At 31.9% G+C, this 69,942-nt stretch overlaps 10 protein-coding genes across 18 annotated transcripts in view; 3 read left to right on the top strand and 7 right to left on the bottom strand.

The window, feature by feature from the left end:
- The first annotated feature begins 5,481 nt into the window (after positions 1 to 5,481).
- LOC8263119 (protein DETOXIFICATION 44, chloroplastic) lies at positions 5,482 to 14,018 on the top strand. 3 transcript variants are annotated; one of them, XM_015723858.3, is made up of 13 exons: positions 5,508 to 6,602; positions 6,715 to 6,836; positions 6,931 to 7,080; positions 7,173 to 7,315; positions 8,016 to 8,151; positions 8,382 to 8,478; positions 8,601 to 8,701; positions 9,086 to 9,249; positions 10,149 to 10,220; positions 10,325 to 10,441; positions 12,941 to 13,036; positions 13,118 to 13,239; positions 13,418 to 14,018. In XM_015723858.3, exons 1-13 carry the CDS (start codon positions 6,334 to 6,336, stop codon positions 13,479 to 13,481), a joined length of 1,653 nt encoding a protein of 550 aa, XP_015579344.1. In that variant the 5' UTR covers positions 5,508 to 6,333; the 3' UTR covers positions 13,482 to 14,018. The 3 variants fall into 3 exon arrangements, 2 of the variants coding, with proteins under 2 accessions (XP_025014461.1, XP_015579344.1); XR_007214353.1 differs by lacking the exon at positions 13,418 to 14,018 and having other exon boundaries at positions 5,482 to 6,602; positions 12,775 to 13,036; positions 13,118 to 13,170; XM_025158693.2 differs by lacking the exon at positions 12,941 to 13,036 and having other exon boundaries at positions 5,503 to 6,602.
- A 1,181-nt stretch (positions 14,019 to 15,199) lies between these two features.
- LOC8263120 lies at positions 15,200 to 17,659 on the bottom strand. Its single transcript, XM_048379885.1, has 2 exons — positions 17,139 to 17,659; positions 15,200 to 16,978 (listed from the first exon to the last, which is right to left on the bottom strand). The coding sequence occupies exons 1-2, from the start codon at positions 17,140 to 17,142 to the stop codon at positions 15,495 to 15,497; spliced, it is 1,488 nt and encodes a 495-aa protein (XP_048235842.1). The 5' UTR covers positions 17,143 to 17,659; the 3' UTR covers positions 15,200 to 15,494.
- Positions 17,660 to 19,576: 1,917 nt separating this feature from the next.
- LOC8263121 (BRCA1-A complex subunit Abraxas 1) lies at positions 19,577 to 23,066 on the bottom strand. The gene is made up of 3 exons (XM_002526635.4): positions 21,991 to 23,066; positions 21,426 to 21,518; positions 19,577 to 19,941 (listed from the first exon to the last, which is right to left on the bottom strand). Exons 1-2 carry the CDS (start codon positions 22,867 to 22,869, stop codon positions 21,465 to 21,467), a joined length of 933 nt encoding a protein of 310 aa, XP_002526681.1. The 5' UTR covers positions 22,870 to 23,066; the 3' UTR covers positions 19,577 to 19,941; positions 21,426 to 21,464.
- Positions 23,067 to 24,809: 1,743 nt separating this feature from the next.
- LOC8263123 (probably inactive leucine-rich repeat receptor-like protein kinase IMK2) lies at positions 24,810 to 28,086 on the bottom strand. Of its 2 annotated transcripts, XM_048380324.1 has the most exons (3): positions 27,175 to 28,084; positions 25,783 to 27,009; positions 24,810 to 25,674 (listed from the first exon to the last, which is right to left on the bottom strand). In XM_048380324.1, the coding sequence occupies exons 1-3, from the start codon at positions 27,608 to 27,610 to the stop codon at positions 25,067 to 25,069; spliced, it is 2,271 nt and encodes a 756-aa protein (XP_048236281.1). In that variant the 5' UTR covers positions 27,611 to 28,084; the 3' UTR covers positions 24,810 to 25,066. The 2 variants fall into 2 exon arrangements, with proteins under 2 accessions (XP_048236281.1, XP_025014462.1); XM_025158694.2 differs by having other exon boundaries at positions 25,783 to 28,086.
- Positions 28,087 to 30,603: 2,517 nt separating this feature from the next.
- On the bottom strand, positions 30,604 to 31,917 carry LOC8263124 (PRA1 family protein B4). Its single transcript, XM_002526638.4, has one exon. The coding sequence runs from the start codon at positions 31,436 to 31,438 to the stop codon at positions 30,773 to 30,775; it is 666 nt and encodes a 221-aa protein (XP_002526684.1). The 5' UTR covers positions 31,439 to 31,917; the 3' UTR covers positions 30,604 to 30,772.
- A 487-nt stretch (positions 31,918 to 32,404) lies between these two features.
- Positions 32,405 to 34,633, bottom strand: LOC8263125 (macrophage migration inhibitory factor homolog). Of its 2 annotated transcripts, XM_015723881.3 has the most exons (4): positions 34,390 to 34,633; positions 33,008 to 33,208; positions 32,867 to 32,925; positions 32,405 to 32,703 (listed from the first exon to the last, which is right to left on the bottom strand). In XM_015723881.3, exons 1-3 carry the CDS (start codon positions 34,498 to 34,500, stop codon positions 32,872 to 32,874), a joined length of 366 nt encoding a protein of 121 aa, XP_015579367.1. In that variant the 5' UTR covers positions 34,501 to 34,633; the 3' UTR covers positions 32,405 to 32,703; positions 32,867 to 32,871. The 2 variants fall into 2 exon arrangements, with proteins under 2 accessions (XP_015579367.1, XP_002526685.1); XM_002526639.4 differs by lacking the exon at positions 32,867 to 32,925.
- Positions 34,634 to 37,566: 2,933 nt separating this feature from the next.
- LOC8263126 (macrophage migration inhibitory factor homolog) lies at positions 37,567 to 40,245 on the bottom strand. Its single transcript, XM_002526640.4, has 2 exons — positions 39,756 to 40,245; positions 37,567 to 37,868 (listed from the first exon to the last, which is right to left on the bottom strand). Exons 1-2 carry the CDS (start codon positions 39,864 to 39,866, stop codon positions 37,632 to 37,634), a joined length of 348 nt encoding a protein of 115 aa, XP_002526686.1. The 5' UTR covers positions 39,867 to 40,245; the 3' UTR covers positions 37,567 to 37,631.
- Positions 40,246 to 56,381: 16,136 nt separating this feature from the next.
- Positions 56,382 to 58,007, top strand: LOC8263127. Its single transcript, XM_002526641.4, has 5 exons — positions 56,382 to 56,751; positions 57,054 to 57,118; positions 57,221 to 57,281; positions 57,501 to 57,647; positions 57,751 to 58,007. The coding sequence occupies exons 1-5, from the start codon at positions 56,487 to 56,489 to the stop codon at positions 57,870 to 57,872; spliced, it is 660 nt and encodes a 219-aa protein (XP_002526687.1). The 5' UTR covers positions 56,382 to 56,486; the 3' UTR covers positions 57,873 to 58,007.
- A 148-nt stretch (positions 58,008 to 58,155) lies between these two features.
- LOC8263128 (protein SIEL) lies at positions 58,156 to 64,340 on the top strand. Of its 2 annotated transcripts, XM_002526642.4 has the most exons (11): positions 58,156 to 59,014; positions 59,091 to 59,171; positions 59,393 to 59,617; positions 59,848 to 60,039; positions 60,462 to 60,602; positions 60,868 to 60,957; positions 61,908 to 62,184; positions 62,301 to 62,436; positions 62,544 to 63,462; positions 63,605 to 63,734; positions 63,990 to 64,340. In XM_002526642.4, exons 1-9 carry the CDS (start codon positions 58,394 to 58,396, stop codon positions 63,451 to 63,453), a joined length of 2,673 nt encoding a protein of 890 aa, XP_002526688.2. In that variant the 5' UTR covers positions 58,156 to 58,393; the 3' UTR covers positions 63,454 to 63,462; positions 63,605 to 63,734; positions 63,990 to 64,340. The 2 variants fall into 2 exon arrangements, with proteins under 2 accessions (XP_002526688.2, XP_025014458.2); XM_025158690.2 differs by lacking the exon at positions 59,848 to 60,039.
- Positions 64,341 to 65,382: 1,042 nt separating this feature from the next.
- Positions 65,383 to 69,942, bottom strand: part of LOC8263129 — a 9,438-nt gene continuing 4,878 nt past the window's right edge. For 3 of the 4 annotated variants that reach the window (XM_015723878.2, XM_048380089.1, XM_015723877.3), the window contains exons 8-11: positions 67,714 to 67,790; positions 66,365 to 66,466; positions 65,794 to 65,980; positions 65,383 to 65,712 (exon numbers count right to left, since the gene is read on the bottom strand). In XM_015723878.2, coding sequence (XP_015579364.2) covers positions 65,626 to 65,712; positions 65,794 to 65,980; positions 66,365 to 66,466; positions 67,714 to 67,790 — 453 coding nt within the window. In that variant the 3' untranslated portion in view covers positions 65,383 to 65,625. Of the gene's footprint in view, positions 65,713 to 65,793; positions 65,981 to 66,364; positions 66,467 to 66,805; positions 66,851 to 67,713; positions 67,791 to 69,942 lie in introns of those variants that run through there. The other variant, XM_048380090.1, reaches the window with a different exon arrangement.

Consider the following 69,942-nt stretch of genomic DNA (forward strand, 5'->3'; position numbering starts at 1 on the left):
CACTCTTATTAACCTTTCCACAAAAGCTATAAATTTAAAATATAAAATGTATAGATTAATTTCATATGAAAATATCTGTATTAATTAACGAATGATATTTTTATAAGTACTTACTAAACAAATAATTAAAAAAGAAAATAGACTATAATTTGGAATACACAAAAAAACAGCTTTTTCTTTTTTCTGAATGAAGAAAATAATTTTGCAAAATATCCTATTTTAATGAATCAGCTAAGGCTTAAATTCTTTATTTATTATATAAATAATATTGAAATCTATTGATTTGATAAAGAAATCCATGGAATTAAAAACTTTTAATAATTTATATGAACTTAAACATTTTAGATACCTTTACAACGAGTATAAAAAGATGTAGCTTACAACATATTAGCCCTCCTATATATAAAAGAATAAACTTATATAAACTCAGGCTCTAACAATATATTTATTTGGATAGAACTCGTAAATACGTAAAAACTTATTTTTTATAAATGCAAAAAGAAATTTTTTTTATACAAACTTAGGTTCTTATAATATATTTATTTGGATATAAATGATAAATATGTAAGAACTCATTTCTAAATATGCAAATTTTTTCCTCTTTATACATTCATTTTAATATCTTACAATATCAAGAATTTGATGCTAAAGCAGATGATAAAGCAATATAACTTGTGATCGCACTATTGCAATTATAGAGGATAATTTATAAGACAATTATTGAAGTTGTAAATAATTTGTAGAATCTTATAATGAAAGATTCATTTGATGGCCGATCGATGCAAAAAGGCTAACTCATCATTTTGATTGGCTGATACAAAGATATAAGCGCAATAAATATTTTGAGAAAATATATTTTAAAGAAAAGAGAGTATTTGATTATTATTATTATATAAGATCAGAAAATTTTATTAATTCTTTTCAAGAAAAGAAAATTTTATTGATTAAATAAGTAATTAATATTTATATACATTAATAGTAAGAATATAATTAAATATTATTTTAACGATTTGAAGTATATGTTAATTTTTTTTAATATTTTCACGATTTCAAAAATAACCTTTCAAAAAAGTTGAACGTTTTCAGGTATTTTCCAAAGTCAATTTTCAAAAATTAGAATTGGAAAAGTTTTTAAAAAATAAAAGACAAAAAGACCATGCCAAACTATATTTAAACATTAAAAATATAATCACATTCCTAATTATTTTAGATATTAAGAAGCTTTACGTGACGATAAAAAACATATCAATCTATTTATATATATTAAACTCATTTACCCTTAGTAAGGTGATACAACCTATTTCACTGTTTAAGTTTTAATTGAAAAAAAAAAAAAGATGGAGGTAATTCAAAAGTGAATAAGGTTAATATTAATTTATGAGTAAAGTTTAAAAAAATAATACGTAGTTTGAGATTTTTACATTTGAGAAATATTTTTTTTATAAAATTAGTATATGTATTTTATCTTTATAACTTTTTTATATATAAATTTTCTTATATAGTTTTATATGTATTACTCAACCATCACTAAATCATCGTTTTATAATTAATACAATATTTAATAACGCATGATGGTGTTTATAAATATTTTAAAAATTTTATTTTAAAAGTATTAAGTCGTCGGATTTTACCACAAATATATCTCTTTATAGATAATTATTACCATATGAGTGTTTATCTTTTGAGTTGAATGATTGTTATATATTTAATTATTTTAAATTAATGAATATATTTTAATTATTTATCTATTTAAAGATACACATAAAGAATAAGGTTTAAATAGGCATGTGAACTTTAGGGATGGGGTTAAATAGGCCCTTTAAATCGTTTTGGACTATTTTATCACAAAACATACTATTTTTAGTTGTTTAATAATTTTTTAGGAGCGTGAATTTAATAAATATTGATTTTTAATATTAAATTTAATAAATAAATAATTAGCTATTAATAATAATATTATTAATTATTAATTTTTTCCTTAAAACATAGTAACTTTAACTTTCTTACTTATAAGTAAATTGATTTAAAATATTAAAATTTTAGATTAAAAAATAATCTAAAAAGATAAAAAAATCTATTTAACTCAGCATATTCCAACATTTTTTGCTACACCTCAGCTAGAGAATTAACTTTCCCTTTTCCTATTTTTATTATTTGTACTGTAGAAAAGGATGAATTAGTATTCCAGCTAATTATAATCAAAATTGTGGTACTACTAATGAACTTTTTTCACCTTAATTAGTCCAACATGTTGAAAAATGAAATGATTATTACTATAATCATGTACGAAGGGTAATCATTCATCTGAAGATTAACTAAAAAAGAGATGTAATCATGAAGCAAAGAAGCAGTTTCTCGCCAAACAAAGAAAACAATATATTAATAAAATAATACACTTCTCTCCCTTACCATACCCAAAAGAATACACCAAACTGTGCTCGTATCGTAGTCGGCAGAGGCACTAATTAAAGTACTATATACTAATTGACCGACGACCCCTCTCCCGAAAGGAAAAGATTTCCAATACAAAAATAAATAAATAAATAACAAACCCGTCCATCCACAAAAGGTGTTATTATTATAATTATATAATATAAACTGATGAGGGATTGTCGATTGTCAAATAAGAAAGGGATTTAGTCAAGTTTCTCATGGCGGGTGACGTTTGTCTTCATATATCCCCCACGTTTCTCAGTTTTTGCTATAAATACAACCGCTTTCCTCCATGCTTTTCCCCACCATTTTACACATACCATTGCTTGCTTCATATTATATTATGTGTTCTAGAAAAGGAAAACACTCAAGTATGGAAGAATCTAATAAGCTCAGGAGGGATAGCGCCATGGATGGATATGTGTTTTTATGAATATGACTCGTCTTTTCTTGGCTTGCTTTTTTTATCTCTTCTATAGCGCTATCCATCCTGAGTTTCATTGGTTCTTCTTGCTCTATCAATATCTCTTTCGTCTTTCTTCCTCGTTAATTCGTTTAGGTATGTAAATTGCTTTTTTTCCTTTTTTCTTTTCTTTTTCCTTGATTTTCTTTTAAATGTTTATAGTGGTGTGTGCTGTAACTGATGTTTCACTCTTGTGCCATCTTCTTGGCCAAAAAATGCTAAAACAGAAAAGGAAAACTGAAAAAACTGCCTTTTAGAGAAGCATGATGAGTTCTTGAAACATCATTTTCTTCTCTTCAATAATTTATATGTTCTCTTTTGTTGTTTTGCTTGTGATTCTTTCATTTCTTTTGAGCTTTTTCTGCTTTCATATATTGGGTAATTATCATGGTGGAATAGGAATAGTGGCATTTGTTCCCCATTATCTCACCATATAACAAAATGGGGTTTGATGATACGAATCGGGATTGTACGAATAAAGATTTTTTTTCTTATTTTTTTTTGTTTCTTTGGTTCAGAAAAAGAATATGGGCTTATCCATTATGAAAATAAGAGAGGTTTGGACCGGAGTATGTTGACTTCTCTTTTCTTCTGCTTCATCATCTTCTTCTTCAAGGGCCACTGTCTTTTCCTTGGCTTTTTCTTTGAGTCCTTTCTTTTTATCTTTTTCCACATATTCATAGAACAAAAGAATTTTGTAAGGTGCGGGTAAATGGATCTGCAAAATCTGCAAGCTTTCTTTTAACTTTCTGATATTTTGCCTCCTTTTCAGGGTGACTCTATTTCCACGCTTCCTCTCTTGCTTCCACTGAGATATCTCTTATATTGCCCCCTTCCCTTCCCCCACATCTTTTGTTTTTTATTGTATGGATTCCGTCATGCCTTCTTTTTCTTATTGCTCTAAAAAGATAATAAAAGATTTCTCAGTAGATTCACATATATCTTACCAATTATTTACTCTCAAAACAACATGAAATCTAAAATAACATTAACCATATCGCTTTCACAGCAAATCATCAATTTATCACTGTGGAAGCGAGTGTTTATCTCATATATCATGTTTTTGTTTTTTTCAGTACAGCCAAAAGTTGGCTTGGCCATCTTTTTTTTGCAGGAAAAGAAAGAAATTTATCAAACAGGATTTCAGCCGAGTTCATGGCCATGAAGATGGCTTCAACAAAAAGTATATATATTACTGGAAAGGGATGCAAATTTGCTTGAGCTAACGAATGGTTTTCCTTTTTGTAATACTAATATTTATTATTATTATTTTTGGGCATAAATATCCATTAATACATATAGCAGTGCAGCGTAATGTATATTCTTAAGCAATAAATATGTATTGAATGGTATGTCAGGGAAATGTACCAAACAAAGTATTTTATTTTTTTTGGGTATTCTCCAGGCAATGCCAGCTGCAATTGACATTTTTCAGTCATTGTCAAGCCACAGACAAGTTATTAAGAGTATATATATAAATATAGTTTCTAACCCTATTCCTATACTTTTTCTTTCTAAGATTTGCCCCATATATATTCTTTTGAATATCAGTGAGTTGTCACTGTAGAGGGATTGCGGGAAGATGTCTAGCCACAAGCATTTTTACAGAGAGCTGAAGGGTAAGGTGGAGACATTTTCAGTTGTAGGGGACCCTTAAGCCCCAATCTAAGCAACTGCTGTTTCCAATTCACAATTTTTATTTTAGTAGCAATTCTCTTTTATGGATGTGATGTTATTGATATTTGTTTGAGGTGACAATCCATGATGATGAACATTATTAATTTATATTATTAGTAGGACATACTAAAATATTATATGCTATTACTATATATTACCTTATTAATTAGATATATTAGCTCAAGTCAAAACTGATATATCAATTTTTGACAAGGCTGCTTCCTTATCCTTCTGTATAGCTTCTTTTTAACTTAAAAAGAAAAACAGTAGTAAGTAATATTATTTTAATTGTTAAAAGAGAAGTTAAGCAGATAATTATTTATTTTATTTTGTGTGAATCTAAATCTTGTGATGTAAGTTCAGTTATTTGGGACATATACATATGTCAATAATTTGAGGCTGGGGGCTCCTTTTTGAGTCAAAAGTGTGTGGCTCTTTTATCTTTTTTAATATAATTTTGCATATTGGGAATATGTTAGAACTTATCAAAGTAGATTCTGCGGTTGCCATCAATAATTGGTGATGGTTGGAACTCATAAGAGACGACTGACGAATGAAAATGTTATTGGCTATCTTGTTGTTTTCATTACCTTTTTATGAGTTTATGAATTATGAAACAAGGAAAATTAACTTCCAAATTTCATTCATACACTTTGTGAAATTAACATATAAAATTGGACTTAATTATGTATACAATTATGTACCTTCTACGATTAGGCCTAATACAAGATCCCATGATATGAAGGCACCAAAGCATGCATCGGCCGAGGGATAACTCTAACAATTTAAGACCTCGTCTAATTATTTTACATTTAAGCATTTATATTACAATTATAACTCTTGTGAAAGTTTACTTTAGCTCTTCCTTAACTAAATTTCTAATTCTGCTATTGCAACTCAAAATCTATTTTTATTTTTCCCATTTTAGTTAATAAGCAGAAGCTATAAATTGAATCCAGTCTAAGATAAACTAAAAGAAAAAGAAGAAAAGAAAAGAAGAACTGTTAAAATGGTGGCTTTAGTAAGTTAGCACATGTAGGTAAAGAGTCAGAATTGAGAAACTTCTTGCAACAACTCATCCTATCATAAGTAATGTAGAAACTAGTGAATATGACCTTGTATTCTTAGAAATGAGCTTTCAGTGCATGTAAATTATTAGAAAAAAAAAAGAAGAAGAGGAAAAACAAAAAGAAAAAGGCACCAACGCCACTATTGTTGAAAGAGATCCTGAAGCGGAGATCTCCTGTAGCCATAAATTACCCCTTTATGGAAAACCAAAAATCCGAAACAGGACATTGAGATGTCGACTTCATCATATATAGATAAATCAATTCTATAATAAATATTATTTATCAATTTTAAACACTCAAGAAAGAGTTTTCTGATGGGTAGACTTCGTCCAACCCTACAAACTGGGCTTGGGCTCATTGGTACCTTCAGTATGAGGCTAGGTCACTAAAAGGCCTATATCATAAGGTTCAAGGCGGATTATTAACCATATGAAACATTCATACTCTCAAACGAAAGCTGAGGATAAAAAATGAAATTGAAAAACGTGGCCCAAATGTCTCGGAAGATATTTTGTCTCTGAAACCGCGCAATCTAACCGTTAATATAGTTGTGGCAAAAGAAGAAGGAAAAAAAAAAGAAAAGGCACCAATAAATCTATGGTTTCAAAGCTTTGTCCAGTAGATTTTAGAGTAGGAATTGACTGAATTTGCAGCTGAATCACAATCTGAATAACAATCGAATCTGTAAACATGGTTACTACTATTCTATTATCACAAAACCTTGTAACTGTACACTCTTTTCAATCTAATTATACATTCCCTAAATCCCAATCTCTCATTACGATCCCTAAATGCTCAGTTCGTCTGCGACCTACTGCGCCTAAATCATCACATAAAAAAACCACCACTTCCACTTCGCTTGAAACGGAGCTGAAACCCTCAGTTTCTCGCGAACAGGAGCCAACTCCTTCTACTTCATCTTTGCTCCATTCATTTTCTCGTTTTGTTAGCCGTTTAAGGTGCGTACGTTGTTAATTAACTTTAATTTGCCTGTTCCGTTTAATTCTTTCCTTTTCTTTTTTTTTTTCAAAAAATTAATGAGCGGTCTTTTGTGTTTTGTTTTAATTGCAGAGATGGATTTAGGGTTGACGAAATTGGTATAGAGATATTGTCAATTGCATTACCTGCAGCACTTGCTCTTGCTGCTGATCCTATTGCTTCATTGGTTGATACTGCCTTTATTGGTCACACAGGTAATTTTCTTTCACTTATTAATTAGTTTAAATTAGAATGCATGCTTGTTAATCTCGTTAAAACATTATTGTTTTGTTTGGTTGTTGGTTATAGGAGCTGTTGAATTGGCGGCAGTTGGTGTATCTGTTTCCGTATTCAATTTGGTTTCAAAATTGTTTAATGTTCCATTACTTAATGTTACAACTTCATTTGTTGCTGAAGAGCAGGCATTGCTTAGTAAAGCCAAAGCCAATAATACTTCTGGTATAATAATTTCTTTATGTTAGCATATGGTTTCTTTTTGGTTAAATATTGCCAGAGTTTGTTTGAGAACTTTACTTTTGGCTGTCATCTAGATTTTGAGAATCAGGAGCAAGGAAAGGCATACCTTCCAGCTGTGTCAACTTCTTTAGCGCTTGCTGCGGGTGTTGGTATTGCTGAAGCCATTGCACTCTTTTTTGGCTCGGGTTTCTTGATGAATATCATGGGTATACCTGTTGTACGTCTTGCTCATTTAGTACTATTCATGTGTTACTGTCTAGTATTATTCCAACTCTTATTTATTATTTTCGTTATAAATATATATAATTATCTGAACTGAACAATTATGATGAAATTAATATTTGTTGATGATTTTTTTATTTAAAATTCTTTTTTAACTTACGAATGTTCATAGTTTGCAAGAGTTATTAAATTAATTGGGGATATGGAAAATTAAAATGAGCCAATAATGCACTTCACATATAGTTCTATGCATTTGAAAATGTTGCTTTCATGGCTAAGTTAGGAGTGGCATACAGTGCATGCTGCCTCAATATTGTTGTCATACTCACGGGCTATTACTTATGTTTGTAACCAATTTATCCATGCTCAATGTGTTTATACCGTCCATGAAACTGCTCAAACTTTGTTTCTAGTACACATATTAAAATTGTATTGTTTAGTTCGTCTTATGTATCAGTAGTTGGCCATAAGCTGATTTACTTTTCTAACGAGAATTTTAACTAAATATAGATTTACCTATTAAAAGAGTGTTAGTAATGCAGCATGACTTCCTAGACCCCATCTCCCTTCAACATTAAGCATGCATCTTTTGTATTGTGAATTGGTGGGAATATACTTACATCTTGCATTTTAAATGTTTTATAAACGACAAAGAATGCCATCTGAAAATTTCTGTGTAATTCACTATGTCATAGGATTCACCAATGCGAATACCAGCTGAGAACTTTCTTACTTGGAGGGCCTTTGGTGCTCCGCCCATTGTGATTGCACTTGCTGCACAAGGCACTTTTCGTGGATTTAAGGATACAAAGACACCTCTATATGCTATTGGCAAGTACTACAGCACTTTTTTTTTCTTTGTTTAATCTTATCTGTACAAATTTGGCCAGATATAAACACATTTCAAAATACATACTGCTATTGTTTCACCAATTTCAAAAGACATGCTGCATTCAGAGCTAGAGAAGGTCCTAGTAGCCATGCATATATAATTTCAAAAGATATGCTAGAATTTGATATTTCAGCCATGCATATAATAATGTTGTTATCTGGATTATCAGGTGCTGGCAACTTACTCAATGCAATATTGGATCCAATCTTAATATTTACGTTTGGTTTTGGCATCGGTGGTGCTGCAATTGCTACAGTGACTTCTGAGTAAGTTAGTAATGTGGTAAACTTAAGAATATTAGTGCCCTTCATGCATGTTAGTGTCTGTTTTAGGGACTTGGGGTTATTTTTTTTTTCCCAATCAATTCACACATGCTCATTTTCTCCAGATATCTTATTGCTTTTGTCCTCCTGTGGGAATTGAATGGCAAAGTATCACTGATCTCTCCAAATATTGATGGGAGAAGAGTTGTCAGCTATCTAAATTCTGGTACACCTTCTTGCTAGGTTTATAATTTCCTGTCTGCATCATTAGAAGTCCTAGTTTCCATTTGATTTTGTTTGAAAATTACTGCTTCATGAAACCATGGGAAGCTGAATTATATCTTGAGCCAATTGCCTGTACAAATTAATTTAGAATATGGCATACTGAAGGAGATAAGATTGATTGTTGATGAGTATAGGGTATAAAGGTAAATAGAAGGACACTGTATGGTTTCATTATGATGCAGAAGATGAGATGTCATCATATCAATTAATTTTGGATTCATAAATGTAATTGCAACTTAGCTGGAAATGTTTTATCTGCAAACATATATTACTCCAACCCAACTTTCTCAATCAACTCGGTATTATGCTCTCTTGAACTTTGCAGGTGGTCTCCTTATTGGCAGGACCATAGCAGTGCTTTTAACCATGACATTAGCCACATCCATGGCAGCTAGGGAAGGGCCGATACCTATGGCTGGTCATCAAATTTGTATGCAAGTTTGGTTGGCTGTATCATTGCTTAATGATGCTTTAGCTCTAGCTGGTCAGGTACAAAGTATAGAAATTTATCTTTACTGCATGTTTTACACAAGTGAGGAGAGGGCCAATATGGAGAGACAAGAACCCCAAGACCTTTTCTACACACATCTAATTCCCTATATAACCAGTGTGGATTGTTGGGTCTGTAACAAAATCCTATAAGAAAGATTGATTAAACACCTTGCAAACTCCAATTCATGGTGCAATCAAAGGTTTAAGTTTGACAGTTTTGATGGTTCAGACATATTATAACTGAGTTTGGTATTTTGGGATTCATACATAAGTTGCAGCATGACATACAAATGAAGCTATGATTGTGAAGCCAAATGATCTTTTGATTTAGAAGGTTATTTTGCTTCTCTTAAATATGTAAGAATATGATTTCGTATTACCAAATTTCAGTTTTCATCCTGAAGGATATGCTAGATGCATATTATAGCAGGAAGATTTTCCTCTTTTTGTGTAATCATATCTTCTCCATGGTGCCTGCCTTAGTGCATGATAGTTGAGGAAGAAGAGGATATTACTTATTAGTTTTGTTTATGTCACATTTATTTGCAAAGTCAAGATCTTCTTTCTCGTGACTCCAACTGTCAACTGTCTTTATTTCTTTGTTTTGGCATGTTTCTGCTCTCAAGGAGGCAATGTTCTATGGCCATCATTTGTAGTCTCAGTAATTTCCTGAATCAAAGCTGGAACCAAGAGAAAAAAAAATACTGAAAATTGGAGATAGACAGGGTCCGACATATGAAAAAGATTAGGTGACAATGCTAGGGAGATTGCCTTTCCTGTAGTCATGGAAGGAAGACTATTGCATGTAGAAGTATGTTGAGGCAAAGTAAAGTCTTTCCATTTGAAGATTGTTTGGTTCTATTCTTATTTGTTAATAATTCAATAAAGTTTTGCAGGCTCTTCTGGCCAGTGGTTTTTCTCAAGGAAATTATGAAGAAGCACGTCAAGTGATATACAGAGTTCTTCAGGTGTGTGGTACTCCTAACTTTTGCACAATTTTCAGTTTAGATCAGTATTTTTGACAAAAATTCTCTGATTAAATTCTGTTCTGCAAATGCCCGATATCAAACAGATTGGTGTAGTAACTGGAATTGCTTTGGGTGTGATATTATCCCTTGGGTTTGGAGCATTTTCTAGCTTGTTCAGTACAGATTCAGAAGTTCTGGAGATTGCATGGTCTGGTATTTTGGTGAGGACTAGTATCTTTTCTTGTTGGCAAATTCCTTATGTTCTGTTCAGAGAGTTTTTTTTTCCTAACAAATCTAGGACATGCACATGTGGAGAAATTTTAAAAGGACGAAGCAGAGGGCAAGGCTGGGTATATGTGTCATAAGTTAGCTCTGCTAATCTGAAGATAGAATCAGAAATGAGTGATAAAAATACAGATACTAAGATCATAAAATCTTTGGTAAGGATGAACATTTGTTAATAATAAAACAATTGTATTAACATTGCCTAATGAAAGTTAGAGGGTTAACTTAAAAATATGAAAAACAGAAGAGAAAAAGCAAAGATAAATCTCACTGAAAAGAAAAAAGAAAAAGAAAAAGGTGATTGGGATCATGGTTCTCTTAAAATGCTTCCCAATTGAAGTTATGGTCCCCTGGCCATTGCTAATGCAATGACCATAGTATGCCTTAGCAAGTTAATAATACTCAGAAGAACAAAAGATCTGGTACATCATACACTGCTCATCTTATAGTCCAATGTCTGCAGTGAAGCCATATGCTTTAGGTTATGCTGCCTGCTTTTATTTCCATTTTTTGTTTTTCTTTTTTTTCCCTAATGCATTATAGGGATTTGCGTGGTTTAGGCATCTCAGGTCCATGAAAAGGTTTATGACCCTCTTTGAAAGCTTGTAATTCTGGCTTTACGGCCAGGCCAGAGCCTGGGTGTTTGAAACACAATATGCTTGGAATGTCTAGATTCAAGTTCAGGTGGTGGAATTGCTTTCCCCTAGGATGTGGAAGAAACAGCTATTATGTTATTAACTGTAGCTTTAGTCTCCTAAAATTGGCATGTAATGGAGGGCTCCTATCACAGGGATCAATGATAAAGATAAAGCTAGGATGGGCTGGTGGGCTCTGAGTAGGGGGTTGAGTTCGTCAATTCCTTTGTGGGCCTCCAATTTGGGATTTCTTCTCAATGCACAGAGCAGTTGCATTTATAAGTCGTAGGCACTGAGCATCTTCTGTTTCATTTTGCTGCATGGCGGCAAGTAGTTGGCATCCGTAGCTATCAATGATGGTGTAATAGAATAAATACTTCAGGAGCTTTAATTTCGAAATGATCAGGTTCAAGGAAATTTCAATAATGAGAGTCAATCTGATAAGTTTAGGGCATTAATCTAACACCCATACCTATTTAATACGCAGAAGAACAAAAGATCTAGTACATCATACACTGCTCATCTGATAGTCCAATGTTTGCAGTGAAGCCATATGCTTTAGGTTATGCTGCCTGCTTTTAAGTTTTGCTTAATGTTTGGTGCCTTAAGATTGCTCATTTTTTCATTGCTTTAAGGTGCTTTCAGAGCTACTCTTTTTTTTTTCTCCTTTTTTTTTCCTAGTGTATGATAGGGATTCGCGTGGTTTAGGCATCTCAGATCCATAAAAAGGTTTAGGACCCTCTTTGAAAGCTTGTAATTCCGGCTTTACAGTCAGACCAGAGCTTGGGTGTTTGAAACACAATATGCTTGGAATGTCTAGATTCAAGTCCAGGTGGTGGAATTGCTTTTCCCCTAGGATGTGGAAGATAACAGCTATTATGTTATTAACTGTAGCTTTAGTCTCCTAAAATTGGCATGTAATGGAGGGCTCCTGTCACAGGGATCAATGATAAAGATAACAGCTAGGATGGGCTGATGGGCTCTGAGAAGGGGGTTGAGTTCATCAATTCCTTTGTGGGCCTCCAATTTGGGATTTCTTCTCAATGCACAGAGCAGTGGCATTTATAAGTCGTAGGCACTGAGCATTTTTTGTTTCATTTTGCTGCATGGCAGCAAGTAGTTGGCATCCGTAGCTATCAATGATGGTCTAATAGAATACTTCAGGAGCTTTAATTTCGAAGTGATCAGGTTCAAGGAAATTTCAATAATGAGAGTCAATCTGATAAAGTTTAGGGCATTAATCTAACACCCATACATATTTCTGGGAGATTTTCTGCAGTCACCATGTCATGCTCCAAAATACTATATCAATATCTATTTAACAAATAAGGGATTCCCACTGTTAGTGGTGGTTTTTCTTTGTCTTAGAAGTGGTGTATGCAATTCATTCTGCTTCCAATTTTTATTATACGTGTCTCAAGTTTTGTCTGAGAGTCTGTTGCAGCCTAGTGGATTCCTATGAATTTCACCATCATTATCCGAATTTATGGCTATGGCATTGTTTTACTGATGCAATTAACTGCTTCTTTCTTGGTTGAAATGTTAGCCTGTTTACTTGATTCTGTTTGATGTTATCTTGAATTTAATTTAAGTTTTTTGGTGTCCTCCACTATTCGGTGCCATTACTTTGATAGATCATTCTGGGTTGAGGAATGTGACTAAAGATATTGTCCAACGAAGTTGATTTTCTATCATGGGTCCTCTAATGGGAATCACATGATTTTTAATTTTGATTTGCTGGATGGGCACGTGATACATAATGTTGTGAAGCTTAATATAAAGCTTGACACTAAAATGCAGTTTGTTGCTGGGTCTCAACCAATGAATGCTATTGCATTTGTTCTTGATGGTCTCTATTATGGTGTTTCAGACTTTGGATATGCTGCCTATTCTATGGTTTGTTCTTATCCCTTTTCTTGCAACTTTTATAGTGCAATGTTCTCTTCCCTTTTTCAGCTCGTTATTTGTAATGCATAGGTACTAGTGGGACTGATCTCGTCTGCGTTCATACTTGCGGCTGCTCCTGTATATGGGCTTCCTGGAGTCTGGACAGGGTTATTCCTCTTTATGACCTTGCGGGTTGTGGCTGGAATATGGAGGTAATAGTTCTGGTTCTCTAGAAGTCTCAGTAATCACTTCATTATGGCCAATATTATCATCATCATCCTAGTTAAGGTGATTGGTGCTTCAATCAATTAATCAAACATGGCTATACCATTGAGCTGCACTTTGTTCCAACCTTGCCCCAGTTTTTGTTGAATGTTTAGTTTCTTTCAGGTTGGGCACAAAAACTGGGCCCTGGAAAATGCTCTGGGACAGAGTGGAGCAGGAAAGTGAGTGAGATTGGATGGTCATAACTAAAATGAGGGCAGCGACCTGGGACACAGAATCGGCTAAATTAAAAAGTCATAGAAGCAGCTTTTAATACCTGTCCGTGCGTCATCCTCGTTGAATTCAAAAATTTGATTTTGATACGGAGGCTAGCTGCATTCTTTGGCGAGAGTGGCTTACAGGGCAACCAACACCTGACTGCATTCAAGATGTGGCTCGTCTTACAAAAAGGAGGCTAGCTAGAACAAAGCGTTGAACATGACAGATTGTAGCAAGGATTATCCGAACTTCTTAGGCTTCTCAGAGCTAGAAGTGTACATAATTCATGTTATTTCCTGGCTGTGATAAGATGTAAATCGCTATAACTATTTACTCTCTCTCTCTCTCTCTCTCTCTCTCTATATATATATATATATATATATATATATATGTATTTTCTTATGGGATTACCATACGCTTCAATTTGAGTACAGTTATTTGCTAAGAGATAAACTTGCTGCCGTTGTGTACAGGCTCTGGAAATCTGAAGTAGTTTGCATTTCGTAAATTTATTCTCTGTTGGTTTGAGATTTATAAAATTTATGTACAAATTTAAAACATGTGTTTTGATTGTAATGAAAATTAGTTTAAAGTTTTATATAATTAAATCTGTGAAATTGGTTGTAATTAAATTAAATTATAATAAAATAAATAAATTTCTATATTAATAAGTATTTTTTTATATATTTTTTAAATTAAATAAATTCCTTCATGAATTTAAACTACACAGGCGGGAGTAATATTCGGTGGCAGCATTCTGGGATCAGTGGGTGTCCATCTTGGAAGTTTAGGGAAAAGGTAGGTCAAACACAAATATGTTTCTGGTGCTGCAGGAGTGAACACAATCAATGTGCCAAATAAGATCAAAGTGTATCAATGCATACATTTGCAAAGCGTAAACAATTTGATGGGCAAATCAAATTGAATCTGATAATCTTACCAATGATTGCATCGACTCCTGAAAATAAAGGCTACAACCAGCCCTACTCTGTGATACGAAAGACTAGGAAAATACATTTGTATTATGATTTAATAGCATCATCTCTGTAAACAAAAAATAAAAAGGCATCATCTCAGATCGTATACTAGAAAATTATTTTAGCTTAAATTGTTTTCATAACAAATAATCTAATCTTTAATTGATAAAATTCATGAATGTATTTGACAACCTTTTTTATGAAATGGCGTCTTTTTAAAGGTATATTAAGTTTATAACTGCAGTTTTGATTCACATTCAACCTAATCTAACCTCTGAGAAACAAAATAAAACTACGTTTATTGTCAAAAATCCATACATCAAAACTGCAAATAACTCCACGGGCGCACAAAGTTAGATTCTGCAACTCATTTTTATTGCTAGTTTATTTCTTGATATAGTTGGCCTCTGTTTTTGGTATTACTTCTATAAGATGATACAGATTTCTATTATTTATGTTTTTCACTATTACAGTTTCAGAAATCTTAAGCCTGCTCATTTTGCTACATCAGCAGGGTAACTCGTCACCCCGTGTAGTTTCAAATATTACTCGATGATTTATATTCGCACTCCATTAATGGTGTGTAAATATATAATGTGGAGGACAAAATAAATGAGCACAGTGCAAAAATGGCTGCCCTTCTTCAAATGCTATACAAACATGCATTAGTCAGTCCTCAAAAATAGTAATGGTTAAATTTAGCAGCAAAACAGAAGAGGAAATATGAAATGTATTACCAAAAAAGATGCAAAATGACAAATTCAAAGGTTGTACCCCAGAGGATCATGAGCCGTGACATGATATATATCATCCGTAATAAGAAATCAGCCAATCCACTTGAGAAGGATTGTAGCACAGATTTCACCCAAAATTGTTTATAGATAAAATTGTCTGCACCGTTCGACTCTAAAGCTTCTTGCATATTCTGTCAAATACCCAACAAACGCTGCTTTCCGGGTCATGGTCCTCAGACGTAATGCATACCATCATCAAGCTACTAACATTTCCTAGAATCCAAATTCAGGAAACCATTGCTCGATCCCGCCTAGCTCTTCCACTGAACCCCAATTAAAGTCAGGTCCCAATAAATTGAAATCTATATCCTCAGTTCTGATTGTTTCTACTGTATGATTTGAGCTGCCTGATTGATCATCTCTAGGATTTTGCCACTGGAAAGTGAGATGAGCTGACCTGTTGCTCTCCTGGTAATTTGTAGACGCTAAGTGATAATGGCCATAATTCATCTTTACTTCCCTTGCAGAATGATCGGTTTCACCTATCTGTATAGATGGCTTAAAATCAATTTCTCGATAGCACTCCGTATCCATGGAATTATTGCTCAAATCATCAGGTCTAGCCTCAAACTGAGACCCCATTCCTGGAAATTCTCCCTCTATTACTTTTCTCTTCATTGGTATCTGACTATCATTAAAAGACTTATAATCAGTTCTTAACTCACAGTCTCTACCTGATGAATCATTGAAAGATTCATGCATATTGGTATTACTGAGGCCAAGTTGCCTGGATTCCTTTCTTCTTCCTGCTTCTTCTTCCTCTACATGCTTTATTATGGGCGCCATGACTTCATCTTCATTACAATGCTCGTAATCAGTGCTTAATTCAGCTTTCATATTCTTGGTCTTACCCTGCAAACAGTCATGTCTTCCATTAATGCCATAATTTTCAGGATATTTCATGTTATCTGCAAATTCTGGATTTATTTTTTTCACCAGCAATGTCTCTTCAACTTTAGCATCATTAGAATATCTGTAAAGAGGTTTTAAAATACTTTCTTTATCTTTAAACTCCTCTAAAATGCTCTCTGCCACCTGAGAATTTTCAGGTTTCTCATTCGATTCCTCAATAACAGAGATCCCAGAAGAGCCTAATTTTTCACTTTCTTCTTTAAACTCACGAACTACGGAACATTGGGTTTTCTGCAGAGTGGACAAAAGATTCAATCTTGATTTCTCAGTATGGTCATCCTCGGAGCTACCTAATGTTGTTTTAAACTGAGTAGATGATGTTTCTGAAGAGTAATCAGGAAAATTGAGGATAGCATTAGGACCATATATAGCTCTTGCTGCATTGTCGTAAGCAACAGCTGCTTCAATTGCGGTTGAAAATGTACCAAGCCAATGTCTATTTCTATTCCCTGTTTTATTATTCATTAAGACGCTCTTCTTTCCTGCAGGTTCTCGAATTTCTGCAACCCATTTACCCCAAATTCTCTGTCTAACACCTCTATATCTATAACTCTGGTTCTCCGGGCCGCCTTTTCCTGGCATGCAACCTTTTCTTGAACCCTTTGATGGAGGCTTACGAAATTCATCAAGTTGGTTTTGCGTCTTCCACTTGGTAACCGTATCTTCTAGTGATTCGCTGCCACTCTTTCTCGAGTTCTTCTTGCTTTTCCTACTAATCCCCGAAGAAGAACTCTCCTTCTTTGTATCCCCCATTCCGCTCATGACCAAGTTCTTCAAGATTGTATCTGAGAAATCAACACACCAATAGAAAGAACCAAGTTTCTTGAACTGCTTCAAGAATCTCAAGGAATATCAGACAGTATTTAACGAAACAATTCAAATCAACAAGAGCAACTAATAAATGAAACGGTCAGTCTTTGAAGATGAAAGAGATATTGAACTCACTCATCAAACTAATTTTGAAAATTGACCAACAGATGATTAATTTTCTTTTGCTCAGAATTTTTCTGTTTCAACATATTACTTCCTGAACTTGAACTCCTCGAGGGTTTTTGTTTTCTGGTTAAAAGGGTTTAAGAAGAAATGACTCGAAATTCCTTTTTTTTTTCTTTTTTGTGGGGGGGTGAAGTTGTCAACTTTGTTTTTCGTTGCAGCAGGTGATAGTTATCTTGGGGATTAAGGAAATGAACGTTAGGAAATGACATGGAAGATGATTTTATATGGATGGTGAAATTTGTGATGGTGCATGACATGTCATTGCATGCTTTATGGTGGATTCTTTGCATACGTGGCAAAGCCCCCATTTACCTTATTTGTTGTTCCTCATATCATTTTCTTGGGGATCAAGACTTGACAACTTTAGTTTAATAGTTATTTTTCTAACCTCTCTCGTGCAAAAAAATCATCAGCCAAATTGCGGCTGTTATTTTTATTAAACAATTCCCTACAAGTGAGTTACTTTTGTCTTTTCTCATTTGCTTCTTAATTGGATGATAATAAAGAAAATATATGTATGTTGGTAATGTATATCTCTCTCTATTACTAAAATCTTCCCATTTTATTTAGAAAAATTCTTTGCATATCCAAGGTGCATGTACTCACTTATTTTAAATTAATGAATAGTTGATATTGTATTTATTAATTTTAAAAAATAATATAATATTAAACACTTAGTAACAAAATATAAAATAACTATATATAATATGCATCTCACTTTTCTATTTATTATGATATACATAATTCAATTGAAAATTTATAATAAATTATAAAATCTACCTATAATTAATAGAAATTTATTATCCAGTTCAATACTTTTAAAAATATAAATTATTTATTTTATCAATAAACAATCGAATTGATTAATAATAAAAAAATAATATAACAGTAGTTTTTAAAGTATTTTAATTTTTTTTAAAAAAAATAAGCATGATAAGTAATTTTGAAAGATTATCTTAATAATACAAGTAAATCACAGTATTTTTATAAACTTTTTGTAAGAAAAATATTTGATATAACTGTTCAATTTAAACAACTTTTTAATAGTTTAGCAAATTTTATAAATATAACTTTTAAATAAAATAAAATTTAAATTGTAAATAAAATCAAATTGGGCATTATGAATTCTTTACATGATATTAAAACAAAGTTAACAGTATTAAAATAATTTTATAAAGTAAATATTAAAACGTAAATGTGTTTATTTCCTGAGAGAATTTTGAAAGATTTTCTGAGATTGTGAAACAGTAAATAAGGAGAGGGTAAATTAATTATTGGTGATATTAACAAAAAATTTTAACGGGAGGCTTTTTAGTTTATTTTCTTGAAAAAGTTTTGAAGGAATTTTTGTAGTATACTTTTAAAACTAAAGGACCGACTAGTAAATATCCGTTACTCTCAAGGGGGTTTTAATTATTTATTCTTCGTGTAGACATTATTCCTTTGACAAGAAGTCAGCTATTTGTAAATTGTTTAGAATTGGACTTGATTTAGGTTCCTTCAACTTTGTTCGATGAGGTTAACAACTTGAATTTGAGTTTAATAAATGAGCTTAGTGTATAAGCAAGTCAAACTTAAGCTTGTTAGTACTTGATTAATCTAGATTTATGAGCCTTAAACCTTTAATTCGAAAGGCTATTCATTAATAAGTTCATGTACTGAAATACTTTTTTAAGTTAAAAAAGAAAATAATAGAAAATGGAATGAAACAAGAATTTGTGAGTTTCCTAACTTAATTTTTATTTTCTTAAAGCGGAAGATCAAGAAATCACTCACCCCGTGCATCTATAATGGTCACAATAGTATTATTGGCCATTACAATCAGCTTCTTACATGTTTCCAGAAAGATTTGAAGCTTCTTAAGATATTAATTCAAAATTTAATTAGATTAATTTACTGTGTTGGCGATTATTCTGGATTGCAATTTCTATTATGTTTCTGGGACCCACTCCAGTTGCCAAAAAGAGATCGAGCTACTGAGTCAAACTAACTCGGTAAGGGCCAGGTCATGTAAGTTTCTAGTTTCTAGAAAACGATAAAATAACAATTCTTTTATAAAATGGATGGAAAAGTAAGAAAAAGACAGAAAAGCCGTGAAACTTGTGGACCAAGGCCCTTTGCCTGCCTACAGCTTTTCTCTAGAAGAATCCAATTTGGCCTTACCAAGTGACAAGCAGATGCCTAAGGTTGCCTGATCATCCATCCATCATTTCCATTAGGGCACCAACATCCAACTTGGGCAGAGCCCAAATTCAACTAGCGATTGCTCCGGACATGCATGTAATTTTCTAATGGGCACTAAATTTTTGTGCATATTTTTAGCTGTCAAGTGCACAATCATTTTCAAATTAAATCCACAAGCGATAAAGCTATTAGCAAGAAAGAGATTGAAGCACTAATCTTTTTTTTTTTACCAATTTGTTTCGTTCCCTTTTCTTTTCCCCTCAATCCTTCAAGCCGCATTGCGCCTCTTTAAACAAAGAAGGGAAAATTTCAAAAGCACAACGAGCACAAAGCAAATGAATTAAATACATAACAAGTGTACATGGATTCCCACAGGAAGCAATGGCAACTCATTTTTACATGCTACCTACAATCCCCTCAATAGCAATTAGTATCAGCAGGGGTTCCATGATAATCATCTTTTTTCAGCTCCAAAGTGGTCATGAATATATCTAACCTCAAGAACCATCAATAGAAATTCCTTGACTACTTGGTCTTCGATATCTTGACTCTAAAATGTGGCACAATTCTGTTTTCCAAGAAGCAAAAAGGGCAAAATGTGAGTGACATCTATACTAAAATAGATGAACATCCTTTCTTACTATGCAAAATCTAACTTGTGACCAATTCAGCATCATGCCTTTTCAGTATATCTATAAACTCGGAGATACATAAATCACAACCATGAACACATGTATTGGTGCCGGATTTATTTGCAGTTTCTTACTTTATTCAAATAAATCACAGAATAAATATCACTCCCGATGAAATGTCCACATGAACTAAATAAATATCACTCCCGATGAAATGTCCACATGAACTATGACTATATCTTGGTACCTTAGTCGCCACAAGTGAAAATATCCTACTTGTATTAATACTCACAAAAATGCGGCGTATGACTTCACTCTTTCAAGCAATGTTCTTGCTGGAGTTATACAGTGCAGTTAGTGCTTTTAGTATAGAATCCCTTTCCAATGATGTGTTTCATGGCTTTTCTCTTTGTTCTTGTGAATCAATTGGTAATATTTATATTTGATGTTCTTTCTGTAATATTTACAAAGTACATCAACCTGTTTATTAGTCCTCTATAACATATATACTTCACTTAAATCGGTTTATGACACTTGCAGTGTATGGATTAGACTGTCCTGCATATGATAGCCTTAAATTTCACAAGTTTGAATAATTACATAAACTTCCCTGAATAGATGTAATGCACCAAGCATTTTTGCTCAACAATGTTGCCGTTTGTTTTGTTGTTCTAACAATGGCACCTTATAAATAGTAAGGCTCAATGCAATGTTCATTCCAAAACTTTTGATGATTTCTATGATCATCTAAACCAAAATGGTGGTCATGTGATGTAAATACACCACAAGGCTAGTTAATGTAATGTTACTCTACTTTATATATTAAGTTGCAATTAGACAGATGAAAGAATCAGTATCTGGTATTCCATTTCATAGACCAAGACAAGAGACGAAGCACAAAATATGCAGAGCAAGGTGAAAAGATAAAACAACAGTTTAAAAGATCCCACGCACTGAGAAAAAGCATATGAACAGATTGCAATAAGAGATCACAAGTATCTAAGCTTTCAACACAGATGCTGCTGAGGTGTTAGCTGACTAGAAAATGTGATTTAGAAGAAAAATTTTATATATAGTGCTGTTAGTCCCGCTGAAAAGCCAGCAATATCATGATATTTTGTCCCTTAATTACATCAATAATGTCATAAATAAAGAAGAAGATACTCTGGGGAAGAGGGGCCACAGTCCTTTAACATCAAGAAGGTGACATCAAGGATATATTATCATAACATCTTTTAAAAACAAGATAACAATTTAATAGGAGTGATATAAACAAAAGCAATGGAAGTACGGCAAAGTCGGGTATGTAAGTACATACTACACCAGAAAACTACTTATTTTGCAGTGTGGTGAGAGTTGGTCATAAAAAATCTCATGCAACCACCATTTTGTAGCTCAGCAGGAGGAAGAAAGCATATACCTGAAGCAAGCTTAAGAATAAAAGCAGGAGTGAAGCAGTTTACTCTAGTCCAGTGCGGGCAACTTTGTACCTTAACTTCCTATTAACATTTTCCTGCAAAAAGGCCAATAGCAGCATAAGTTTGCATTCAAATCTTCTATTTTTCAAAATAAAGGATAAAAATCTTGAACTTTAGATCAACAGAGCAAAAAGAATGAGAAAAGAGCAACTTAGTGCCACTTCAAATCAGATACTAATATCAGTAAATGCTACTTTAAAGCTGGTCCTAATATCCAATCGTTGATTGATAAATAGCCATATGAAAATAGCAACATTAGTAACCATTTAAGAGTTCGAATGTGAATAGTATCATAGTGTTCGAAAATTCTAAAAATGCAAGAATTTAACTGAAGTGGCATGATTATGCAAGAATTGCACATGAATTATTCCAAATGCTACCTATGTCAAATCAACAAAAGATACAGTTCAAATTACCAGCTGAATAATAAATACACCTAAACAAAACCTATCGAATTCATAGACATGATTAAAGATTACACCGAAATGCAAATTTAGCAATGCTCACCTGCGCAAGAACCTTCGTATCACTTATCTCAACTTGTCTAGCCAAACTTTCAATCTTAACCAACATTTTCTCATACAAATTCTCTAAACCTAATGTATAACTCGAAGCCTCGGGTCCAATTAACCTACTCAAATTTTTAACCTCAAAATCCTCGGCACACATATTTAATTCCTTCTGATCCTTGTTAATTTGCTTCCTCTCACTCAAACTATCCTCATTCATCGCCGATAAACCACTCACTTCGCAGTTCAGCATCGGCAACCCTGAATTACTAGGGCTGAAATTACCATAATGACCTCGAAAAGCCGGTCCTATGTTGACAATATCAATCGGTTTCGGATCAAACGAAAGCGTTTTATGACGAAACTGATATGCGCGATAATCGTGCGTGTGGATTAGTTGATCTTGTAGAGGAGTAGAGTATAAGAGAAAAATGCACGGCGAGAGTGTTTTATTTATTAGGTTTTTGATAGGGAAAAGGAACTGAGATGAGGAGGAGAGAGAGCGTGAAACGGAGAATTCTCGCATTGATGGACGGAGAGGAGTTTTACGGCGGCCGGAGAACCAGCCGAGGAAGTGGTGGTTGTGAGGAGTTTGGGAGAGGAGACGGAGGAGATTAGGCGAGTTGACTCGGCCGAGTGAGTCGTAGAAAGAGAGGGGAGAGTTAGGGCAAAGGAAGGAAGTGACAGTGGCGATGAGTTGATGATCGGAATCGGAATCGGAGAGGTGAGAGTCATCGGAGAGAGTTGAGGGAGCTATGTGGGAGACGTGGCCGAATAAGAGGCCGTCCGCGTCACCTAATGATGAAGAGATGCGTTGTATTATAGAGGCTAATGTGGGACCTGATATTGCTACCTTCTGGATTGGTAGGTCTTCCATTTGATTGTGGCACTGCAAAGAGAGAGAAAAAGCACAAAGAAGAAGAAGAAGAGAGCACAGAGGTGAAAAAGAGGGAAATTAGAGCATAGCAGCAGAAATCAAGGGATTTCTATCTTCCTTCAGAGAACGACATCGTTTTTATTATTTCTCTGTATTACCCAAATTTTTTCACAGCAAAAGAGTTTTGTGCTAATTGCAATATAAGTATAAATTTAATCTAATATATCCAAACCTTTTAATATCTGAGAAAATTCAGTATGTACAAAATTGACAGGTGATAACACTTGCTAAACAAATTTGAGCTTCAATTGAAGAATTATTGGTAGATTTGACAAGTACAGTTTATGATAGAATAGATTGGTGTAGGAGGTTTCAATGTTCCAAGGAATTAACTGAATCTTTAGAAAAGCTTTCTATCACTTAAATTAGTTGGAAGGTGAGATATTTAAATCTTACCACCCACTTGAGTATCATCATATCATACATGAAAACTATACAAATAAACAACTGCTTAATTCAATGTAATAAGGTTCAAACAGGCCCTTGAACTTGTCATTGAAGTTTAAATCACTCCTTTTAACATTTTATGGCCATTTTAACCCAAACCTTAGCAAATATGGCTCATTTGAACTCTTTTTTACAAAAATGAGAGACTGTATTACACATTCCATCAAAAGTGCGTGAATGCATTAATTATAAATTCTTAAATAAAATTTATATATCTTTAATGATTGTCATAATAAATAATAAATATTACACAAAAAGAAATCTGAATTTACCACTTCCATATTCAATTTCACTGCCCTGTTACACTACCACCACCCTCAACACTACCAAGCAACAGTAATAACAGCACCACTCTAACGATAATGATTTCATCAACAATAGAACTCGTTACTAGCAAAATCACATAGTATTACAAATTGATAAGAGAAAAAATAAAAAAACTCCACCGTTGCAACTGCTACCATTGAAGCCAAGCTGTGTTTACCACCATCTTTAATTATTTTCCAAAACAAATAGAAAAAAAAAAAGGACCACAAAAATAAAAAAATAGTTTGTTACCATCGTTGTCATCGTTGCTCATACAACATCGTTGTTGCCCTGCAGCTTCAACCACCGCCATCACTGTCGTCTATGGTTGTTGTAAAGATTCTGGCAATTGTAGAGGTTGGAACTAGTAATGAACAATTCATCTTGATGGGCAAAAGATATGGCAATCTTGAACGGCTGGATGTGGGCGAGCTCGAATGGCTAGATTTAGGTGATTTCAATGTTGTTGCTGCGGCGATGAGCGATAGCTGCAGTCTGTGGTGTTGTGATATGTAGTAGGATGGCACCTTTGGTGTTATGGCTTGGTGTTTGTAGAATCATAATTGGTGCTATGGGATTAAGTTTGTTTGGTGGATGAAAGAAAGAAAGTCTCCATTGGTCTTTTCTTTTTTTGGATTAAATTTTTTTGATTAATTTTTTTTATTTAGTGAGAGATCAAGAAAATAGTATTTGAGAAAAAATGTTTTGTTATTTTAAGTTCTTGAAAAAGAAGTTAATTATTTTTTATTAATAAAAAAGGAAAGTGTAATGTACGTGCCTTGCCTATCCAAAAAAAGGGCCAAAATGATAAAAAAATGGTAAGTTCTGGGTTAAAATGACCCAATCAGGTCAAAAGGATCTATTTGACTTGGCCTGTAAAGTTCAGGGGCCTATTTGAACCTTATTCCTAATTCGATAAGTAATTCCTCTCTCCTTTTTGGGTTGTTAAATCAGGGTAATGAATACAAGAGATGACAAACCATCTTTCATGTATTTTATACTTTAAACATGAATATGATGTTAATAGAGTCTAAATCAGGATGATATTCACAACCTAATTCAAGTTAATTAATTAGATCAATGGAATAACAATAGGAGAATGGAAAATATGAAGAAAGCCTTAAACATGTCAAAAAACTTGTGCAATCTCATGATTTCTCTTACTTCTTGTGCTGAATATGAATTGAAAGAATACATTATTGTTTAAGACAAAAAAGAATGATCTGTAAATGACACCCCCACATGACTTGTATATATAAACAAATTATATGAATTAAAGAATCTCAAGATTACTCTCTCATATTCCTCCTATAACCTTGTAGTAAAAAACCAACCAATTGCTAAAACGAACCCTTTATTCTTGCAATAGTAAAACTATCTCTCTTTATTCACTTGTTGGTTTGGTTCCTTCATCAGCAGAACTGGCAGCAAGATCAGGCTTTATTTCCTCCAGTTGCTGAACAACTTGTTGAACTTCAGGACGAGCTGATGGTGAAGGATCAACACAATGCAGAGCTAACTTCAATGTGTTAAGCAACTCATCACCTATAGCGGGTGCATCCCTCATAAGTTCCAAATCAAATACTTCATTAGTCCATTCCTCTTTCACTATCGATGCTACCCACTGTGGCAAATCCATACCGTTGGTTGGCTCACCAGGTGCTTTTCCTGTCAAGAGCTCAAGAATTATCACTCCAAGGCTGTAAACATCAGTCTTTGTATTGGCATTCTTGAGCTTTGCAAGTTCTGGAGCGCGATAGCCAAGTGCTCCTGCAGTAGCAATGATGTTGGTGTTGGCTGCAGCAGTCATCAGCTTGGAGAGGCCATAGTCTGCAATGTGAGCATTTGTTTGTTCATCTAATAGTATGTTGCTTGATGTCAAATTTCCATGGATTATATTCTCCTCAGTGTGAAGATAGGTCAGTCCCCGCCCAATTCCTATGGCTATGTTCATCCTTGTTGGCCAATTGATAGCAGTCTCCGGACCACGAGCTGCATGAAATCCAAGATTTGAATTGATGATTAGCTCGATTGGGCAATTGTTAACTCAATTGCAAACTACGCGATATAATTTCAAAATTGTTTGAATGTAGTACTTACCATGGAGGAAAGATGCAAGACTTCCTTTGGGCATGTAGTCAAAAACAAGAAGCTTCTCTCCTTTGGGTCCTAAGTAATAGGCTCTTAGTGCTAAGAGATTTGGATGACGAATCTTTCCAAGTGAAGCAGCCTCGGATTCGAACTCCTTCTGCCCCTTCGTAGTCTTCTCTCTCAACCTTTTCACAGCAACTTGATTACCATCCTCTAGTGTTGCCTTATATGCTGTTCCATATGTGCTTTTTCCCATTATTTCTGCAGTAGCACACAACAAATCATCAGCTGTAAACACAAATGGCCCATCAAAATGAACTAGCTTTCCACCCATTTCGCCGCCTGATTCAACTGCTGCAGCCCCTCCTGATTTCTCAGTCTTTTCTACAGCTTGCCGCGCAACAGTTTTACCATTTTGATGTGAAGCAGCCCTTCTCCTCATCAAACAACAAATCAGAATGCAGCAGAGTAAAAGTAGTATTCCTAATAGTGCACCAACTGCTATTAGGATAATGTCCCTAGTGCTAAGCTTCTTGTGGTGATGTTTCGGTGGCCCTGATATTGTTGGAGATGGTTGAATAACAGGTGGTGGTGAAGGACATGGAGTTGAAATGCTGTAGCCGCATAGCTGAAGATTGCCCACAAAGGAGCTTGAATTAAAATTTTTAGAGAGCAAAGCAGGAACAGCACCCGAGAGATTGTTATAAGAAACATTGAACGAAGCAAGGTTTGTTAGACCAGCCAGTGAAGCTGGGATTTCTCCAGTAAAATTATTTTGAGCTAAATCAAGTTGACTGATACTAGAGATATTTCCAATACTTGCTGGGATAAGACCTTTGAATTGATTATTTTTCAGGTTTAGTACTGAAAGGTTGTGTAATTTCTCAAAAGCTTCTGGGATCTGGTTCTCAAGGCCATTGCTCTCAAGATTTAATGAGACTAGAGAGGAGAGATTAGAAAAGCTAGGTGGCATACTTCCATTAATAATATTATTTGAGAAATCAAGCTTTTGTAGACTTGAAAGCTTCCCTAGTTCAGTAGGAATGCTACCAGAGATCTGATTATGACTCAGAGAGATCTCCTGTAGCAAACTCAACTTGCTAAAACTCACAGGAATGTTTCCAGTAATAAGATTATGATCAAGTGTCAAGAACTGAAGCTTGTAAGAGTTATCCCCTGTTTCCCCCCAAGAATCTGGGATAGAACCAGAAAGATTGTTGTGCTGCAAAGCAAAAACTGTGAGAGAAGGAGAACGAGTAAGACTAGAAGGAATAGAACCCGTTAAAGAGTTGAAGCTCAAATTAAGCCTATATAACCTAGTAGAATTAGCAAGAGTAGGAGGAATTATACCAGTAAGAGAGTTATTACTAATATCAAGACCCTGAAGCATAGGACAATTACCAATAGAAGGAGGGATAGAACCTGAAAGGCGGTTGTTGAATAGGTAAACACCTCTAAGATCAGAAAGGAAGCCTAGAGACAAAGGGATAGTACCAGCAAGAACATTGTCATGCAAGCTAATCTTTCGAAGAGCTTGAAGCTGACCAATGTTTTCAGAGATTCTACCACCAAGTCCCTTCCAAGGAAGCTGGATAGCAATAACTTGTCCTTGAACACATTTGATTCCTACCCATCCACCAGAACAAGCTCCATATCCACTATCGTTCCAGCTGCGTAAATGCCCTTTTAAGTCAATAAATTCATTCTTTATAGCTCGAAGAGCTTTGTAATCAGACTGGGTTACAATTACCCCATCCCATCTCTGGCATGAAGCAAATTGAGCTAGTAAGAACAACGACAACAACAATAAGGAGAAGAAGCACCCGCTCTTTTCCATAAAAAAGAAAGAGAAGAAGAAATAGTGATGGGAAAAGAAGTGAAAGATGATGCTCTGTGTTTCAGTTGCAAAATGGAAGAGAAGATATAAGGATAAGGGAAAGGAAAGTAAATTACAAGGGGAAGATGGAAGAGAAGATATGATGTTTTGTGTTCTGCGAGTCCAAAGAGTTTTTCGTACTTAGGTTTTTAGTTTCGTTCGGTAACGGCTACTTTTTTTTTATTTGTATATACAATACCATTCGTTGCTGAAGAACGTAGCAGATGAACCAGGTCATACCTGACCTAACGGCCATATTTCTTTGGTAGGTCTTCGTCCTTCTCTAACGGCCATATGTCTTTTGTGGGTCCCTTTACATTTTACACGTATGATTCTTCTATTGCAAAATTCCAGTCCTGCCACCGCTTTGACTTACCGCGCGAAAATGCCTTTTTTTCTTTTTCTTTCTAATTAATTTGGCTGAAGTTCTGCTTGTGCCTGTAAGAATAGCAATTCTTCCACGGCACTTTTTTCTTTAATCTCTCTCTCTCTCTCTCTCTCTCTCTCTCTCTCTCTCTCTCTCTCTATATATATATATATATATATATATATATATATATATATATATATATATATATATATATATATATATATAATATATATTATTAAATATTAATATATATAATATATATAAATTTCTAAACTCTATTTTTCTTTTCAAATGATATATAAAATTTTTACAGTAACATATTTAACATATAAGATTTATATTTATATTTAAATTAATTAATAAATTATATTCTTAATTAACTACTAACTCTAATTTTAAAAATAACATATTAATTATATTTTAATACTAATAAATAATTTTCTAATCTAACACTAATTTTATCTTACAAAATAATATATAATTATATTTTAATTATATTGATTAATAAATTATATTTTTAATTAAGTGATAATTTTAAATTCTAGAAATCATTTTCAATTTATATTTTAATATTATATTTAATTATAAAATTAATATTTAATTATGTAATATATTTTAATTTTGAAATAGAAAATATCAATTATTCTGATAATATTAATTAGAATTAACTAATAAATATTTTTAAATAATTTCTATATTATTACAATAATAAAATCTAAAAATTATAAAAATTATAAAAATTTAAAAATAGTAATTTAGTATTATTTTTAAAAAATAAATTAATATTAAATTATATTTATCAAATTAATTTTATAATTGAATAATAATAAATTGACGACTGACTAGTTATATAAAATTTATAACTTTCCTTCTTTGGTTATATAAATTCATAACTTCCTTTCTTTCTTTAACTATATAAAATTCATAACTTACTGTATGATTTATTTAAGGTCAACATTTTTCATGTTAAAGGATTTAATAAATTTCTAGTCAATATTTTATGAGTTGTAAAATATGTGCTACTTTTCTCATCCTTTTCATGAAATATTTAGTTCAAATGTTCTGTTGAAATTATGAGACGTGTTTGGTACTTCTCCTCTAATTGACAGAATAAGTGTAATCTCTCCGGTTCTCTTACCTTTTGCATTGGCAATAATTTATTATTAATTTTTTAATACATAATTGTTTTTTTTATAACAATAAAATAATTTAATTTCTAATAATCATTAAACATTTTGATCTTGTATAACATAAAAACAAAAACAAATTTTATAATTCAGCTCAGCAAAACTTTAATTCAGCTCAATTTGATTCAACTCTACTCAAAATATTGCAAGATGATTAAAAGAAAAAAAAAAAACACAAGGCCCGGGAAAATTTGCTAAGCAACCTTCAGTCATCGATACAATTTTCATGTAGAGAATTCATACATTCCTACAACCAAAAGCGTGCCACAAATTAGTCTAACAGACGAAACAAGGCACCAAAGCCACTGTCCGCGGCTAGGACCAATGAGCCATAAATTGATACCATTAATCAACCAAAAAGTATCCTGTAATCCCAGAGAATTAAGGGGAGTAAATTACTCTAGTCTCGACCTTAAAGAAAAAAAGTAAGAAAGAAAAGAAAAAATTACTAGAGCCACCCCATACAGCTAAAGATCTTACTCGTTTGAGACCACAATTCAGGACAAAATAAAAATTATGCATTCATCTGCAACACTCCATACCCAGGGGTGATCATCTAAAGATGCCACTTCTAATAACAAAAATTGGAAGTACAGATCTAATTTCAGGAAGGTATCAAAAAATTTGGCGCTAATAATAACTATCACAAGAATTATTCATATGATCCAGACTTGCATGATTGGTCAATGTCTACTACGAAATACCACAAAATGGAGAATATAACGGCTTAGAATCTAGATGGAGCAAAAAGGTACAAGATGAAACAACATAATCACCCACGGGAAAAACAAACATCATTACACATGATCCTCCTCGCCCTTTCAAGATTGCTGATATAAGAATAAATAGAACAGTACTGCACACTGGCAAGGCTGATTGAATATCGATCAATTGTAAAAAATATCATAGAAGGGCAGAATGTGCTACTGGCTAAGAGCAACACACAGAAAGCCATATCTATGAGAAGCTCCAAATACAGATGTGCCTCATCTTCAATAAGTATGACCTTGACATATTCCATCTACAGGCCATGATGGATTTTATGGAGTCCACTAGGCAACGCTACCCATTGAACCATTTTAAGTGCTAAATATCCAAAGCATCATGGAAATGTTCCAGGGTACAAAATTACTACACGGAAAAGAGATAATTGGCAATGCTGCTATAACCACGAACTTAATTAAGCATCATCCAAAATGAACTTGCCCTTGTATAAGAATGAAACTAAAGCTCATAATTCAACAAACCCAATTGGATTTTAGCAAAGACACTAATAAAGCACAAGCAACCAACAAATAATATATACATACATTAGGATTGATCATATATCAACAGATCTGATATGAAGGAACTGAATTCATGAAACCATCCACAATTTGCACAGGCTAGATAAAGAATTTAGAGAAAAAGAAAGAAATAATTTTATTGTAATGATATGTAAACGTAAAATCAGTTACAACTTGTATCATCTAAACTTACATCCTAAAGAACATTCAAAATAGATTCATGAAACAGAACATAGAATCCAATGCAAAAGTTATCAAAAGATTCATGCAGAACATTGAATTACACGCGTGCGGCAACGACAGCAGGAGCAGCGGCGGCAGCGGCATTAGAGGCGGCACCACCAAGGAAAGAAAGGAAACCAGTAGCAGCAGCAGGTTCTTGATCATCCAAGAAAAGATCTTCAGGAACCCTAAAAGCACCGTGAGCAAATACAATAGCCAATCCAACCATAAGAGCGGAAATAAGCACAGATCCAACACTAGTAAGAAAAACAACAACAACGCTGAAAACAATCAGAAGTCCCAGGGTTTCCCGATCTGAAAAAGTACGGCCGAAGAGAACAAGAGGCTGGTCAGAGGGACGGAAAAGGTAAAGAAAAAGCCACGACGAAAGGAGTCCAAGAAGGAGCAAGAGAGACAAAGGATGTGAGAGCAAAGAGAAAGCTAAGATTAAGCCAATTACGGAGAGATAATTCACGCGGAAATATGAATAGTTTTTGCGCACGCGGAGGGCTGCTTCCGAGAATGATTCCGGTTTGGAGAATGCGGAGCGGTCCGCTAGTTCGGCCCATGGGCGGCGCTGTGAAAGGCCGTTGCGGACTGAGTCAGAGATATGGTTGATGAATGCGCGGAAGGCTGGGGTGGCGATGGGAGGTTGGGAGGAGGTGGTGGTGGTGGTCGGTTGGGGGTTGGAGATAGGGAGGATTGGAGGCGAGGGGGACGACATTTTGGGGAGATTGGATCGGATCTAAGTTGTTGAGAAATTGGATAGATATGAATAATTTGAGGGAGTAAAGAGAGAATATAGGGGAAGGGGATTGTTCTATGTTTAGAAAGAGAGAGAGAGAGAAAGATTATAGACTTTAGCGTTGGAGAGAAGAAGGGGAATGAAAGAGGGATGTGTTTACGGTGGTGCACTGCTCCCTTCTTTATTTCTCTTCCTTATAGATTTTCTTTTTTTTCTTTTGCTCACGCGACTTTCCTGGTGAATCCAATCTACTTATTTAGAGGTTGACATGTCAGCTTTTGGAATTTGCTGCAATACTTCCATAATGCTTTTTTTTTTTTTTTTTCAGTATTTGATGGGTTCTTTTTTTCTTACCTTGCAAGCAAACTCCAATCGAGTTTCCCCCATGAATACATGTGTATATATAAAAAGAAAACCCTAAGAAGCCGTGATCTGGTCAAATTCTTACTCATTATTTTCGCAAGTGATTTATTTTTGATTATTTTTTTTTTTTGAAGGGATAGTTTATTATCTAGACTACTATTTAAATTTATATCAATTTATATCGACAATATATGATGATATTCAGCATTACTTAATATGATATGTTAACTAATATAAATATTATTTCTTAATATAAAAAGAATAGCAACATATTCTCAATATTGAATATATTAATTTAATAAAAAAATCATTTATTATTTAAACAAATAAATAAATCAAATTGGTTTTATTAGATTAAACTAATTAAGCAAATCACGGTTAACCTAAATGTAAATATTCTAATATTTCTTTTATTTTAATGATTTGATTAAAATGAGCATGTGACTGTAAAACTAGCATCTATAAACACATGAAGTAGCCCCAAGTGGTCTGCGTAAATGTTCACCATCACAGATTTTGTTGGTCAATCGTCTTTCTGGACGGTTCTCTCCTTCAAAGGGTTCTTGGAAAACATTAAAGCAGTGGAACAAGAACTAGACTACTATAGCATATCAGCTTCAGGAGGACCACTACTTATCATCCATCACAAGTACCATAACAGCATTGGCTAATGCCAAGTGAACCCAAAAGTTTAATCCCTCTAATGAGAGTGAGTTGAAGCATCTAATATTCCACATATCATAGGTCTAAGGAAACTCGGATAATCGACTTAATAAATATCCCATATAACCAAGTTTTTATGATACCAAATCACCAGAGACCAATGTGTCTGCAATCACCTGGAGTTAGAAGGTCGAACCATTCCATCCGAAGTTGGAACCCTGAAAAGTAAAGTGAAAATATCAATGCAAGAGGAATCAAGTACGATTAGGAAAAAAAAGAGAGTCAACCAATGTCGACATAATTGGAGAACAAGCAAACCCTGGATGCTAATAAGAGCTAACAGTTATGCTCACAGTTGCAAAACAGTAAAGATTTATTTACATGGTCTAATGCTGGTGTAAAGCGTGCAAACACTGTGCATATTCTTGGCTTTGGTGGGCCTAAACAAACAGGAAGAATGCAATGAGATGAGATATGTGCAATGACCCATTTTATTCATGATGAGAAGTTGAGACGGCTTGCCTTAGTGTCATAGAACTTGAGGAAGAATCGAGACTTGGGAACTGACAACTTTGTCTCAAGGATTGCAGCAATTGCAGCACTCAGTTTCTTGTTTGTATCAGGAGTAAGGCCACCAATGGACACCAACTCACCATAAGCTGCTGGTTCTTCAGTTCCACCAAAGGCTATGGGTACTGATCCCTTCAACACAATCATCACATACTGCATGATAGGAAGCACGAATAAGCATAATATAGTTCAAGACTTGTATGACAATGTTACCCTTAATATATAAAATAAACAACAATGCTTTTTCCTTTTAACTTGTAGCGAGGAAAAATTTAACAGAGAAGAAGACGAGGGAAGGGAAGAAGTAGGGCACAATGAGAGACTCTATAACATGAAGAAAAATTGTTATAATTAGAGGGAAAAAATCTGATTCCCTCATACCAGGAACCCATCCCCAACACTAACCCAATGAATAATACCCGCCCCGTCATTGATGGTGTGGCGGGACAGTATTTCGTCACCCTGATCCCCAGGAGCTGAATATGCATCAACAATCCAAGGGGGCAGCTGCCATTTTAGTCTAAACTTTATATTGCAATCTGAAGCTATACAAATATAACAAGTTCTATTTATCATTAAAAACATACCATTTATTATTCAATGTTTTTTTTTCTTCTTACCCACTATAACATTCGAAACTTAGTATAAATATGTCATGCTTATGATATTACATTAGATTTATGAATATTTTCATAAGTATAGAATTATTATACAATAAAAAAGCCTCGCTCCCATCCCGCTCGACCCTATTGCCATCCTAATTGTAAGTTTCAATATAATAAAAGGCCATAACAGAGTAAAGATCTACTATTATACAGAAAATGCAAGTGAATGAGTAGTATTCAACCATAGTTCACATTTCAATTTTCATGGAAAATCAAGTAAAAGAAAAATAATGACAATAACTTATGCCCCAGCAACATGCAACGGGGTAGATTAATTCAAACACCTAGAAGTTTTTGATAATAAACAAATTACTATAGGAAACGCAATAGGGTGCCTGTAAGACTTAACAGATTCACTCGAACTATAACTTACACAAGTAAGAATTAACACAATTAGTTCAAAATGTCGAAAGTATTCATCATAAAGTGATTTTAGCACCATAACATTAACCCCCAAAAAAAAAAATTGAAAAGAGAAGGAAGTCATGCCTAATCTAAGCTAAATTGAAAGGCACTCTCTTCTCATTTAACATAAATTACAGTTTACTCTAATCGTTTTTTGCTATTATAACAAAATAAAAACTAAAATTGCAACGAGAGAAGCTATAATAAGCATATAGATAGATAGATGGAGAGCGAGAGAGAAGAGGGGAGAGGGGGCGGTCTTACAGCCTCGGGCTTGCCGATAATCTTGGCGACGGAGGAGGTGGCTTCAGAGAGGATGGCGGAGGTGTCAACGCCGTCAAGAGGGACGTTGGTGGAAAGGTTGAGGCAAGGCATATTTTCTTCTCACTTGCTTTGGCAGATGCTGCTCCACTCACGATAGGTAACAACAGACCAACTTACTCTACCAAATTAAGGACAGTCACCTACCACTTCTGGATATTATCCGGCGAGTGCCCCATCCACCCATTTATACAGGTGTAAACCACGAATTCTCCAAAATTACCCAATCTTGGCCCATGGCCCATACAAATTAGTTTCTGTTAAACCCGTTAGTACTAATAAAAATAGTTTATCTTCTTTTCTTCTTTTAATAAAATGTCACTTATAAATAAATAAATAAATTGTTTTGTAAGACTTTTTATTATTATTATTATTCTAATTACTATTCTCTAAAATCATATAATTCTTTTTATGTCGTTTAACTTTACTAGTATTTATTTAATTCATTCTTACTTTCATTCCTTTTTTTATTTTTTTACTCTCGTTCTTTAATCTGATAGTAAATTAAAACTGTTTTAAGATTGAATGCAATAATTTTAATTTTAATTTTTTTAAGAATATTAATTTAATTTAATTATATTATGTTGCACAATACCATTGTTGTTGTTATCGCTGTATCCTCTATTTCTTATTTTGTTATCTCGATCTCGGTTTATCATTTTTTTTTTTGTGCTCACTAACTATAATTTACTTGTGTATTTACTTTAGTGGCTATAATTCCACATAATCTTAACTGTTAATTATAGCTATGTTTTTTTTTTCAAGGAACAGGCCACCACAATTAATTCAGAAAATACTAGGGCTCCGCTAATCACTCCATTATATGGAACGCTTATCACTAGAAGAGCAAAAGTAGCTAAGTAATCAGCTGCAAAATTACATGTCCTGCCTATACGATGAAATCTAACTGAAGTAAAGTTAGAGCTAGCTAAACAACCAACTATTACTAATAATAGTGCCAACAAAAGCCCTGGTAGAAGAGGCAAATAGTAATAATGCTTAAACATTTTGAAAAACATAAAGACATTTCGGAGCTGAAGAGAAGAAGAAGCCAGAGACTGTCCTTCTTCGACTGCTTCAGCTGCAACCGCGACCCTTCAGCATGCTCAACAGAATTGGCACGAGTTAATTGATCAGTAATTGAAGTATTAGCGACTATTATTTTGGCAAGGGACACTGTCTAATTGGTTTTAGCAACGAATTTTCCCCTTTGGGAAATACTCCATCCGTCACTGAAAAATTTCTTTTTAGTATATCATGATATTTATATTTATAGCATTTGAAATTAAAAATCTTTTATTAATAAATTTAGATTGCAAATCTTATGTTTAAAGTAATCTTTATAAATATTTATACCAAAAATATAATTAGTTTAAAAATATTAATTATAACATTCTTAATTATTATAAACTATTTTTTTAACTTATATCTTAAAAAATTAGTATTACAAAAATTGAAAAAGAAACATATAAAAAATTATACATTCAACAATTATCTAATATGTTAACGATAATAATTTATAAGGTTTTTACTAGATAGTTTAATTATCAGCTCCTAGTTATTAATCACTATAATTAATTAAACCAAACAAGCTTTGTAATACTGATTTGTTCGGTTATATTTTATAAACATTCTCACTCCTAATATTTTATATTACTGGCTTTTCACAAGTGATGCACATGAATTATATTCATAATTTGTAAATTATAAAATAAAATAATATTTTAATTATTTAAGCAACATAATTATAAAAATGAAAATTTAAAAAATTATAGGCAATATCTTTAAAATGGTTTAACTAATTAAAATATTTATCTCAAACCTAACGTATTTATTATTTCATTCGATTAATAATTTAAATGATTATAAAAAGACGTTTAAGACTTTTCCTAGTTCTATTAAATCAAACTAAAAATAAAACAAATTCACACGAAAACCTGATTTAATACAAGAAAGCACAATAGTCTAGTGCCACTGCCTCGACTAATTATAATTTTCATATGCTCTAGCTCGGTTTCAGCTCAGCTTGTATTAGCTCAATATTATATGTAAATGAGTTGAACTCAATCTCGGCTCATTATTGGTTCAGTATTTATATAAACGAGTGAAGCTCAAGCCTGACTCGTTTTTAAGATCGATTTCAAATTCAATTTTACTAAATATGTAGCAGTTAATTTTGTAATTATAAATAAATTATACATAAAAGAAAAATATATATATAAATTCAGAAAATAAAATAATTAAATCAAATTTTTGATAAAATTAAAGAGTTCAACAAACTCTATGAACACAACAAATAAAATTAAAATACAACATATCACAACACAAGAAGCGTTAAAAATAATGATCATTTATAATAGTTTTTACTTTATCTATAAGCTTCATATTAAGCATATTGCAAAAATATTTACTTATGTCTCATTAATTTATAAATACAAAGATTATAATTTTTTAAATATCTTTAAGCATCTAAATAATATATGCTTGTTCATTCAATATTAAAACTACGTAGTTTGATAGTAAGACACCGTGATTTAAGTTGATTTAAGTTACCTATACCATACACCAAAATTACATTATTTTTATACGTAGTTTTTATTTTATTGTTGTACTTCAATTAATTTTGGGATAAAAAATAAATTGTTAAGACCTTTTTCTACACAAATTTATGGGACTGACTTTTTAAGAAATAATATTTTTAAATTTATTCAAAGATAATTATATTTTTCAAATTCAGACTAAAAAATACTTAAAATAAAAATTACATGTTTAAATTCAATAACTTTCAACCGAGCTTGTACATGTAAGCCGAATACCTAAACTCATAAACAGGTCTAATTGTAGTTACTGTTATGCTTTGTTTGTCCATTTTGTGTTGGTTTGGACAATTTCTATATTCATATGTATCATGTTTGAAAGCATGATTCCCATTGGGTTGTAACGTGCATTAAAGTGTCGTAAATTTAGTAAATTTGGAGTCCGATCATGATGATCCTTTTTCTTTAAAGGAGATCTCAATTTGAGCCACGTTTTCCTTAGACATTTAAATTCTAGTACCCAATTAGGCGAACTCATAGTTGGGAATCCAGAAAAATGAAACATTGAGACTTCAATCAACAATAAGCAGAAACTGAAAGCCATTGAAAATTAGAATAACTAAAAATGGATACAGTCAGAGAGATTAATTATAATTTGGATTTGGAGGTGTTGTTTTGACCAGCTGTGGTGTCATAAACTTTGAGGAAGAAGCGAGCTCGTGGAATAGATAACCTGTTCTCAAGAACAGTGCCTAAGGTAGAAATGAGATTTCTTTTCACTTCTCTGTTAATCCCACCCATCGACACAACTTCTGCATATGCAGCTGGTTCTTTGTTTCCATTGAATGATATGCCCACTGACCCCTTAAGTATCACCATCACAAACTGCACTAGGTTACATTCATTCATTAGAAAATTAACAAACAATTAACACTATCTATTTTTCTTTGTAATTTTTCTCAGTGGCAAGAAACGGAAAACGTTTGATTTTAGAAAGGGCAAAACCATATAAACTAAAATATATATATATACAAGAACTGATGTAAAATAAAATGAGAATGAATACTTTTAAGTATGAGTATATGTATGCAGCTGGACATTTAGAGGCAGAAAAGCAGGCGTCTTTGAGGATGAAGATTTAATATTGATAATTAGAGTGTAAAATGGAAAAGCTTGCAAAAGGGTGTGAACGAAGGCCTACATACAGACATGATCATGTGTAAGCATGACTTATTATTAGTTACTTATTAGCTAGAAAACAATCTTGGGTTGCATTCTCCTGATTTTCACATTATATCAAAATCAAATAAGTCCATTTTTTATTAAAAAGTCAAAATCAATAATTATTATCTCTATGTCATTATCATCGTCAACATTTTCAAAATATCATCAATCCCAATGCCATCAGTTTTATCAATTTTTGTCAAAATTTAAATCTATTTATTTTTTAGATTGAAATTATGGGTCTATTTACTAAAATAATTGAAATTAGACTCATTTAATTTCAAGATATAAATTCAAGAAGGTATTTAATTATTTTTCTAATATTTGATTCATCAAACCAATTAGGTATAAATTAGAATAATAATTAAGAAAATAAAAAATATAATTAAACTATTTTTATTTTATTCTTTAAAATAAGAGTAAAGTAACTATTTTATCATAGTACTTCAATTGTAATTTAAATTTTACTTTTTATGTTTTGTATTTACTTAACTAAACTTAGAATTAAGACAGACAACTAAAGAAATATGTTAAACTTAAATTCACAAAATAATTATTTTTTCTTCAAATTATTATGGAATATTTTATTTTATATAATTCTTGTTTAAACTTAAACTAAAATTAAATCTTAGGAAGTCCATCTCATATAGAATAGCTCTCTTATTCTTTAGCTAGGGTAAGTCTGATACATTCTTTATATATTTTAAACTTTTTACTTTAAACAATCATTTTATAAAATAAAACTCTAATAAATTATTTATTCTTTAGATATAAAATGAAGAGTTGGTTCATCATCTATTTTAATTTTAATAAATACACTATAAATATTTATATAAAAGCGTCAACTTGACTTTAAATAATTTTTTATTTATATTTAATTTTTTTAAGTGTTATATATTATATAGATATTAGTGTTTAAAATAAACTAGGTTGTGACATCACCGGATGGCTGGTAAATAAAAAAAGAAAGAAAACAATTAAGGATGGGTTTTGCCTCTTTAAAAATAAAAAATAATAATAATAAATTTAAGGATATATATATGTGTGATGGCCTGTCCAGGAAAATATCTCCCTAGTTTTGTGATACGGTGCGTACATATAATTGTTGATTGATTTGTAATTTTCATGAATACCAACAATTCTTTGTTTGATAAGTACGCATATAAATTATTAAACTAAGGTTGTGGGACCTCTTCATTGATCACCTTACAAGGCTCTAGCATTATAATGGGTCACTAAATTGGCATTATACCGAAGGTCCTTCAGCCTTATCGTAAGGGAAGAGACCTTTTCTTCTTCTTCTTTTTCTTTTTTTTATTCGGTTGCTCCATATTGCTGAAACTAGCCACTAAATTATTTATGCATTGATATCTGTAAATTACATCTGATTCATCACAAAACAAAAGGCACAAAGTAGACAGTGTTGAACTACAAACAGCAAAAAAATAATCGTATAAAGATGCATGCCACAATGGGAAAGTGAAAAAGGGTATGAAGATCAAACTGAGGAAGGAAAATAAAGAAAAAGAGAGCAGTGAAGGGGTTTACATGTTCAGGTTTGCCGATGATGGTAGCAACAGCTTTCGTGGCCTCTGAGAAGATAGGATCGGTGTCAACACCGTCAAGATTAACATTAGTAGAGATGTAAAGACAAGGCATGATCTTCCTCTCTCCGTTTCTCTTTCTTTTTGTTTTCTTCTTCTGTGCCTTCTTCACTAGCTATGTATGTGTATATGTATAGAGAGAGAGAGATTTATACTGCTCTGTGAGGAAGAAAGAAAGAAAGAATATTGGGGAGGAGGCAAGATTTGATGTTATGTTGTAGTTTCAAATAAATAGGATGGTTGGTTTATATAATAGAGCAAAAAGATGGCCGTTGCCTTTAGTAAGTAGCCTAATTTCCCCAATTGGGGCCAACTGCTTATTAAGATGGATGGTTGGTTGGTTTTACATTTCATTTGTACCAGTAGTAGTAAAAGGCAAAGTGTGGACCTCCAAAAATCACCAAATGACAATATGGCAATCCCAATTGTTTATTTTACTTTTGAATTGTTCTATACGTGCATATCTTGACGATAATTACTAGGTTGGTACAAAATCGTTTTCATTGCTATTTTGTTTAGGGTTTAGATTTAGAGTTCAATTAACAAATTATAATACACGATGCTTGAAGATCAGATTTTTTTGGATTATTTATTTACTAATGAGCTAAGATTAGCTCTAAAAGAGCTTTTCTTATGAGGTAATACCTACTTTGATTTTTTTTCTTCATATTTATACAATGTTATTTTTATTAGAAAATAACTAATAATAAAATAACTATTTTAGGTTAGTTTTTTAGTTAATAAAAAATAATTATTCTTTTAAATTATGATCAATAATCAAACTATTCATGTTTAAAATATTATTTGAAGAAAAAACTTTACTTTATTGGAATTTAAACTTTAACAATTATAATTAAAATAGCTTCTATAAATAGATCTAATGATATTAACCAAATCATCAGCAAATTTATTGCCCTCTCTAAAGGCAATTGTTATAACATGTAATCCGGTACAGGATTTTATATGGACGTATGAGGAAAGGTATTATAAATCATGGAGCGTTACCCGTTTAAAATTAAAATTGGGAAAGCTAGAATCCCACATTTTCAACCAAGAAAACAACTAAATTCCATGTGTCTAAAAAATATTGGTTTCTTCATTTTAAAAAAAAAAATTAAACCGTTTTTAAATTTTTTTAAATTAATAATAAAATAAATTTATAAAAATTAATATTATATTAAAAATTATATATTGAATAAATTTTTTATATATTTATAAAAACTAGTCGTTTATTTACGTGTTATATGACTGTTATAATTATTTTATTATCACTATTTAAAAAAATTTATTCCGACATGTGTATTTATTCTTGACAACACGTGAGATTTTTATTTTCTAAATTGTAATAAATAAATTTAAAATTAATATATATTAAAAATAATATTTTTAATAATAATATTTTATATAATTATGAAAGCTACTCGTTTACCCGTCCGTTATTCAACCGTCGTAATTATTTTGATTATAAATAATAATATAAATTAAATTTATATATAAAATTAAATAAATTTTTAATATTTTATAATTAATTAAAATATTTAAAAATAATAACAAATTAAATATTTTTTAACGTCTTTGTTATTTTTTTATATTTTAAAATTTATTAATATAAAAATATAAAAATTATAAATAAATTAATAAAAAATATAAAATTATACATAAATTTAAATTTTACGTGTCAATAATACGTATATGTATCAAAATTAAAAATTATATGTGTTAAAATATAGTAAAATATGTCAAAAAAATTTATTAGACTAGGTACATATTAATATTTTTTATTCAATTACATATACTAAAATGTTCGTTTTCTATATATATAAAATCCATTAGATGTAATATTCTATAATAATTAATTCTTTTTTTGTATTTCAATATTCATTATTTATAAATTTAATATTTATTTGGTTTAATGTATTATTCATCAGTATTAATATTAATGATCATTATCCAATACTGCAATATCCATTATCTATATATATAATATTTATCAATATTCTCAAATAAAAATATTTATTATTTATGAAGTTTTTTTAAAATTTTTGTGATACATATTGAAATTTTTTATGATTGATATAAACATTCATCATCTATAGACATAATATTTATTAGTTTGTCAATATATATTCGTCATTGATAAAAATTATACTGACTAATTCATTCAAATGAACATATATAATATAGACATAACATAAATCGTCCTTACATAATTGGTAAACAAAAAAAACATCAAGCTAAAGTTATACTACAAATTTTTATATTATAGTATACATATCTTTTCAACAAAATTAAGTTAATAAATAATAAACAGTTAACGTCTAAACAATGAACATTTTTAACATATATTTATTTTTCAAAAGAAAACTTATCAGCGTCTGATGTGCGTTAGTGTTTGACTCGCGTAAAACTTAAAACATAAATTTTTGTGTAAGTAAAACTATGCTATATACACTCTTGGGTCCATAAAGCTACACAGACTGGGGTCCATTTTATAATTTGTGTACAATTCAAATTGTTATAATATATGGATCTGAGTCTATAACACACGTGTGGTGTGTTTTCTTCTAAAATGTTGGGGCATTCTACTTCTAATGCGTATAATGCGGAAACTTTTGTCCCTGCTTTTTTTAAATTATAATAAAAAATTTATAAAAATTAATATTATATAAAAAATTATACATAAACTTGAATTTCACGTGTCAATAATGAGTGTATGTGTCAAAATTAAAAATCATATATATCAGAATATAATAACACAGGTAAATTTTTTTTTATTAGACCATATACATATTAATATTTTTTATTCATTTACATGTACTAAAATGTACATTTTCTATATATATAATATTCATTAGATATAATATTGTAATAATTATTTTTTTTATATTGAAATATTCATTATCTGTGAACTTAATATTCATTATAATTAATGTTCATGTTCATTTTCTGTGATGTATTATTTATCAATGTTAATATTAATGTTTATTATTTGGTATTGCAATGTTTATTGTCTGTATATGTAATATTCATCAATATTCTCAAATAAAAATATTAATTATTTATAAAAGCTTTTATTGTTTTTGTGATGGGTGTTGAAATTTTTTTATAATTGATATAAATATTCATCATTTATAGGCATAATATTTATTAGTTTGTCAATAGATATTTGTCGTTAAATGAAAATCATACTAGTAATTCATTCAAATAAATATATATAATATAAACATAACATAAATTGTCCTTACACAGTTAATAAAAAATAAAAAAAATCAAATTAAAATTATATTGTAAATATTTATATTGTAATGTACGTATCTTTTCAACAAAATTAAACTAACAAACAATTAACATTTTATGTTTAAATAATAAACATTCAACACATGTTTGATGAACACAAGTTAATCAATATTTAGAACAAAATTGACGAATATAAATTATTTTTTCTTAAAATAAGCAGGGTCTAATGCACATATCAGTTTATGGCGCACTATCAGACATTTACCTAAATTTTTTTACTAATTAAACAATACCGGATAGATCTCTGAATCCATGGAGATTCATAAAACTATATCAACCGGATCCATCTTATAATTTAAGCTCTAAAAAGCCTTGAAAAGAGACCGATCAATTCCATTCCAAGACAACATATTTGTAATCTTCCAAAGCAATGCTTATAAGAAATAATAATAACAAAAAGAATATAGTCTTTAGTAATCTCAAAAAATTTACTATCTTGTAAGAAATAGAATCTTTTTATACAATTTTTAAAGCAAATAATATTTTGTATTTATCTAATTACAAAAGAGAATTATGGTTTGATAATAATATGTCTAATTTCCATAAATAAACAACTTGCTAAGTTAATAAAAGAAAAATACAATTCTCTAGTGATCGCTGAAATTATTGCTATGCTGTGAAAAACGATGATTTCTTATAAAATAAAGTAATTTTTATGAATTTATGGAATATAATTGATTTTACAGAAATCAACAATTATAGAGGAAAAGTTGATAAGTTAGAGGTACTAATCATACCATTCAATTCGGACTACGCAAATACAACTCCTAGACATTAAAGTGGTTCAATTAGGGAGTTTAATCCATTTTAATTTATAATCTATTTTCAATTCAGATTTCTCTTTTTATTAACTGGATACTGCAATTCATTATTACATTTATACAGCACGATGCATAAATGGAATCTAATGTAATGTAGTGAAAATTATTATAATGTAATGTAATGTAATATGGTAATTCTAATTTTTATTTTAATATTTAGTTTCTTTATAATAGTTGCTGTAGAAATAAAATGTTAAATAAATTATTTGAAAAATATTTTAATTTCTTAATTCTTTTAAAAAAATAATCAATTACCAGGATATGATCACAAAATGATGGTACCTGTTGATGGTAATTGGTGATATCTAATGTGTTTAAATTATATTGATAAAACATATTATAAATAATCACTAATTATATGCATATTTTTTAATATTGAGCATTACACTTGTTTTAAAATAATTAATTCTATGATATATTTGTTATTATATTATATAAAGTTTTTTTCACTACCATACAAAATAATAGAATATATAATATAATGGTGATTCCACTATATGATTCGGTAAATTCTATTAAACATAGTCTAAGTATTTAAGATTTAAACATCGATAATTAACTCATATTTAATAGGTCTAGTTATTAATTAAATTCAATTTTGCACTTTTGAATAGTTTTATCTAATTATTTTAAAATTTTAAAATAAATATTCATGTTTTCAATTTATCTTAAAAATAATCTTTGACAATAATTTTAAAATTTTATAATAAGATAAATGACGTGACAAGTTTATTTTATTTATTAAAAAAAATTTAATGAGTCAGCAAAAGATTTATTGTACGAAAAAGAAAAAGCATTTATGTGAATATTTTAATGACTATATTATTAAGTTTTATAATTTATTTTTACCGATTTACAATTATAATTATTTTAATGAATATGATCAATTTTTTATGTAATTTTTTTTATTGTGAAATTTTAAAAAGTTGTCATCAAAGAATATTTTAAAAATATATTATTAATTTTAAAATTTAAAATAATTAAATAAAATTATTAAAAATAAAAATTTAAAAATTATATTAAAAATTTTAAAATTTAATTTTATGCCTTTTTGGTCTGTCGATTCGGCTTGGTGATTTGTAGTCTAGGGATTGATAATTTACTGTTTAGCCCCTGGGCATGGCCACTTGATGGCGTGATGGAAGTTTGCAGGTCAATCTTGACAATGCAGAGTTAGGCAAGGCTGCTGGTCTCTTTATAGGTTATGGCCTTCGCTTAGCACCAATTGAATTCGCACTTCCAACTTGGTCATTTAGTGGTCGTTCTTAATGTACTTCTGAGATTTTGGAAATTCACCACGTGGCATTGTATGATCTCGCAGATATTTCAGGTTTATTTAGTGGCTTATCTTCTTAATAAAAGTAATATTCATAAAAAAAATTATTATCTATTAATATTTTTTTATTTATATTCATATTACTAGATTGTGTTAAATAAGAATTTTATGAATGATAAAATATTATCTGCATTTTCAAAAATCAAATTTTAAATTTTTAAAATAAAACTTTACTATCTTATTTATATCCTTTTACATTTATCCATCAATTTTACGGTATAAATATTTATAGCAATTAACGAGAGTGAGAGAGAGGGTTTTAGGTACTCCCATGAGTGTGGTACAACGCGGTAGAATTTGGCTATACCTATCACGGAGTTTGGTGGAGGGGCACACGATAAAGAGAAAATGGTCCTCCAACATTAGGAACAAAAATGTATGCGGGTGGTGGGTGGATTTAGTGCTTTAGACATTTTTATTTGTAGATTGTTTTTGTCCTTTTTGGTGCTATTGTGATATGCTTATATGCAACATGTTAGTCGATGAATTACGTGCATATGTTGGGACAACGATTTTCCTTTGTATTAAAATTGTCTACTTTTCACCCTTTGCATATGAGCTAACGTTTATCATGTGCGGTATTTAGGCTATGGCGGTGAGCCAGGGACAGGGTAATTTTTTATATAATAAAAATTATAGATTATAGATATATGGCTATAAAAGCCTTGTTGTGCGTAATTAACGAATGAAATACACGGAAAAATCGTTCTTCTTCCTTTCATGCTTTATCACATGTTATGAGACCTACCATAAACGGTGAGCTAATTGATGATTGATAGCAAATTTATTTAATCCAACCAAATGCCTCTAGCTATGAATTTATAAATAATTATTAATTTTTGAAAAATATAATTGTCTCAAATTCAAGTTTTAAGAGATTGGTGGGTTTGTTTTATTCCTTTTTATTGCTAGAAACCAAAGTGAGCATGCTAGCTGCACTAGAATTTGCTTCTCTTTTTCCGGTGTTGTCAATTACTTGAGTTCCCTCAATAATTCCTCAATCTCTGACCAACCGAATTTATTAGCACGGCAGCAGGTCCAAGCCTCGGCCCTACCGTCGCCCCAAAATATTTAAGTTAAAAGATAAGTCACCTTAGATATTTTAGATTTTCTTTTCATTTTAGCCTTTCCATCATTTAGGTTTTTTTTTTTTTATTATTATTTTCCAAAACAGATTCCAAAATTCTTGCAAATTTATTGTATATATGTTAGTTTTATTTTTATTTTGACAATTAAATTTTTTTATATAATTTAGATTTTTTTATATTAATCCCTTTTATTTATTTTTTTTTTCAAAAAAAACTTTATGTCCCTGTTGAACTCTTGGCTCCGCCATTGCAAGTTGGTGGAGGAAAATCAGGACTCCAACAGCCGGTAACTAAATCAAGCTAGGAACCAAAGCTGATTGTGTACTGGATCGATGTTATATTTAAATCTTAAGTCTAACATACAAAGTATAATTAAGAAAATAATCACGAAGAGAAAAACATTTTGATGAGCTTCTCCATGATTAAGCAATCTGGTTTTATAACGAGTCAGTACAAGTTTGATATCTTTGCTGTTTGTAATTAACAAATAGTTTTTATCGGTGGGTTAATTGGTCACATTTTATTCATCAGTCTTTAACCTTGAGATTTACTTGTCCCCTTCTTGTCAAATAAAGAAAAAGTATATCCATTGTAGCGAAGCAGACAATGGTAAAGTGCATAAAGTGATTGGTGGATCATGTCAATTTGTGGCTGTCTCCCTCTTTCGACCCTTCTTTTGAATTATTTTTATATTATTGAGAACTAGATACACATTCTAATTAAAGATTCAACCACCATAACATGTGCTACAAATTATGTTGCAACTTTATTAAACCTTTCACCTTTGAACAGGAAGCAGCAACTATATATGTCTAAAGACAAAGGTATATATATATATATATATATATATATATTATCAATTACTCTTTTCTTTTCTATTTTTAATAATTTAAATTTTTTAAGTTGACTCAATTTATTGTATTATTTATATATATAAATAATTGTATAATAATATGTCGTATTATCTATTAATTATTATATTTATATTTTAATTTTTAATTATAAATAATTAATGATAATAATTAAGTCAATCAATATAAATATAATATTTTAATAAATGCAATGATAATATTAAATATTTCTCTTAGAAATAGATGCCATTTAGGAAAGTTTATATACTAAAAAATCCATATAAATTTGAAATCCTTACCTACTAAAATAAGAAAAGTAAAATCTACCAATTGAATGATATACTAGAATTGTTGTCAGATCTATGTAATTCCGAATTTGAACTCCTAAAAAGTAATTTAAAAAGAAAAAGGAAATTAATCAAAATTTGTTAATAATTTCGAATAACAAACATGTAATCAACATTGAGCAGATTGATATTGGGAAGATGGAATAGTGTGTTTGTATATATAAATAATTTGTCACGTCTGGTCCAACTACACTTTTATAATGGTGAGTTGGTCCCCAAAAATCATTGATGTTGAATGCCATTTTACTCTTGCCTTGTTGTGGCCTTGGCCTCATACTGTAGGAGAAAAGAAACTAAATTTCCCACTAGTAAATGTTTCCAGTAGCCTACTACTTTATTAGTGCTACTGATAACGTTGTTAGATTCTTTTACAGAAATGCTATTCGTCCAACCAACTATTATATCATCATCTGGAACACAGTTTCTAAGTATTATATTAGATTAATTAAATTATTGCCATATTGGCCCACTAAGTATGACTAGTTTCTGATGTATTTTTCTTTTAAATAAAAGGAGTCGTTGATTTGTCATCCGTTTTCTTTTAAATTATTATTAATTTTTTTTAAAAAAATCTATAAATTATAATCTATTCATATAAAAATATAATATTATAATTAGAAAAACTATTAGGAGAGAAAAATGTTGAAGTAAGATATTTGTTGACCGCAAATAAAAATCGTCGACAATAATAGAAAATAAAAGAAAATTTTTATAAATGGCGGCTAAAATTTTAGAAGTTGGTACTAAAGATAATGCCCTATTTTCCGATTCATGTATCTGATGGTCTAGTTATAACTTTTAATTTATATATTGAATTTATAATTAATTTTAGATAATTTAATATTAAAAATAAAATATTTATATATAAATTAATTTTTTATCTATCTGCAGATAAAAATTAATTATATTTAATATTATATATTCATCGCAAATTTTTATCATATACCTTCTAAATAAAATTCTATATTTAAATCTAATATTTTCAAGTGGAACTGAATTTCAACTAGTTTTCACTTGTCTGATTATGTTCCATTCGTCTAAACTCGTGCATTCATGGGTTCATCATTAACTTCTGCATTTTGGCTCGATCCAAGCTTTTCATTATTCAATTTTTACTCCTAAAAATCTTCTAGCATCATTACGCTTCTTCCTCAAACTATAGACATCCAAATTACCCTTTCTGCCCCCAAAAAATGCATAAAGTACCAGTGTCACCATCTTCATCTTCATCTTCATTTTCATTAGTGAATTCATATGCACCCCTCATATCTACAGGAGCTTGAGGGTCTACATGATTTGCACACATTGTAGTATCCCCCTTGTTATATTCAAGCACGTTATTTACATTTTTATCATTTATTATCTTTTTTCATCCACTAACTTTAATCTTATTGGTAATACATCATTTTCGAATTGATCATGGACCATTCTAAAAAATTTAACTATTTCATTCTATATACTTTAGTCAATAAAATCTAAACCAAGTTGGGAACCCTTTTGTATCCTAATTATTTGCTGTAGCCAACAAATTCAGGCAGTCCATATATGTCTACATTGTCTTTGTTTGTGATTATAACACCCTCATAAATCAGTTCAACTTCATACCATATTTCCGCATAATAAATCACTTAAATGAGTTTTTGCAAGATATTATATGCTAATTAATGAACTAGCCCTAGACAGTGACCCAAGACAATAACCCTAACATAAATACCAAAAAGTGTGGCTTGAAACATTGGATTAATTATTTTGAAAAAGTAAAGGGAACATTCTTTTGGTCTTCAAGTAATATATCCAAAAACTTATAAATGGGATTTCAATAAATTATTAATTATTCTGAATTGTCATGTAGCTTAAAAAGAGAAATAAATTGAAAAATTGATACTATTTGAATATAAATAGCAAAACTTTGATACCAATAGAAATTACTATATTTTAATATAAAAAAAGATGAATGGAATACCTATATGGAGTTATGTCTTCTACATTGTTAAAAATTGAATAGATTCTTAATAGATATTACTATATTTTAATATATAAAAAATTAAAGCACTGTAATTCTAATTAGAAAGATATGTTAAAGTTTTGTTACAAATGGACTATTACTCCGAAAATACATATTGGAAAAGGTCTTAAACCATGTCAAAATTATTAATTAATGAACCACTTTTCTTAAAAGAAAAGGATCCAAAAACTATCGTCAAGGAAGAAGAATTTGCTTAGTGGTTATAAAGTATCAGACATCAGTCATTCGTCTTGGTTGATATTCAAAACAGGAAGTGAAGAGCTCAAACGCGTCAGGGAAAGGGTGACTCGTTAATTTAAGCTTTTGATATTATAGCTTTTACATAATTTCTTCGAGTCATTTTGCTTTATCAAAACATGTGGTTAGAAGAAAAATCCAATCAGGCAAATTATAGGCTCATAATGTATAAAAATAATAACTAGACCCGGTTACCCTTTTGCATTTAAAATTAAAATAAACGTTGGCTCAATAATAATGGTGTCGAAAATTGTAACTTTATATATCACTCAAGTTTAAATACTGATGAATAAGTAATAAATGATAAATGAAAATATAATTTTGTTATATCTAGAGCCGCGAAAGGGCCACAAGCTGCGGGTGCTGCCGCGAGGAGGCTAGCCGCTGCAGCAGCAAGCCGCGACCTCGCGGGCCACATGCCCACAGCAAAGGCAGGCAGCGAGCCTGCACGGGCCCGCAGCAGAAGCAGGCAGTGCACACGCACGGGCCCACAGCATCGGTAGGCAGCACACGAACGGGCCCGCAGTGTAGGCAGACGCGACAGCAACTTAACGATGCAATCCGCGGGGCGGCCGCAAAAATTAAAAAAAAAAGAAATATTTTTTTGAGCAAAAATTAAAATAATTAAATCCAAGAAATTTGAATTGATTATGAATTATTTTTAGTTAAAATATCCTCTTTTAAAATTAAATATATATCTATTTCCTCCACATAAATAGTCATATCATTGATTTAGGATTTTATTTTAAATTTTATTCTAGAATTTATATTTATTTATTAGAACATAACTTTTAATTATCTTAGGATTTAATCTTTCTAGTATGTTTAGGATAGTTTATTATTTTTAATTCTTTATTTTTTACTTCTTTTATAATTATCAATGATGTGTGTTCAAGTGTGTTTATAGGATTTGGATGGTGAAGATTGGAATTCAAGTTCATAGCTTACTACGCATTGCAAAATTCCAGGAGAGTATTCTATCTTTTTCCTCTCTTCTTGTTCTTTATTTTTATATATGTAATGACATTAAAGACAATGCCAAATTTAAGTGTGGGGGAGAGAAATAAAATATTTTTTTGATTAAACTTTATACTTCATATGCTATGAGAATTAGCAACTTTGGTTAATCTTTTGTAAAATTTTAAACTTTTCCACTCAGTTTTTTCTTATTGTTCTATATAAGAGTTGATGAAAGAATGCTATTATGTTAAGATTCTTAAACTCTTGAGTTAGTTTTAACATGTATAATGTAAACTCATGAGTTATTTGCACTTAAATGATCAAGTGTCCATCTTTTGCATGTGGACATGATGAGTAGTTTAGCAACATTTGACATAGATATGATTAGAAGTGTATGATTTAGGTTATTATTTTCTTGTTACTAAATTGACTTACCTAAGTTTGTGAGATATGATATTGGCAAGTTAAAGCTCTAAGTGATATAATGCTACTCCGCTAATTTTAGTTGCTTAGTAACCGAGGATCTTCATGACCAATGTCGATTTTCGCGTAAAAAGACAATTAAGATTATGAGTACGCAAAGCATCTTGATGTATGTTTTGTTGAATAACCAGGTGCATTCATTACTCATGTTTGTATTTGCGTAAAAAAAGCATAACATCTCAAGAAAGAAAGAAGTACCACAAGTATCAAAAATTAAAATCCAAGGGGTACAAAGAAAAAAAAAAGAAAAAGTATAAGAGTTTCAAAATCAAGTAATAAATGCCTATTGATCTCTTGTTTTTGAATGAAGGTTTTGCCTTTTTGAATAGGGTTATATGATAATTTGAATTATGCATCATAGTTGTATCCTTTGAAGATAAATTAGACTATTTGTTGTGAAACAGGTGTGAAGGATTGGATGCTTGAATCTTTTGATTAACAATGATTGAGTTTATATTTTTAAAGAAAATTATTATGACTCAAGTATTCTTGGGTTGACATGATCTTTGCATTAGTGAGATTCTTTTGAATAATATCTTTAAGCTGAGTAGAGATGTTTTTCATGATTTTTGTAAAAGTTAATTATCAGTTGCTATTTACTTGAGGACAAGTAAAAGTTTAAGTGTGGGGGTATTTGATCGGTCCAAATTATGTAGATTTTAAGAGTATTTTAAAGCTTTAATGATATATTTCTATATATAAAATGGTGAAAATATGTGTTTTTGCCTCACTTAAGCTTAATTGTCTATTTTCAGAAATTTTAGCAAAAAAAAAAATATGGAGCTAAAAGAAGCTTAATGGGACATATTCGTGTCAAGGCCCAATATTAAGATGCATGGACTGCTAATTATAAGGCCCAAGGGATATTTTAGTCATTTTATATAATTATTAGGATTTACATTAAGAGTTATTTATGAAATATTATTTTGTGAAGATTAAGATACTTAAAGTCTTATCTATTAAATAGATTTATATTAGTATACTCATCTCTGGAGAGATTTATTTAGAGGATGACTATCCTCTGTATAAATCTCTGCAAAACCCTAAGAAGGAAAAGGAAGAAAGAAAAAAGGAAGGAAAGGAAGGAGGAAATGAGTTTTCTCCTATCTGCTCTCTGCACCTGCCACCATTATTTTCCCTATAATTCTCTAGAGTTTTTTATAAACATATAGTTTTAGTTTTCATTACTCTTTCTAGAATCTAAGGAGCTTTTCAAGAAGTGGAGACTGGGGACCAATCTTCTTCCTACTTCTTAATTTAGAGGGAGCTTTTACTTTTTTATGTCTTTCTATTTAATACCATGATCATTTGGTTAAATATGTTAGACTAGTTTTCTTAAGTGTTTAGTTTAGCCTTTTTACTTTTGTATGAACCTTGTTATTTATTTATTTAATGAATGATTTTTTTACTTTCATATCATTATTAGTTTCAGTTATTATTGTTAGTTAACCATCATATTAATTTAGCAATAGTAATTGTTATGAAAAACTTTAGGTTTAAAAGTATTAGAAACATCATCTTTACTTTAATCTATGTTGGTATAAGAAACCTAAGTTGTATCATTAGCTTGAGTAATTTAGAGAAAAAGGCACATCACTATCTCATTCATTAGGTCTAGACTTAATATAAAATAAAGAGATTACTAAGTAAATGGCTAGACTAAATATTGTCAACTCATTACACATGAAATACTACTGAAGATAATGCAAGAATTACCTCTGGCTAACATGGTTGTTAAGCAAAATCCACCTACTCAGTATCAGCGACCAAACAATACTGGTGCTAACAAATTGAACAATGGTAATCGACGTCAGTAAGGACCAGGCCAAATTTGCAGATTAAGAAATTACACAGCTGAAAAGTGTCGCAGGCGTTACCAAAACAAACAGAATTATGGCCTGCAAAATAACTATAATCCTCATGCAAATTTTAGTTATGGGGGACAATAATCTGTGTTCAACAACTTCAGACCCCTTATACAATGGCACTGCAATAAAAATGGTATCCTGATATAGGTGCAAATTATCATATCACCCATGACATTTCTGCTCTTACAATTGCCAATACCTATAAAGGTGGGGATCAACTTCATGTAGATAATGGTCAAAGACTGCAAATATCTCATACTGGTATTACATTTCTTCCCTCTACTAATAGTCGTTTGAAATTAAGTAATGTTCTATATGTTCTAAAAATTATCAATAGTTTATTATCCGTTCAAAAATTTACGTTAGATAACAACTGCTTTTTTGAAGTTCTTCCTGATTTTTTTATTGTTAAGGATCAAATCACCAAGAAGGTGCTCCTGCAAGGACTGAGTGAGAATGGTCTTTATACTCTAAGGCCTACAGTGAAACATGCTTTAATTATTGCGAAACCGTCTTTGCAAGAGTGGCATGAACGCTTGGGCCATCCCAATATAAAAACTGTCCCTAAAATTATCAAAAATCAAGATTTACCTTCTTCTAGTTTTGTTTCAAGTCCATATTATTCTTGTTTTTTTAAGAAAATGGCTCGTTTGCCTTTAGCTGCTGTAGAACATAAAAGCACGACTCCCTTTGACATAATTCACCCTGGGTCCTGCTCCATGGTTACCTAGCTTAGGTCATTGTTATTTTGTGTTTTTTATTAATGATTTCACCAGGTACACTTTTAAAAATTTATCGATCAAATATAACGATTAGAAAAAAACTTCAATCTAAATAGTGTGATACTAAAAATAATAATAATAAAAAATAGCAAGAGTTCTAACAATTTAATTTTTTAATTATAATTATTATGTGGGTGCATGAAAATTTATTTTTATGTAATTTGATCCGAAACGGGCCAAAGATAGAAACACATTTTTCAGCCAAACTTCATCATTTAAGTTTTAAAATTCGCATTTTTATTTATTTTAAGAAAATTTAATTTTGTTAGTATCTACCTTAATTTTGATAGGCAGGTCAGATTTTAATTCTGTTTATGGCTTTTCGTTCATATAAATTAGTATAATTAGTTGGTGCTATTAATAGAGACTGTAATATTCAATTTTCAATGCTAATAAATCTTTTCAAGGGACAAACTTTTCTCTGTTTTCAGTTTTTTGATATTCCTTTCAATTAACAAATTTTGATGTTTATTCAATAAAATAATAAAAAAAGTGATTATATTTCACAAATACTTCCAAAATTAGCTCCACGCTAAAATTGCAAAAGCTTTTTGTTTTTAATAATAAAAATAATAATTCCAATTCTCGCGCTAAACTAATTATATTATTATACTACAACTAATAAGAGAGTGACATGTATATACGAGTATTTTATATTTTAATATTGGATGATTGACACATATTTTATTATTTAGAAACTAATTAATATGTATCAATTATCTATCGTTTTGATGTATAAACAGAGATATGCACCAAGTTTAGATAAAAAAATTTCAAAATATTATAATTTTTACAAGCAATTGCGTGGTTAATATTGACATTCAACCTAATACAAGTTGATTTACACAAATAACTTTCCGACTTTTCAAGGATCACTGTACTTGAGTGAATAAGTAAACTGCAAACCATCATTGAGTTTACTTTCTTTACTCAAACTAACATCTGAGATTAAGTTATAACCAAAATGTCTGATTAAGGCAAAGTATCACTATCTCAATAAGTATAAGCAAAATGTAACTTCCACAACAAAGGTAGATATATCAGCATTCTATGAGTCCTTTGAGGGATCGAGGGGTCGAAGATAAATAATTCCCTCTCGTGCATATAACTATTTTCTTTGGTTCAGAAATTCCATCTCCACCTTGCAGATGACATTATAAAAGCTTCTAGAACGAAACATATCTGTAGTGGGTTTTGTTCTTTAATCAAAAGGCTATAAATAAGGAGTTTGTGGGTTGAACATGCATAACTGTAAAATTGTTGGATCAGATCAGAAGAGCAGCATAGCATGAGGATGAGAGACTGGTGTTGGAGCCAAGGATGAATTGCCCGCAAATTCCACAAGTGTTTGTTTCCGATGTCTGACTGAAGTTCTTACAAGCTTTATCAAATTAGTTTTCTGTGCTTTGCGGGCGTTCATCTTGGTCCTGACAGTCTTTTCTCTCTCATGCTAGGTCTTCTCTTCTTTTCCATAAATTGTAAATGTAATACGTAGGTGTTTTATGTTATTGTTGTCCTAAATCTTAATCTACTGCACCCCCTCCCTCCAATTTTTAGATTATTGTCACCCACCCTTTTAAGTTATTTTTTTCTTTTACATATTTTGCCCCCTCTAGCTTCATTCTCTGGCACCGCCATTATATAGAGGGAGGATTGTACTTGAGCAATTTGACATGCTTTTCAGATAAATGGACAATAGCAGGAACACATGATACATTGTTGAGCAGAACCACAAGAATGGGGGCACAGAAAAACCTGCAACTGAAGAACCTCTGCCATTGCTTCCGAAGCCTCAAGTTTTGGTATCTTGCACCTTTTTCTCTTTTGATAAGCTGAATTATGTACTGGGCTTGTAGGCTTGATTATGTATTGGGCTTGTAATGGGTCTAGCCTCCCTGTTTCTTCTGATTTTCCCTTTTTGAGAAAAAATTAAGTACTGCTATACCCCTTCTTATTTCATGACTAGTGTACTGTACTACTAACAATTACATAAAAAAAAAAAGCTAAACAATTAATATTAAGCTTAAAATAAATCTTATTCTCGAAAAAGAAAGCTTAAAATATATATCTCTTCATTAATAAACTTACTCAAAATGATATAAATTATGAGGCAAAATTTCCTTTGTGATATTAATGGTACACACTGGAAGCACAAGTATTTGTCTATAAGATTTTGAAAACTATCTCTCAAAAGAGATTTGGAAAGCTAAAACAAAAGGTAGAATTCCCCTTCTATGAATAAATAAAATAAAATAAAAAATTAAAAGAGAAAGAAAAAAGCTAATCAATGAATTATTTGATTTCTAAACGTCTATCATAAATTGTTGTTTTTAATGATATTCTCAGAATATTTTCTTTTTTACAAAGCCAAAATGAAAAGTAGGCCAAAACAATAAATCAAGATTTGGTTATCCACAATCTCTGTCAGGGCATTAAATGGTTGCCACATACTTCCTGCTACTGTGGCCAAAAAGTTCTTTTATCCATCCCCACTTCACACTTCCTGTTTAATTCTTGTCATATATTAACACAGGTTTTTTTTTTAATTTCCTTTCCTTTTGTTGCAAATTTAATTGAAAATGGATTTAACAGCAGCACAGTCTCTATCCCATGCCAAGATCCCAGGCTGCTCAGCTTCTATAGCTCCACCCATCTTTCATTCTAAAACCTCTCTTCTTGCTCATAATTTAATCCCTTTTCACTCTTCAAAGGTTACCCTTTTGCCACAACAACATGGTTTTAGAATTAAAACAAGAAAGCACAGGAGTCTTGGTCCTATTCATGCTTCTGAAGGTGAAAACACAGTCAGAGATGTTCAGGATAAGTGGATTCTTGAACCTGTTGGTAAGTTATTTCTTCCTTTTTTTATCTTTTATATTATCTTATTTTATTGAATGGAGAGAGCTCTGATGATATTTCATATCCAAAACTTGTGGATATTTTAAGGAATGGATAACAAAATTATATTTTTCTTTTATCATTAATTACTTATAATGTTACACAGAGAAGATGCATCATTTTAAGTTGTTTTACTGCAATGCATCAGTGAAATGTATCTATTCTATGCATCTTAATCCGGAATTCGATGTTGTCAATACAGTTCGTTTTACTACTTTGCAATTAATTCAATAAATAACAAATTGTAGGTGATGGAGATTCAAGGCACATAGGTTACCAGGTTAAAATGCCAGACGCATTTGAAATTGCTTCTGTGAGTATGATCTCGTCTCTGCTCATAACTTTAAAATATGGCAGTTAAAATGTTTAAAAGAAATCCCCAACTTGACTGAACCTTTCAATGAAAATGATCTAGAATGAGGTGACCGTTGGCCGTCTTCCTGAAAAGGCAGATATGGTGATTCCAGTTGCAACAGGTATTTTTTCCATTTATATTAAGTTGCATATTCTTTCTCATTTGTACAGCAGAATTAGTAGTTCAGTAGTCGAGTACATGACTGCCACCTAATAATATAACGGAGGATGACTTCAGATTCTGTTTTCTCTGTCCTTTGATACTCAAAAAACTCCATTATTATACAATGTGTCAATAGGATTCGATTAAAATCAAGTATCTTTTCCAACTTATTGGACAGTATCTGGTGTTCATGCCCGTCTTCAGAAGAAGGGAGAAAATCTGCTGGTTACAGATTTGGACAGTACTAATGGGACATTCATCAATGAAAAGCGGCTGAGTCCGGGAGTTGTTGCCGCTGCATCATCTGGAAGTTTTATCACCTTTGGTAATATAAAATCACTCTCACCTCAGCAGCTTCCAGGCACTAACTAGTCTCTGTAATCTTTATCATAATAATAATATTGATTACTCAGTTGTGTTTATTTCAGGTGATATTCACCTTGCAATGTTTCGTGCCTCGAAGATTGAGAGTGCAAGCAAACCAGAGGAATCTGAAGAAAGAGAAGAGACGGGTAGTAGTGGCTCAATTGATGGGAATGAAACAAGTTAAAACCTACTTAAATTTGTGAAAGAGAAATGAATGAACCAATAGAGAGCATTATAATATTTACATGTACGTTCTCCTTCCCAAATTTTTCTCCAAATTATGTTTGAGAAAAAATAAAATATATGCCCATTTCCAGTATATCTAGCAAATGGAATCTTACACAGTGTAAGATATGAATCTAGTTTAATCTTCTGTCACAGTCTGAACATAAATGCTTCTTTTAGGCTCTTGTAACAATGTTTCCATGATGCAGTAACTATGCAAGCCTATAATGTTGTTAACAGGAAATACAATACGAGGTACGGAGAGCACTGGCTATCATTTTTAAAGTAATTCATTTAAAAGGTTTTTTTTTAGAGAAGAAAATTATTCCGATATATTGGAGGCATTAGAAAAAAAGAAAAAACAATTGAGTATCTTATAAATAAAATTGATTTGACTAATAATGTGTACAAACGGCGCGCATTGGAACTATCTTCTTCAGTTTCGCGGCGATTCCCTTTTTTCAAAACAAGAAAGCATCAATGGAGCATCATGTTTGGAGGTCGTGCGAAGGCTCTCTAGACAACACCAATACACAATCCCTAACTTCAGTAAGATCACTCATTGTCAATCCTCACACTTCAAATTCCACAATCTCATTAATCCTCGAAGCCTTAACTCGCTCTCTCAATCTCACAACTCACTCGCTCACTCGTCAACGCACTCTCAAACTACTGACTGACGTCGCATCACGCCGCCCTTATCTCTCTTCTTTGATTTTTCAGTCTATCCATTCAATTACGCTTGACTTTGAGTCACTCGCCGCGCTCTGTTCCATTTCTGAGCTAAATAAGAATTTAAAAGTGGAGCTTGTTGATCGTCTTTTTATTTCGATGTGTTTTGATGCGCCGGCTTGTGAGCGGTTGCGGCTACTTAGAAATGGAGAGAGACTTGGTGTGGGGGTGCATGTGTTGCTGACGGTGTTTCTAGGGTTTAGTAAAGATCCTTATCCTTACGTGAGGAAAGAGGCTTTGAATGGATTAGTGAGTTTGTGTAAATACGGAGTTTTTGAGGATAAGAGTGTGATTGAAGGATGTTATCGCCGTGGCGTTGAGCTTTTAAAAGACGCTGATGATTGTGTACGGTCTGCCGCCGTTAATTTGGTGAGAATTAATTTGATCGTTGAACTTTTTCTTGTGCAATTTTGGGGATTTTAAAATTTGTGCTTCAAGGATGTAGGTCAGTGAATGGGGTCTTATGCTTATAGCAGCTAATCAAGAGGAAGATAAAACAGATTGGTTTGATACTGTATTCTTACAGGTACTTCTTTTGAAAACAAAAGCACAATGTTTAAGTAAGTTATATTGTTTATTCCTTTTAATATAGTATATATGATGCACGGGCTTGTTTTATCTATCTCAACTAAATATTCTGATTCAAGATGGGTTTTGGTGCCTTTCTGCAGCTGTGCCATTTAGGAATTATAATCAATCTTAACAGATTTGTTTGGTCTTAAAATATATGTTCGTGTGTGCTTGCAGCTATGTTCTATGGTAAGAGATATGAGTATGGGAGTAAGGGTAGGAGCTTTTAGTGCCCTAGGGAAGATACAAATAGTATCGGAGGACATTCTATTACAAACCCTATCCAAGAAGGTCTTACCAATCATCAAAGAGAAGAAGTCTCAAATTGCAGAAAGGTTTCAGAGTTTGGCGGCAAGTGCTGCTGGTGCTTTTATGCATGGGCTTGAGGACGAATTCTATGAGGTAAATGAACTGGAATATGAAAATTGTGCATACATATAATGACCCTCAATGTATCTCTCGCTCTTTCCCCTCGCATCAATCTATATGTATGGAAGATTGTTGAATTATAGAAATACAGTCAGAAGTTAGTTATTAAGATGATAAAAGCTGTCTTTGATTTTTATCAGCTGTCTGAATTCATTTTTCCGTAGCTGTTCATTCTAATCTGACATTCTCATGGTTGCCTGAAGGTGAGAAAATCTGCCTGTTACTCATTGCGTAAGCTTGTCATCCTTTCTGCTGAGTTTGCTGGCCGGGCCCTAAACCTGTTAATAGACTTGCTGAATGATAGTTCGTTGGTTGTCAGGCTAGAAGCTCTGGGAACTCTGCATCATATGGCAGCCTCTGATTGTCTAAATGTGCAAGAGATGCACATGCATATGGTTTTTTTTTTTTCCTTTTTATTCTCTGTAATCTCAACTAGATTTCGAACTCATACGGAATGCTGATTGTTGACATATCATCTACTTATTAATTGCAATAAATTCACTTTGAGAATGGCACACTGGTTTCATGATATGATAATAGAAAGTTTGGCTCCAGATACAGTTAGATAACTTATAAGTAATGGATCATGTTGCAACAGAATAGCTAGTTCAGAATCGAGACTTACTTGAGTTGATATTTTGATTGTAATGATTATTTAACTACTTGTGAGAATTTGAACCATCTTGTTTCTATAGCACATGTGCAGCACTCTTTTTTATGTGTCATTTTAATCTTTGAAAGTGATTACTTTCTTGGAGTTTATATTTTTTATTTATCGGCTTGCAATCATAATGTAATTTATTGCTCTATTTCGCAGTTTCTTGGCACTCTGATAGACAATAATGATATCATAAGAACTGCAGCAAGAAAAGTTTATAAATATGTGAAGCTGCCCAGTATGGAGTTGTTTAGACTATCTATAGACGGCCTTCTAGGAAATCTGGATATCTATCCTCAGGTCTGCTGCTTCTCCACCAATGTTTTCTGTATGGTATCCTGCATTATGCACTTAGCACATTGAGAAATTAGTGGAAAACAAGCGGAAATCCTAATTTTAACTCATCTTTCTTAACTTGTTGGAGTTTCCTTTTATTTCTAGGATGAAAGAGAGAGAGAGAGAGAGAGAGAGAGAGAGAGAGAGTAGACAAGCTAATGCATGCTGCGACATGAAATCCTAATTTAGCTCATCTTTCTTAACTTGTTGGAGTTTCTTTTATTTCTAGGATGAAGCTGATGTCTTCTCCGTTTTATTTTATATGGGCCGAAGCCATAAGGATTTCACAACTAGCATTATCAAGGAAGCATATCAAGAGGTTAGCATGGTTATTAATGTGTTATTTGATCTTAATCACTCCTACTAACTAATTCTCTAGTAAAATATCTGATTTTTTTAGTCTTAGATTGAGTTTCTTAAATGAGTACAAAAATCTTTTCTTTGGAACAACTTCTGCAGTAGTCTTTGGATTCTAATCTCCATAAATGTCAGATATTTTTTTCTATGGAGACATCTGTATAGAATAGTGTGGGACAGAAGACACTCAGTTAAACAATCCATGAGCTAGCTATTTGGTGATTATTTTGAAACACCAAGTATGACTACTTATTAATACATGCATCTTATGCTATATAGAGCAGCAGAAATTGGAAGAGCCTAATACCAGTTTCTTTTTTCTTTCTTTCCTAGTATAGTTGTATGAACTAAAATTATGCAAAGCTGGTGGTAGGCAGTGGATACTATGAGGTATAAGGTGTAATCGCAATACTGTTGTATTTCTTTAGTTCAATTTATTCCCACATGATAAAAGATAACAAAATTATGCTTGATCAGTAAGTTTCAAACATATTTTGACACTTAAAAAGTGTATTGCTCTGGCATCTTTGCTAAGCTTATCATGATCATCAATTGTAGCAGTGTATTACTGCATTTTTTACTAGTGTATTGACTTTAATAGAAAGAATAATTTTCCTCTTCTTTGTACTTCTTCTTGTAATCCTAAGGGTAGGGCTTTCTTTTTGTTCTCCTTTAATTAGCAATTTATATATCTTTCTTATTTTGCTAGAAGCTAATAACTTTTTATTGTGTATATTATACATTAATCTACCTTTCCTCACCCCTGTAGCCCAAAATTTGGGGAAAGAATTGAAAGAATAAAAGCCCCAGGAATATATATATATTTTTTTTATTAGTATTGTTGCTTTCACACAAGTATCTCTCATTTAGATATTCATTCCTCTGTCCTTTTTTCTTATTTATTTTATTCAGATAGAGCCAGTTTCCAATGGAAATATGAGCCTGGATAGTGCAAGAGTAGCTGCATTTCTTGTACTTGCTATCTCAGCTCCATTCTCACATGATCAAAATGGCCAAAGTATTCCACCTAGATATTTCTCTTATGCAGTTACATTGCTAGGGCGGATCTCTTTTGCTCTGAGAGATATTCTAGACCAAAGCACTCTTTTGGCATATATCTCACGGTGCAGTAGAGCCCCTATTTCTTCTGGGATGGAAGTTGAAGGGGAAGAATCATCTTTGCCTGTAGGTAATGTTGATGTTGCAACCCATACGCCAGTAATCCTGTTTTGATGCCATTGATACAAATAGGAACTGAAAATTCTAAAATTCTGTCTTTGACATCAGTTGATTCTGGGTTTGTAGGGACTTCGAATATAGAATGCCAACTCAAAGAGCATGATCAGTTCAGGAAATTTATGGATCTTATTTTTGCCAAGGTCAAAGATGTATGGGTATTGGTGCATTCAAGTTGCATCAGTGCAGCATTAAAGACTTTGAGGTTTTAATCTAGTTTTCTTTTTCTTTTTTCTTATACGATATTTTCATTTTTCTGGACTTGTTTTATGGCTTCTTATAGAAATCTTACCAGTCTTTTTGTTCATGCAGGGCTTGCAAGGAAGAGTTGACAATGCTCTCTTTGGCATTGGCTGAACCCACTGGTGTTGTGGCTTTTATGTCGCAGTACCTGAAAGTAACTAAATTGCTTGCTAAGATATGGGGGAACATTGTGTGGAAGGTTCAATCTTATGAAATTGGAGAGTTGGAGATCCTTTTAAGTAAATTAGAAAGGAGGTTAAGAGAAATGAGGTCTAGATTTATTGGATTTTCTAAAGAAGAGGAGTCATATGTCTTGGAGCTTATACTTGTGGCATGTATATTGAGGTTGTCCAAAGCTGAAATCTGCTGTTACCATACTACTTTGAAAAGGCTGTCTGCTACAATCTCGCTTATAGAATTTCTTCACGAGGAAGGGTCTATTGAATTGTCCAATTTTGTAGTGGAAGTAAAGAAAACTTTGCATGAAAGTGGCATTTCAATAGGTGGTACTCTTTGCAGTCCCTTTGGGTTCATGAAGTTGATTGATCACTTTTCCATTAAGCAGTTCAGTTCATGCACAGGAGTAAGGCATTTATATGCAGCAATGAATGTTCCTAATATTGATTCTGAAAACCCTCTTCCTTTTGTGCCGGGGCTACCTGTGGCTATACCTTTAACAATCACCTTGCATAATGTTTTGAGTGAGACTAGGTTGTGGCTGAGGCTGGCAATGTCTGAAGAGTCAATTCAGTTTCTCTTCTTAGATCTGAACATTCTTGGAGGCAGTGATGAGGTCAAGAAATGCACATTTGTTGCACCCTTTTACAGAACTCCAAAAACAGGTTCATTCACACTAAGAGTTTGTATCGGAATGGAATGCATGTTTGAGGATGTTCATTCAGTCAAAAACTTTGGAGGTCCAAAACGTCGATTGGTATATCTTTGCCCCGAGAAAGAAGTTTATCTAAGCATGGTTTAGGAGTGAATGGTAATCTAATGGTGCTAGCAACAGTTATTTAAAATGCTCTCATGATTTCTATTTCTATATCATCCAGTAGGTGTTAGAAATTTGATGCATCAGAAGATGCCTGACACTATTTTCATTTTTATGTTCGTTTTTGTGGTAATAGAAATAAATGGCTTCATTCCTGAAGGGTGTAGATCAACTTTTCATGGTAATTTTGCTACAAGGATGCAAAATTATAGAATGATGCCTTGAAGGCTTGTGAATCCTATAAGCTTACCAGTTGCGGTATGAAGGTATGTTTTGGATGGAATTTCCAATTTTGTCATGATACTTTCAGTTTTGACCATAGATGTTTTTCTTTTTTCTTTTTTTTCCCTTTGGTGCATCAGGAATTTTTAGAAGGAAGATGATGCCCAGATCTATACTTTCTATCCAATCATAAACTATTGCTTCCTTGATTTAATCACCAATGTTATTCTCTTTATTTTCGAATTTTAACTGATCTTTCTAGATGTTACAACATTTGCATGTATATTGATTATATGTAGGTGTATATTTTGCTGAAAAATCTTTGACACAGAATGGATTTCAAATGGGGATACCTGCACGAGATTGCTTTATACCCTGCCCCACTCCCATATAATTGTGGTAAGAAGGTGGGTATGGAAATAGGAAAACATCATTGCCTAGCCTCATTGATTCCTCCGACTTGAAAGGCAATTTCCACAGGTTCATATCCAGCACACGAGGTAAACTAGGACCTGTTGGAAGCTTTTAATTTGTTACCGATCTATTTACCCACTTCAGTGGTTTGTTCCATTCTATTATGTACATTCAGCATTTATTATACCTTCTCTATTTTTGTATATAACTCGTCTCCTTTTTTAACTTTTTTTTCAGAGGAACTTTGTCCTTTCAACTTACTCTCTATGTGGTTGTCTTTTATTTTTCCACCATTTGCAAGTCTTTTATTAATTCATTAAAGAATGTTTTAGAAAATAACAATTTACGAAGAAAATTTAATAGTCTCAGTCTACTATGTTATTCATAGACAAATTAAATCTATTATTGACATGTGATATTATTTATTAAGTGTTGCATTTGCATTGCTTAACTTATTTATTACTACAAGCCACCTATAATAAAGCTAACAAACATAGATGCAACAATTAATAAATAATATTCCAGTCATTATATAATTGGTTGCAGTAGATTAACTCTATTTAAAATTTTTTCATGATTTACTAGTTAAAACTGTAAGTTACTTCTTATGCTCTTCTGCCCCGTGGGTAAGAGAGAGTTACTCATACTTCTCATGCTGATTAGATGTCTCCGAATGGTTCAAAAGTCAAAACATAGTAAAGTTGATGCCAAGCTCGTCTGCTTCTATATATTATATTTAATAAAATCTGATACTGTTGACGCATGTAATGCCAGAGGGAGGCGTAAGTTGTTGATGTTCCGAACAGATTAATGTCATATGTCAAGCATATGACAAGGTGAAAATGTATATATTTATTTATTTATTTGCTTTACACATTCGGGTCGTACGTACATATCTTCCCTGACGCCACCCCTCTTGGCATAATTTTGTTAAAGATCCTGTTTTCCTCATTTCTATTCTTTACATAACAATTTTAATATTTTTTCCAGTTACACGCTTCACGCCACATAGCATGTGAAGAGACTTGAATCCCTCAAATGATAACTTCTATTTCTAGTTGCATCCTGGATGATGTTAACTCCATCTGAGTCTTTAATCATAATAATTTTTCAGTATTACACAACAGAACAAAGAACAAAATATGGGGTGCTGACCTCAACTCGAGCAATTTGGGGCAACTCGTTATCACTTGAATGAAAAAATGTGAAGCAGAGAGGGCACTAATCCGATGAGAGAAGTAAGGTGCTGGCGTATATAGGTTGGGAAAAGCAAAAGCCTGAACCGAATGTTTGCTTTAATGCTAAAAGTGCAAGGGGAGATCCATTTTATTATGTACAGCACAGCAACTTGACTGCAAACATGGATAATAAGATTGAGTTACAGGTTTTCACATCCAAGACCAAAACCCTAGCAGCATGTTTGCTTGCATCCCATAACCACACAAAAACAAAGGCTGGGGATGAACCTCCTTCCGATGCAAATCAAATGAAGTTGCATATCCTCAAAAATTTACAATTTCATCACTGCAAAACAATAGCTGATAAGAAGCATCTTTTCCTGGTGGTCCTTGATTCTTGCCATCCCTCTCCCATCTTGAAATGTTCAACCTGACACGCAGGACTAATATCAGCTGCAAAAATTGATGCAACCCACAGCAGAACAACAAAGAATATGCGGTTAGCACATACAGTGTCTACAATGATTTCACCATCTTTGACCCCGCCAATTACATATATAGATTCGTCAACAACGGCAGCAGCAGAATACCCTCTAGAGGTGTTCATTGCCTCCCCATCCATCCACATGCTGAGACGTGGATCAAATATTTCAGTACTCGAAACCATTGTATTTCCATCGAAGCCACCTAGGGCATACCTGCAGAAAATATACACGTGTAATTTCAAGAAAACAATCACATTATGGCCTTTGGTACCATGCTGCTCCCATAAATCAACTTGTTAATCAGAGAATCAAAGTTCTCATATCTCAGCTGCAGCATGGACTGCAGTTGTCTCTCGTGCCCTCAAACTATGTCTAACCATCACATTTTTAGAAAAAGAAACATAGCTAAACCAAAGTGAATTTACAAACCAAAAATGGAAGATGAAAAACAGAAAGAAGAAACAATCACTTCCCAAGGCAGATCTTGATCTTTGGACATTAGACCTGACATTATGTCCTCACCTCTCATCTAGTCTAGGCAGAACATCATAAAGTTCATCAAAATGCTGAATGAAACAAATTAAAGACTGGACTTACAATTTTTCATTCAAGACAACCAATGAGTGGCAGCCCCTCTTTGTGTTCATGTTTGGAATTCTGCTCCAGCAATGTTCTCTAGGGTCAAATCTTTCAGCTGACCTGAGTACGAAAGTTTTCAATCAGAGAAAATTTTCTATGTCAAATGCTACCTTGTTCCCAAATCAAATCATAAGAGATCTCGCACACTAACAGATACCATTTGCCCCTATCTGAACAAAATACCTACCAAGAGTCGGAAGCAGAGAATATCTTGCCAATCAATAGGTTGACTAATTAGTTTTACCCCATATTATATATCTATATTACATAGCAAAACCAATCAGCAAATATTATTTAAAGCCAGACAAAGAAATCAAGAATTTTATCATTTCTTATTGGTTCCAAAAGAGCCTACAATCAAATGGAAAAGCACCTTGACCCTCATTTAGCAAGACTGACCTGTTCGTACTCTTAACTGAAGTAAGTATCACTCATCCAATGAATCTGAAAACATAAGTAGAGTGTACATACATTTGGTTCAGCCAGTAGCTCAATATTAATAGTTCTTCTCACTTTTACAATTTCTTCTATTACCAACTATTATCAGTTACTCGTATAAAAGCTTGTACTTGCTCAAACACAAACTACGCTTTTAAGGTGACAAATTTTGCAATTGAATCAAAGTTTCTTAATTTGAAGAAACAGAAATGCATGAAAATGATTGAACCTATTCATAAACCCCTACTGAATATGTTAATCTTATTAACCTGAAGCAGGAGAAACATTTTAGTACAGCAGTCAATTAACAATTCAAGCTTCTGTGAACATTGGCCTGGTCACTGTAAACTGGATCTTCTCAATATGAAACCAGCCTAAAACTATTACTGAGCTTTCTACAGAGATGCATTAATATCAGATTTTGCAACACCATAACATACAGACATGATATTTGGCTATAATGTAACTGTAACTCTTGTGCAGCAGTGCATCCATTTATGGAATCAGTGTCACTTCAAAGCATAAACGAGGTGAGAACCATGAGTAAGGATAGCGAGAAGCATCCATAAATAATTCTCAATAGGGAGAAGCATCTTAAACTATTGATCAAAATCGAAGCAGCATGGACTCTTGATCCAAGTTTGTGGAAAAGAAATGAAGAACTGATAAAGAAGAAGCTAACTCAAGCACAGTCTGACCTTGGTGCGAGCTTTAACTTGCAAAGCTCAGATAATATTTATACATCCATTTTTGTTGCATACAAATATTAGCCAAATAATTTGAGTACACCTGCTACCATATGTACAAGGATCTATTAAGGAACATTCAAATCTATACATATATAATATATAAAGGGAGATGGTGTCTACCTCAAATAATTACTCCCATCATATCCACCAGTAGCATAAAGTACACCATTAAGTTCCACGGCAGCAAGAGCAAATCTCTGGAATGCAGAAAAAGAAAAGAAAAAAGAAAAGAAGGCAAAATTATGGTCCAGAAATCGATCAGCTTCAAAAAAAAACATCGATCCACTGAGATATTCTTCAAGAATATGAAGAGGATACAGGGGCAAAAATCCAAAACAATATAAAGGTATGCAATTTCAAACAGACATAAAATATGCATAAGATTACTTGGAAAGGAAAAGCATGAGTGATGGAACCTAAAATGAAAGTATCCTTGTACAAAATCTACCCTCTTCAATAAGAAAATATTCTATTGTGTACAAAATCCTGAATGTCATAAAAGCTTTATAACTTTAATCACAAGAGAAGACACTCCTTCCATTCTCAGGATTGCACTAGAACTTTTAATTTTTCTGACTACTAGATATTATATATTCAACTTGATGCAAAGATACCTACTGCTTCCACTTTTCAGGTTATATTAATACTCATAGAATATGCTTCATCCATAATTTCTCAACCTAATTAAAAAGCTTAGGAGTCTGAACAAAGATTAACTCTCTAAGAGAAAGGGAATTGCACTACATATCCAATTGCCCGAAATGAGAAAAATCAACATCTTTAAAAGTCTAAATCTTGGACCACATGCATGCCAAATTTTTACAACATAAGCATAATAATATTTGTCACATAATATCAAAAATGCCAATCTTTCTGCATGAATAGAACCCAACCTTTTATAGACCCTAATCACAAGTTGTTTTGTTTTTCGTTTCTATATTAATATAAAGGTTTAATTGTCAAAGAAATCCTGAACTTTATACTTGTTATCAACTCTAGCACGTAGTTTTTAAATTTCAGCACCATATTTTAATATTAATTTTAATTTTAACTTTCAATAAAATTATCCGCTAAATTTGTTGACATAACATGAACTCCGGCGACAACAAAAAGAGCTGAGTCAATATTAGAGTTGTTAACTCATCCCATTATTAAAACGTTGTCGTTTAAGCACATAAAATTCATTTTTTTCTTTTCTTAACTCTGGAGTTTCATTAATCTTATGTGCTCAAACGACAACATTTTGGTAATGAGAATGCTGATTAAGTCTATTATTATTTTTGTTGTCACTAGAGTTCATGCCACGTCAACAAATTTAGTTCATAATTTTTCTAGAGACTAAAATTGAGATCAATGTTAAAGCATGGTGCAAAAAAATATAAAGACTACGTACTAGATTTAATAACAAGTGCAAAGTATAGGATTATTTTGGCAATTAAGCCTAATATGCAGTGTCCTAAACTTAAATCAACTTTTAAAGCAATCAAATCAAAACAACATTTTAAATATCATTTGCTAGATGGATGACAAATTAAAAAATTACACGAAAATTAGAGCTCCGTTTGTTTGGCAAAACAGAAACACTTTTCAAGAAAAACTTCAACAAATTTCAGATGTTCATAATGCTTAAGAAAATTGGTTAGCAAACAAAAAGAATTAGTAGTAAAAGAAAATGAATAACTAAATAAAAGACTATTGCCGCCGGGGAAACCACATATTCGTTTTCAAATGGAAAAAGTTCGTGAAGTCATAAAGGGGAAGAATCTATAAAAGAGACGTACAAAAAAATATTAATTAGTCTACCAAACACCACAAACTACCTCCTATTGCAAGTAACCAAAGAAATTACCCACCATTACATATCCAGCAGCAAGAACCTCAATTTAATGTTTTTTGCATAATTTCTTCTAATATTTAAATTCAACTACAAATTTTAAAATATGAGGCTCAATCATTATGCCATGTTTTTTGTAAAAAATGACATATCCAACTTTGAGCATTCCCAATGATACTTTTTATTTTAAAGAGCATAATTAGCATAAAATAAAGAGCATTTTAAGGAATATTTAAATATAAAGAGAATCTTATTTTAAGTCCATTAAACTTTATATTTTTATCTTTATTTCACTTTTATTCCCATAAGTGTTGATGGTTTTAATTTCATTGTGATTTTCTTTTTACTTTTGCCAATAGAAGAAATAGAGTTAAAGATACTAATTAAAAAAGTGCATAGATACTTGTAGAATATTTAGTAAAATCAAAATAAAGAGTGAAATTTGGCTCTCTAAATATAGAGAATCAAACCAGCTTACTTTATTTTTAAAGAATAAACAGACCATTAAAATCTTA

This window comes from Ricinus communis, chromosome 10, assembly GCF_019578655.1.
Source record: "Ricinus communis isolate WT05 ecotype wild-type chromosome 10, ASM1957865v1, whole genome shotgun sequence".
Lineage (NCBI taxonomy): Eukaryota > Viridiplantae > Streptophyta > Magnoliopsida > Malpighiales > Euphorbiaceae > Ricinus > Ricinus communis.

Coding starts and splice junctions, on each gene's coding strand:
- LOC8263119 (XM_015723858.3), top strand. CDS start 6,334: ATGGTTACTACTATTCTATTATCACAAAACCTTGTAACTGTACACTCT. Junction 6,603..6,714: donor CGTTTTGTTAGCCGTTTAAG/GTGCGTACGTTG, acceptor TTTTAATTGCAG/AGATGGATTTAGGGTTGACG. Junction 6,837..6,930: donor TGCCTTTATTGGTCACACAG/GTAATTTTCTTT, acceptor TGTTGGTTATAG/GAGCTGTTGAATTGGCGGCA.
- LOC8263121 (XM_002526635.4), bottom strand. CDS start 22,869: ATGGAAGACCTACCAATCCAGAAGGTAGCAATATCAGGTCCCACATTA. Junction 21,519..21,990: donor ATACGAAGGTTCTTGCGCAG/GTGAGCATTGCT, acceptor GCCTTTTTGCAG/GAAAATGTTAATAGGAAGTT.
- LOC8263123 (XM_025158694.2), bottom strand. CDS start 27,610: ATGGAAAAGAGCGGGTGCTTCTTCTCCTTATTGTTGTTGTCGTTGTTC. Junction 25,675..25,782: donor TCTTGCATCTTTCCTCCATG/GTAAGTACTACA, acceptor GATTTCATGCAG/CTCGTGGTCCGGAGACTGCT.
- LOC8263124 (XM_002526638.4), bottom strand. CDS start 31,438: ATGTCGTCCCCCTCGCCTCCAATCCTCCCTATCTCCAACCCCCAACCG.
- LOC8263125 (XM_015723881.3), bottom strand. CDS start 34,500: ATGCCTTGCCTCAACCTTTCCACCAACGTCCCTCTTGACGGCGTTGAC. Junction 33,209..34,389: donor TTATCGGCAAGCCCGAGGCT/GTAAGACCGCCC, acceptor CCTATCATGCAG/TATGTGATGATTGTGTTGAA. Junction 32,926..33,007: donor TCAAGTTCTATGACACTAAG/GCAAGCCGTCTC, acceptor CTGTTTGTTTAG/GCCCACCAAAGCCAAGAATA.
- LOC8263126 (XM_002526640.4), bottom strand. CDS start 39,866: ATGCCTTGTCTTTACATCTCTACTAATGTTAATCTTGACGGTGTTGAC. Junction 37,869..39,755: donor TCATCGGCAAACCTGAACAT/GTAAACCCCTTC, acceptor AACCTAGTGCAG/TTTGTGATGGTGATACTTAA.
- LOC8263127 (XM_002526641.4), top strand. CDS start 56,487: ATGGATTTAACAGCAGCACAGTCTCTATCCCATGCCAAGATCCCAGGC. Junction 57,119..57,220: donor ACGCATTTGAAATTGCTTCT/GTGAGTATGATC, acceptor AAAATGATCTAG/AATGAGGTGACCGTTGGCCG. Junction 57,282..57,500: donor GGTGATTCCAGTTGCAACAG/GTATTTTTTCCA, acceptor CTTATTGGACAG/TATCTGGTGTTCATGCCCGT.
- LOC8263128 (XM_002526642.4), top strand. CDS start 58,394: ATGGAGCATCATGTTTGGAGGTCGTGCGAAGGCTCTCTAGACAACACC. Junction 59,172..59,392: donor TTGATACTGTATTCTTACAG/GTACTTCTTTTG, acceptor GTGTGCTTGCAG/CTATGTTCTATGGTAAGAGA. Junction 60,603..60,867: donor ATCTGGATATCTATCCTCAG/GTCTGCTGCTTC, acceptor TTTTATTTCTAG/GATGAAGCTGATGTCTTCTC.